This window comes from Euleptes europaea, chromosome 7, assembly GCF_029931775.1.
Source record: "Euleptes europaea isolate rEulEur1 chromosome 7, rEulEur1.hap1, whole genome shotgun sequence".
NCBI classification, from domain to species: domain Eukaryota; kingdom Metazoa; phylum Chordata; class Lepidosauria; order Squamata; family Sphaerodactylidae; genus Euleptes; species Euleptes europaea.
Window position 1 is genome coordinate 68,628,890 of NC_079318.1, and position 66,401 is coordinate 68,695,290.

General features: G+C 41.9%; 2 protein-coding genes across 4 annotated transcripts; one reads left to right on the forward strand and one right to left on the reverse strand.

The window, feature by feature from the left end:
* Window positions 1-930: 930 nt before the first annotated feature.
* CFAP36 (cilia and flagella associated protein 36) lies at window positions 931-19,061 on the forward strand. Of its 2 annotated transcripts, XM_056852710.1 has the most exons (10): window positions 931-1,083; window positions 5,225-5,289; window positions 5,848-5,949; window positions 7,178-7,292; window positions 8,580-8,667; window positions 9,446-9,497; window positions 10,305-10,407; window positions 11,468-11,598; window positions 16,235-16,387; window positions 18,782-19,061. In XM_056852710.1, the coding sequence occupies exons 1-10, from the start codon at window positions 963-965 to the stop codon at window positions 18,869-18,871; spliced, it is 1,020 nt and encodes a 339-aa protein (XP_056708688.1). In that variant the 5' UTR covers window positions 931-962; the 3' UTR covers window positions 18,872-19,061. The 2 variants fall into 2 exon arrangements, with proteins under 2 accessions (XP_056708688.1, XP_056708687.1); XM_056852709.1 differs by lacking the exons at window positions 10,305-10,407; window positions 11,468-11,598 and having other exon boundaries at window positions 18,782-19,060.
* Window positions 19,062-22,319: 3,258 nt separating this feature from the next.
* Window positions 22,320-59,388, reverse strand: PPP4R3B (protein phosphatase 4 regulatory subunit 3B). Of its 2 annotated transcripts, none has more exons than XM_056852583.1 (16): window positions 59,121-59,388; window positions 56,963-57,018; window positions 52,990-53,088; window positions 51,329-51,952; window positions 42,071-42,148; window positions 38,619-38,735; window positions 35,598-35,714; window positions 33,859-34,008; window positions 32,628-32,730; window positions 30,155-30,196; window positions 29,223-29,381; window positions 27,848-28,017; window positions 25,310-25,449; window positions 25,011-25,195; window positions 23,886-24,088; window positions 22,320-22,662 (listed from the first exon to the last, which is right to left on the reverse strand). In XM_056852583.1, the coding sequence occupies exons 1-16, from the start codon at window positions 59,260-59,262 to the stop codon at window positions 22,567-22,569; spliced, it is 2,481 nt and encodes an 826-aa protein (XP_056708561.1). In that variant the 5' UTR covers window positions 59,263-59,388; the 3' UTR covers window positions 22,320-22,566. The 2 variants fall into 2 exon arrangements, with proteins under 2 accessions (XP_056708561.1, XP_056708562.1); XM_056852584.1 differs by having other exon boundaries at window positions 33,877-34,008; window positions 59,121-59,382.
* Between the last annotated feature and the right edge of the window lie 7,013 nt (window positions 59,389-66,401).

The window sequence follows — 66,401 nt, forward strand, 5'->3', positions numbered from 1 at the left end:
CTGCAGCTGTATGAATATTGCCAGATCATTATTTCCGAGCTCATCCTAATACAATCAATAAACCTTGTTAGCATGGATGGTTCCATTGTGGCCATTCACGCAAACAGCAGCCTAAAACAAACAAACAAACAACCACCATTGGAGAAAAAGGGGGAACTAATGAAGAGGAGAAAGATACTATATAAATAATAGTACTATGGAGTTGGAGGTGAGAAACAGTAACTACCACTCAGCTTCCCTTATTCGCCCTTCTCTGTAAGGGGCAGGAACCGGAAATCCAATAACAGCACCTCTGGAGTGTGTGTGTGTTAAGTGCCGTCAAGTCGCTTCCGACTCATGGCGACCCTATGAATGAAAGTCCTCCAAAATGTCCTATCTTTGACAGCCCTGCTCAGATCCTGCAAACTGAAGGCCGTGGCTTCCTCTGGAGGGGGAGGCCTAAAGTGGAAGGCCGCAGCGCCGCCGTCGACCAACCACCTTTCCTCTCAGCAGCTGCTACAACCACCAAGCGAACCTCGCGCGCCACACAGCGCGGGTATTGACGTGTCTCTTTTCCAGCCGGTGCGTTTCCACCCTCTCGTCCCTGTACCCGACAGGAGCGCGCAACCGCGCCTCTCCTCGCAAAGAAAAGCAGGGCGGGAAGGAGCGCGTGAGCGGATGACGCGCTCAGAACAGGAGCGGCGACGGGTGGGCGCCCGCGACGACTCTGCTTGCGCGCGCACGCATTCGAACTCCTCCGGTGCTGCGCGCGCGACCGTGCGCGGCGTGGATTTCCCTCCTCCCTTTCTGCTCTGTGACGACGGTTGCCATAGTGACGGAAAGTGAACACCCCCCCCCGCTCCAACCGTCACCGGATTTCTTGGCCTCGCGCACCCTCGCCCCCCCCTCTCTCTCGCGCGCTGCGAACGACGCTTCGCGTGTGTGTTTTTGTGAGGGGAAGAAGGAAGGGGAGGAGAGATGAGATGGCGGCCGAGGGGGAGGCGGAGGCAGAAGTGGAGTGGGTGGTAGACAGCATCGCCGGCTTCCTCCGCAGCCCCGCCTGGTCCATCCCCATCGTGGAGTTCGTGGAACAAAAGTGTGAGGGTGAGATGAGGGGCCGGGACAGCGGAGGGGAGGGGCTCTGGGCGAGCGGAGAAGCTCCCTGTATTGCGCCACTGGCTTCTTCCCTCATCGCATAACAGCGAAATCCTCAACGCGTCTTCCCACGGGCTCCCTTCCTCCCTAACCGCGGGTTCTTGCTCAAAAATGGACTTTGCTAATATTTTTCTTTTTACGGTGAATTGCTTTTGCATGTAAAGAAATGCAAGTTAGGGAATGGGAGAGAGCCGCATAAAGAGAATTACCATTATGCATGATTTGTCCAAGGTTTAGTACTTTAAATTCCACTTATTTTAGTATAGACAAAGATCTCAGTTTTTGAACAGTTTGCTTTGCAGAATTTAAAGGGCTTTAAGTTTACATAAGATTGCAGCAATGAATGAATGAATATCACTTCCTGTTGGAATAAATGAACCTTAGAAGTGCTTAAATTTGGCTTGATTGTGATGATGATTATGAGGGAAGAGGTTCAAAGCTTCTTGTGCTTGTAGCAGGTTGTGGTATTGGATGTTGAGCGAAACAGTTCTCGCCATCATATAAGCATATCCCTGTGACACAGCACTTTTAGCAAACAACTTGTGGTGCTGCTTTCCCCACAGTTGGAAAAACCCCATCCATGTATCATGTATAAACTCAGTAAATATGCTGAAAATAATGGTGCACTTTGATTGTCCCTATGATTCAGAGAAAACATGAGCATGCTGATTCTGTACCAGCTTAAAACGTGCCAGACATGCAGCCCTGTTGGAAATGGAGAAAGGAAGCTTCCCATTTCCCTATTCTCTTTTAATACGCAGGATTGCAGCGGCTACTTAGCTGGTTGGCACTATAGACCTGTTCTTCCTTTAGAAATATTAAAAATATTCTGTAGCTAGAAAAAGTACTGCTGTGTGGCGTGTAGCTGTCAGTGTTGGATAGTGGTCATGGTACCACTAGTGACAAGTTAGCTTTTTTTCAGTGCTAAAGTTTAACTATTGACATTCAGGAATGCAAATTTAGCCATTTAAAAGCAATTCCCACCCTTTCCATTTAATAGTTTTTAAAATATATTTTTTTGGTAGGCCGTAGGTTCCTAGTATCCAGAACTATCATGTAAGACAGGTCCATAGCACAGTAGTAGAGCATGTGCTATGGACCTGTCTTACATGAATGTGTGTGTGTGTTAAGTGTTGTGAAGTCGCTCCTGATTCATGGTGATCCTATAAATCAATGTCCTCCAAAACAGCCTATCGTTAACAGCCTTGCTCAGGTCTTGCAAACTGAGGGCCGTGACTTCCTTGATTTAGTCAAGCCATCATGTTCGGCCTTCCTCTTTTCCTGCTGCCTTCAACTTTTCCTAGCATTATTGTCTTTTCCAGTGACTCTTGTCTTCTCATAATGCAGGGGTGGGGAACCTTTTTTCTGCCAAGGGCCATTTGGATATTTATAACATCATTCGCGGGCCATACAAAAATCAACTCAGAACTCGCCCCCACACATTCTGGCCCTGCCCCCTTTAACCCCTCCATTGTTGCCACCTCCACCCCAGCCTTCTTGTAGTACAGAGGGAATACGTTTCTCCACGGCCTGGGTAGGAAAGGGTTAACACAGTTTCTTGGCCGGTCCTAGCAGCTCCATAGCTAACGACTCTTCTGCAAGGGGGAAAGAAGATCCCTTTTCTCGGCAAAACAAACTCGAATCTGCCTTGAATAGAGGCTATTCCTGTCCGCGGGAGGGGGCAGATTGCCAGTCTTAGATCCTTCTGAGCTAGAGATCTACCAGGACCCACAAAGGGCCAGACCAAATGATTTCGCGGGCCTTATACGGCCCCCGGGCCTGACGTTCCCCACCCCTGTCATAATGTGACCAAGGTATGATAACCTCAGTTTAGTCATTTTAGCTTCTAGTGACTGTTCAGGCTTTATTTGATCTAGAACCCACTGATTTGTTGTTGTTTTTTGTCGGTCCATGGTAGCTGTAACACTCTCTTCCAACACTACATTTCAAAAGAATCTACTTTGTTCCTGTCAGCTTTCACACCCGTACATAGTAATAGGGAATACTATGGCATGAATTAACTTGATCTTGGTTGCCAGTGACTCAGCCTTACACTTAAGAATCTTTTCTAGCTCCTTCATGGTTGCCATTCCCAGAAAGCCCCAGGTTTAATACCTGCTATCTTCAGTTAAAAGGATTTTGGGAAAAACCACTGGCTGCCAATTGGCGTAGACAAGTACTTTGTTAACGCAGTGGTCTGAGTATAAGACAGTGTATTGGAAAGTGTTTTTAAGTACCACCTCTGCTTGGATGCAGTTGATCCAGCTTCACAGCATCAAATTCCTCAGAGTCCCCATAGTCCATGGTATGTGAATTTGCCCTGAATAAAATGTGCCAGTTGTGTGACAAAGAAACATATCCTTTGGTCACAATGATAAAACCATAGAATGTAGTGAAGCTGCTAGGAAATTGGTTAAGTAACATCAGAATTAGGGAGTTTCTTGCTCTGTGTAAGTTTCTTGCTCTGTCATTTCTGTAGTACTTTTTCTCTAACCAAGCATCTTGAAGTATAATGCCTTTGTAAACACAGATTTTGCACCAGAGATAGGTAATATCTGTGCCACTAGTAGTTTGTTTGACTGGACTGTAGTATTTTTGTTGTCTCCATTATAGTTAGAGCATCCTTAGAAAGGTAAAGGATGGGGAGGCAGAGAGAAACTTTTTATCAACGTATGTACAAAAGACACAGAAAGACTTATCTCTTGTAGAATAGCTAGATAATTTGGATTTAGAGAAGATTTGTTTTGGAATATGGATTGTTTTGAAAAAAAGTCTCTGGACTTTTTGGTAGATGCCTCAGGAAAAATCGCTGGAGAGCAGCAGGAAACATTGACATTTTTGGTTAGGTTTTTAGCTACTTTTTTTTAAATTTTGAATACTTCCATTGGAAGAATGTTCTTTGCACCAGCAGTATTTGCCCTCCCATCTCAACTACTTTGTTTTCTGAATGTTTTGCTTAATTAGATCTTCATCAAAGTACTTCTCAAATTTGTATGGGTTGCTATATGTTATGTTTATAAGTACAGTATTTAGCCACTGCTGTAACCAAGGGAGGTAGATCCAATTAGGTTTCTAGGTTGAGAGGATGTTGAAGTTGTGATAACTTTGTAAGGGAAGCCGAATTGTTTGCAGCTTAGGAATGCCTATTCTGTAGGCCGTTCAATTTTGTAGATATTACATTTTGCAATTTAGATAAATTTCATTACATTAGGAGTATAATTTCAGGATCTTTATAGATTCAGAATATTTTAGAAATGACAGAGGAATTCTAAAAAACATTTTCCTGGGGGTAAGCTCCTTTGAATATACTTGTTTAGGATTGTTCTCTGAAGATTTTTGAACTGTTTACATCAGGGGTGGGGAACCTTTCCCCCCCCAAGGGCCATTTGGATATTTATAACATCATTCGCGGGCCATACAAAATTATCAACTTAAAAATTAGCCGACCAGGCTCCAAGCAGGTAGCTGCCCCAGATGACCCCCCCCCATGCGAGCAAGCAGGCAGGCATCCAACCGGTGGCGCACTTGCCCACATAGTGGCACAGGATGGTCTGTTGCACCAGCCGGGTGTAGCCATCTAGCCATACGCCGGAGTTGCTCCTGCTTCGCATGGTCGGGGCCGGATTCTACATCTGGCTCCTGCTACCTCTGCCTGCAGGGGTGAAATGAGGACACACTGGCTAAGAATCCCCCCCCATGAAATCTGGCCCTGCCCCCTTTAACCCCTCTATTGTTGCCACTTCCGCCCCCAGCCCTCTTGTAGTACAGAGGGAATATGTTTCTCCACGGCCAGGGTGGGAAAGGGTCAACACAGTTTCTTGGGCTGTCCTAGCAGCTCCATAGCTAATGACTCTTCTGCAAGGGGGGGGGGAAGGTTCCTTTTCTCAACAAAACAAACTCACATCTGCCTTGAATAGAGGCTGTTCCTGTCTGCGGGAGGGGGCGGATCGCCAGTCTTAGATCCTTCAGAGCTAGAGATGTGCCAGGACCCACGAAGGGCCAGACCAAATGATTTTACGAGCCTTAAATGGCCCCTGGGTCTGACGTTCACCACCCCTGGTCTACATATTAAACAAAGCTTGTTTTACAGTTTTTGATGATGAAGAAGAAAGCAAGTTGTCTTACACTGAGATTCATCAGGAGTATAAAGCTTTGGTGAGTAATATTCACTTTCACCAAATACTTTATAGAAAATAATGCGACTAGTGAACCACTATGGATGAGCTATTGCTGGCTCAGGTTTTTGAAAAGAATGATGGAAATTTTTCTTGAGCACCAGTGTGCTTGACTTATTGCTGTTGTGCTATGTCAGAGAATCCATATCTTGTTACTTTGTGCTGAGTGTTTAGAGTCGGCGCTAGATGTTAAAGCAGTTGCATGAGTGCCATCTAAAGCAGCAACCCACATATTCATGTGCTTTTTTACCCAGTACTGTCAAGCATTAGAAAAAGCATTAGAAAAAGGTTGATGTGATGTCACTGCACTCCAGGTTTTCCATCTCCTGCAAGCAATAATGAAGCGCATTCAGCGACATGCAGTGCAGTCGTATATTTTATATCATTGGACGTTACTGTGGAAGGGGGAGAAAGAGATGTGAGCTTGTCTTCAGCCACCACATGACCCTTATAATGTCTAGGTTGGCTTATCTGGACTTAGGTGAAAAATAGTAATCATTTATTTATTATCCACATGCTATACTATTTATCACTGTAGGTTGAAAGGTTGCTAGACTCTTACCTTAAGGAAGTTGGAATTAATGAAGAGAAATTTCAAGAAGCTTGTGTGTCTCCTCTTGCCAAAACTCGGACCTCACAGGTAAGTCTTTCAACATAGTTAATTACTTTCCTGGAAATATCTTTATTTACATTGTTTATACCCTGCCTTTCTCTCCATTGGGGAACCAAAGCAGCTTACATCGTTCTCCTCTCTTCCATTTTAAACTCACATCAGCACTGTGAGGTAGGTTATGCTGCGAGCATGTTTCTGGTCCAAGGTCACAAAACCTTCCAAGGAAGAGTGGGGATTCAAACTTGGGTCTTCCAGATCCTATTCTGATACATTAACAACTACACCATAATGACTTTATAGCTGAGTTTCATTTCATAGGATTTTTAATTTGCACAAAATGTATTTTTTTTAAACACACAAAGGGGTTTAACGCACGGCCAATTTGTCTCGCCTTTGTGCCTTAAAAGTAGCGAATCCCCGTGGTCCACACGCACGACCGTCCAAGGGCTGCGCATCGGACCCATCTTAGTCGCGAATTAAGGCAAAAAAACCCGGTTAAGCAATCCCTGGTTTCTAGCGATCTTTTCGGTGCTAAACCGCTACTTTTTTTTATTTTGCCACATTACTGGAACGCTGACGTGCGTGTAATGACTCGACTAGCTCGCTACTAATGCCCCTTACCGGTCTCCTCCGTCCCGCCCCCTTTCCTGCGCGAGCAATTGGTTGAGATGATGGTATACCGGAACGCTGGTGTTCCAAGAAAAAAAAGGGGAGAATCGCCCTTTGATTGGATAACTCCTCAGCCAATCCTTGGGCGATGTCACTCCCCTGCTATCCCACATTGCGAACTATCCCACATTATATGGTTGGTTCAAACGCATGGGGAGCCTCCAGCAGCTACTTGTTTAAGACTTATAGTGGGATGGGCTGGCGTCATGCGTTTGATTATCCAGTCTTAAATATTGTGGGATTAAAATATTGTGAGATAACAGAGGAGCGAACCAAGAAGCCCTTAACTGGAGGAGGGGTCCAACTGCTAATACCACCATCCTGTGGTAGAATTCCAAAGTGCCCCCACAGGTTCTGCTTTAGGTGATTTTTGGGGAGACCTTTGAACTAGGGGCAAAATTTCTGTGCATTTTATCAGAAGCAGGTTTCAGAAGCTGGAGTCTCAGATGAGCTGTTTGCACTGCCTAGGGTAGAGGACAGCTGTGCAGGAGGTAGAACCACAATTGAATTATTTGGATGACTTTGCTGAATGCAATAAAATCCACCACCACCTTTTTTATTTTATTATTATTATTTTTGCACACAGGCCATTTTACAGCCAGTATTGGCAGCAGAAGACTTCAGATTGTTTAAAGAAATGATGGTCCAGAAAAATATTGAAATGCAGTTGCAGGCCATAAGAATAATTCAGGAAAGAAATGGTAAGAAATAGGCAGTAAAAACTCCTCTTATCTCTTTTCTTTACTTTGACCATACCTGACTTCAGTTTTTCTATGGCACCAGTGGGCTCAATGAGCGATGGGTGCAATATGAAGAAGAAAAATACTGGCAAGAGGCCAGGAGAGGCAACAATGAGACATGGAAAGAGGGGACTGTGACAGACAGCCTCTAGTTCTGCCCTCCAGGCATCCCAACAAATCTCTGCCTTCAGGGGGAGTAGGCAAATACTAAGTGCCATCAACCAGTGAAAGGCTGTGGAACCTGGGGTGAGGGGTGGGGAGTTAAGTGGAGGGAAGGTATCTCATTGCTTCAGGCAGGGCTTGGGGAAGAAACAGGGAAAACTACCAGGAGAATAATTAGGCTTCACTCAGGGAAGAAAAAGAACTCAAACATCTATAGTATAGGTACGTAGGGCTCAGGGGACAATAAAGGCAGGAATACAACAGGCATCCTGTGTTACCTTGGGGAAATAGTGGGTTAGTGACTTGTGAGGGGAGTGAGAAAATATCCCAAGAGACAAGCTAACCCTATTTCAATAGGCCAAGGTTCTTGGGTTTGAGAAGTTTTAAAAAAATCATTATTTCCCTCTTTCTGACAGAAACACACTTCTCAGTTTAGTAAAGGTGTGGGATATTGAAACTGTTTTAAAGCAGAGTTCTGCTGTCCCTTGCTGTAATAACCAGTAACTTGTTACATTCATTGTCTTAGTGACCAAACCACTAAGCATTGAGCCCTTCTAAAGAGACAAACTTTTGTATATTTGTGTGTTGTGGAATGAAGGTATTGGGGTGAATGATGCCAGGAGAGGGGCAAGTAATATAAATTACCTCAGATTCCTGTTCTATCTCCCCAGGCTTCTTCTGTAAATACCAGTATGTGATCCAGTACAGTTATTTGTTAACATTGCCTTACTAACCACTCGCAACCCATGCCATAATTAAAATCAGCTGGGCCACTACTACTGGAAGGTGTTATGGGGTAGGTGTGGAGCTAAGAAAGCATAGGCAAAACACAGAGGTGCAAGAGGGCAGAAACAAAGGTTATTTCTTGTGTTTGTCCATTGGGATTTCTGCTAGCTGATACACCCCTTACATTACACTAATTTGGATAGGGCCTGTAGCAAGCATTAGAAATGAAATTGCTTCCAAAAATGCTGTTCAGGATTCTCTGAAATGTTGGCCCAGGTTTGACAGGCATATTTTGAAATGGAGAACAACTCCCACTTCATCTTTAGAAACTGTATGCCGTATGTTCCTTAATTTTAACAGGTGTGCTACCTGACTGCTTAACAGATGGGTCTGATGCGTACACTGAAATTGAAGAAGAAGAAATGAAAATACTGAGGGAGGTTCTTAGGTAAGAAGATATTTTCTGCCTATGGATTTTGTTTGCTCTGGATTCCTCCCATGAATGTGCATACTGACATGATGACAAGGGCTTGGTAGAGCCTATGGCTAACATTAGAAGGGGCATTTACCAGAATCCTATTCACTGACATATGCCAGAACATTATGATGTTACAGGCAGTGAATGCCACAGGCAGTGAAAAATTCAGTCTCACATTTGAAGTGGGCATTGTTGGGTCTGTCATTTCGCAGACCAGTTAGTTTAACTCTGTGTTTGAGGGAGAGAAGTTTGTGAAATTCCCCAGGGGTATGGGATAGCCCACAGTTCAGGATTAGGTGGAAGCCTAGCTGCTCCACAAGAAGCTGGCAAGTTTATACTTCAGAGAATAATTTTGTTTCTATAAGATCTGAACACATTAAGCTACCTTATACTGAATCAGACCCTTGGTCCGTCAAAGTCAGTATTGTCTACTCAGACCAGCAGCGGCTCTCCAGGGTCTCAGGCAGAGGTCTTTCACATCACCTACTTGCCTAGTCCCTTTAACTGGAGATGCCAGGGATTGAACCTGGGACCTTCTGCATGCCAAGCAGATGCTCTACCTGTGAGCCACAGCCCCTCAAAGTGGAACCTCTGACATACCATGTTATCTCTTTCATCTATGAATTTACAGTTGGGAGGTCTCTGGGGAGCATAACTGTTGAGAATTTTGTGTTTTGTGTGAGCAAGTTGTTTAAGAAAAATGTCACACACATGAACATTGCATTTTGCTTTGTTTTTGATTTTTCAGGAAATCAAAGGAAGAATATGATCTAGAGCAAGAAAGGAAAAGAACTAAAGAAGTATGTTGAGATTCAGTTTAACACATCTATTTTTAAAATTTTATTTACACCATATATCTCTCCTTTCTCCCCCATGGGGACCTAAAGTGGCTTGTGTCTTTCTCCTCTTTTCCGTTTTATTCTCACAACAACTCTGTGTAGCAGGTTAAGCTGAGAGTATGTGACTGGCTCAATGCTTCCATGGCATTATGGGGATTTGAACCTGGGCCTCCCAGATCCTAGTCCAACACTCTAACCACTACATCACACTGGCACCACACCGGCACCACATCTACCATGTGGATGTGGTGAAGCTATTACTAATAATAACTTCTCTTTAGAACTTTGTTCTGTCAGAGTTTCAGTCATTCATATGTGCCTATTAGGCTTTACTGACTTAATAAAAGGCCTGAAATAGAATGTGGCTGTAGTTGTTGAAGCAATATCTACAGGAGTATTCCAGCTCTGTGTTATTGTTAATTTGTATTCTCTAAGCATATTTTAATGATTATATCACATCAATGGATTGTAGAAAAGTACTTGTTTTCTGCTGATAGAAGAACACTTCTGTGGTGAGGGGCAGCATTTTTACTGGCTCCCCCTCCTGCTACAGACCCCCACATAGCTTATCTTTATACTCTCCTGTTTTTCTTTGTTCCCTTAAATGTTAAGCCACATGATAAAGTGAGATCATCCAGTGGTGCACAGGATAAAGTGAGATCATCCAGTGGTGCACAGGATAAAGTGAGATCATCCAGTGGGGCACAGGATAAAGTGAGATCATTCAGTGGGGCACAGGATAAAGTGAGATCATCCAGTGGGGCACAGGATAAAGTGAGATCATCTGATGCTGCACACAAATATACAGGACAGCTGTGTGAAAGTGCGGGAGCTAAAGAACCTGTTCAACATGCTCCCAAACTCCTATCTGGTATGTCTACAAGTTTTTAACTTATAAGTATTTAAAAATATACAGCATATTGCTATTTGTTGTAGGACAAAAAACACTTTTGATATTTCAGCTGGTAGAAAACACAAAGCATGGCTTCTATGAAAAATGCAGAGCAAAAGGGGGAGGAGGAGTTCATTTTGGTTATTGGCTAAGGCTGTTCAGACCATAACAATTGGTCAGATTCTGAGCATGAACAAAGCCCACCTGCCCACTCATCCAAAGAGAAATGTAATGGGGTGTATCTTTATGCCACCTTAACCCCTGTCCCTGGTTGTGGTTGTTTTGGATGCTGTAGGGGAAGTGGGAGAGGAGAAGAAAAAACTCGGGGTCAGATAGAGGTAGTGGAGACATTTCTGACCCAGATGGCCCCAACTCAGGTATTGGAAACCAAAACTTTCACAGTATCCTTCATGACTTTATCCAACTCTCATTATATACCCAGTATTCGTCCAAATAAAATTATTCCAGAACTTTGTGTTCAATAGCTAAATACTTTCTTTTAATCTAAGTCTCCTAGCTGTTGTGATCTAGACAGATAGTTTCAGATCTTGAAGAGGTGAGCTCAAGTCCCCCTTCTGCCTTGAACTTGGGGTGTGTCATTTAGGAATATTTAAGAGCCTGACATTCATAACAGTAAAATGGGAGGGGGGAAAACAGTGTGCTCTTTCATAGTATTGTTGGGAGAGCCAGGGAAGTTAAATAATTTTGCAAGTAGGAAACGGGGAGGGGAAGCAATTTTAATTATTTTTAATTAAAAACATCCCAGGCATAAATGTTCGAGATCTTTGGGTTGGATTGAGTATTTGTTTTCCACCAGCAGAAGGGCACTTGACAGCTGGAGTGATTTATTTATTTAGGATGATTGACCACACCTGTTACAGACTTCCACATTATGCCTAGAGCTATTCGGGGGATTCCCCTGAAGGCCAGTGGAGGCTGTGGGAAAAGGGAGGCAGGAATGTTCAGTTGTGTGAGTAAAGTTAAACCCTTTAATCTATACTTGTAGGATATAACACCATTTCTCTCAATGAAAATTCAGGTCTTGAGGCAAAAAACAAAGAAATTTCTACCCGAGAACTGCCCTCTGCCAAACTGAAGAAAGAGAGTCAGAAAAAAGCAATTGGGAATGGTTCTGAATGTGTCACAAAGCAAGCAGGGACTGAAGGGCAAGTAAGTTGAACATTCTATTTTAAAATATAGACCATATATAATTACCAGTGCAATTCTATGCAGAGTTTCTCCAGTCTAAGCTCATTGTGGGCTTAGATTGGAATAACTGCATAGGATCGCACTGATAAGATATTTGAACTAATGTTTAAAGCTAGAGAATAATTTTTGATTACTTTTTGTATTTTGTTTATTGTAATTGTGTATAGATGCGTAGTAGAACCTAGTGGTAATTTTCTATCAGTAGGACGGTTTTCTTGTTTGTTTTTTGTCAGCCCCCCCACCCCGTGGACTCCCAGTCCCGTCCCATCCTCCCCATCTGATTCTGAGGGTTCCTTGTCACCCAGCAGCAGCATTTCAACGAGCTCAGTGGGCCAGCAGGGGGAGGCAGGAAAGTTCCATTCCACTGATGCAAATATCTCTCATTAGCAGAAAATTCCTGTAGGGTCCAACCTATTTATTTTCATAGGAATGGTTAATGTGAGAATGCCATTTCCTTCTCCCAGTGCACTGGCAAATTAATCACTTTCTGTGTTCCTCCAATGACATGGAAACAATATTTCTTAGCATTATATGCCTCCAGTGGTCCAGCAGACTTTGCTGTGGAACAGCCTGAGAATGTATCATTCTGGCCAGAAATAAGAGAAGAAGTTAGGGAAATCATCAGGGGGATGGAAACAGGTAAATCACCTGGACTGGGCCTAGTTCCACGCAAATTTTTCCTGTCAAATCTTGACTGGTGGTGCGATCTTTAGTGTCATTATCAGACAGGTCTAATCCCTAATATATGGAAAATATAATATATAGAAAAGGGCAATAATTGTCCCTATCCATAAGAAAGGGGACAAAAACAACCTGAGTAACTATCGGCCTATTCGTCTACTGTCCATATTTGGCAAACTACATGCCTCTGTCCTACTATGTCACTTACTTGATTGGATTTCCCTAGAGAACATTATTGGTCCAGAGCAGGCAGGCTTCATTCAAGGACAATCAACTATCGATCACTGTATGTTATTATACCACTTGGCTAAGAAATATATGGCTGTTACAAAAAGGTGCCTTTATGTGGCCTTCATAGATCTGCAAACAGCCTTTGATTCAGTCCCAAGGAAGTGTCTATAGGAAAAACTAGGGAGGACCATGATTGATCAGAGACTCTTGTGGCGAATGCAAAGGCTCTATGAACCCTCGGCTGCCCAGGTTCGCTGTAGTTCTGAAGGGCACCTGTCCAATTCCTTTTCTTTACAGAAGGGGGTAAGACAGGGATGTCCGTTTGCTCCCATTTTGTTCAATCTTTATATCAATGACATGGCCCTTAGACTAAATAACCAATACTTCCATCCTCCTATATTGGCACAAACTCTTATTTCAATCCTACTGTATGCTGATGACACACTGTTACTTTCTCTAACCCCAGTGGGTCCACACCAACTTCTGACCTCCTTCGCAGATTACTGCTGCGCAGAGAGCCTGATTATTAACTATAGTAAATCTAAAGTGATGCAGTTTTCTAGGTCCTTACATCAGCAGAGATATCTTTGGCTTATTAACGGTAATCCTATTGAACAGGTCACCCAGTTAAAATATATTGGGGTTTATTTTCAGTCCAATATGCTCTGGACAACCTATATTAGAACACCATGGACCAAAGCCCTTACTTCCATAAAGGCAATAATCCATTTTTTCTATTCTAAAGGCGGTTTGGATGTATAACTAGAACCATATCTACCCAGAAGTGCCCAGAAATTCTCAAGAAAAAGAAATTACTATGAAACATAATTTCATTCTAAAGTTTACACGGATAGTCATGAGCAAAAATGTTAAGAAAATATTGCTACAGCTTAGAGACAGCACATGCTGCAAGTGTGGAATTCTGTTAATTCTCCTTCCAAGAATGTAGGAATAATATTGATAATGCGGTCTGATGTTCTCCTGTGGTAGAATAGGTCAGATTCAATTACACAAGACAGACTTGAGTTGAATAAGGAAACTGATCTCATACACTTGTGTTCAGAAGATCTAGGATAAGCTTAAAATTAAACATGATGTGTCCTGCCAGCTTTGCTCTCCTAGCTTGTATATGAAAGTTGCTAAGAAAAGGACCAAGCAATGTGTATGAATAAAGGTGAGGAAGCATGGCTGTAGTGTAAATTTCCTTCCTATAATTATGAATCAAGATGTTTAGTTTGAGACACCAAACTATTTTCTTTTGTTATGTATGGCCCTCATTTGGCAAACTTAAAAATCCTCCAGGGTGAAACTTATCTTCAGATAGGATTTAATAGCAGATTTATTGTGGCATAAACTTTTGTGGACTAGAATCCACTCCAATGGAAGCATGAAGTGTGTCCTTGATTGGCTGATACTTATACGTGGTATAGAGGGGCAAAATAAATGGTGGGGTCAAAAGGCAGTGATATATATAATGTACAGTCTATGACATTTCTGTGAAAACTCAAATGTGCAGAAAATAGCAATAACCATTCACAGCAGCCACAGGTGGTCACCCAGTCTTGCTAGTTTTGCTAAACCAAACATCTTTGTTGTGAAAGGAACCCTTAATCACAACTGAGCCTTAATTAGATAGTGTCAGGTATCCTGACAAATTTTGACTAGTAGTTTCATGCTGATGTCTCCTTTTCTTCTGTTCTTCTGTTGAATAACTACTTTCAAATCATCAACTGTGTGTCCTGGGAGACTGAAATGGTCTCCTGTTGGTTTTGAAACAATGACCTTTTGGGGGGTAAAAGGTTTGTGTCCATTTGTTCTTTTGCATAGAGATTGATCTGTCTGTGCTAGCCAGACAGCATAAGCTCATATAATAATTGCATTATGCTGGAGTATAAGCAGGTGACTGTCCCTGATGGTATGGCTGATGTTACTAGGGTCTGTAATAGTATGGCCTGAATGGCTGTTGAGACATAACTCTTGTTATGTAGCCTGTTGTGGCTGGTAAGTAACTGGGACAGACCTACCACCCAAATGGTCTGTGAGAGAAAAGTGTCATTGTACGGGAAATGATATATTTAAGTTGTTTTAATGGGGACCTGTACGTGATACGTAGCCTGTCTCGTTTTGGGGCTTGTTCTATAGTAGGCTATTCCTAGACACTAACCAGGCATTCATTATCAGTCTATTTTGTCACTTCACTGGAGCTAGTTTTAAGTATTCTTATTTTAAGTCCTTGTCTCAGGAATTGGAATGAATATAGTTGTATTTTTAGGATTAGCTATAGGCAGTGGATGTGTGATATGCCCTGGGCAGTGACCAAAAGCATGTAGGTATGTTTAACAGTCAGTAGGTTTCTGGTATAAGGCAGTAATAATGCTTGTCATGTAGCTGCCCATTGGTCTACAAAAGGAAAGCTGGTGTGGGGTCTGGTCCAGGTTTAAGTTGATGATGGGGTGAAAGTTGTTGAAACTCTAGTACATTTTCTCAGGGTCTTCATTTCTGTGGGTCCAAATAATGTTATCAGTGTATCTCTAATAAAAGAGGTTATTTGGGAATGGCAACTAAAGCACTGCTCTGTATCACCCATGAATGTGTTGACATACTGAGGACCGATGCGAATATTATTTATTTAGAATATTTTAATACCCATAGTACCCATGGCAGTGCAAGATACAAGCTGTTCCCCAGCTTGAAGTAGTTGTGAACGAGAAAGAAGTTGCAGCACTTGGGGATCAGGTGTGCTAACTCGTAGCCCATCCTTGTAGAGGATGCTGGTGTGGTATAGGGCTCTATATTCATGGTTGCTGAGATAACTTTACATTTTAAAGCAGACATTTTAGGTGTATGCTTCAAAGAAAATATGAGCAATGAACATGCGTCATAATCATGAGAGAACCAATGAGGTTATAGATATTCAACGAAAAGTTTGTGTGTGTTAAGTGACGTCAAGTCGCTTCTGACTCATGGCAACCCTATGAATCAGTGTCCTTCAAAATGTCCTATCAATCACAGCCTTGCTCAGGTCTTGCAAACTGAAGACTGTGGCTTCCTTTTCCAAATCTCCTTCAGAGACACAGCATCTCCTAGAGAGGCGCTGACTCCAAATAGAGTAGTATTTTATTTTAGGTGGGGTCACCTGTTCTTTGGACATTTTCAACAAGGAGCCAGGAATGGTTGTGGCTTTGACTGTATATGCAGTGGGAGACATAGGTTTGCTGTTGCACAAAGTGTGAATAGCCCTTAGTCTAGGATTATAATGGAAATGGTGTTGGTAGGGTGGCATTTTTTTAGTAGTGGGAGTGCCCCCTAAATTAATAAGGCATGGAGAAAAATCAAGTGATGAGTGGATATGAATGCATTGGTCAAGGGTGTTTGTAACTCCAAAAACTACAGTGATTGATACTGTTAGGGAAAAGGTGACTATGGCAGATGTGCACAGGATGACCTGGTAGACAAGTCTGTGTTGCTTCTGCACCAAAAAAGTCTGGGTTTTGACCAGAATGTCTTAAACTGCATTATTTCTCTCCTGTTTTGCTGTTTTATTCTTGGGAATGTTCAACAAAAGGAGTTGAACTAACAATTTTTAACCCCCCTCCCCAAATATTCCACAAATCTTTAGCTATCAAAGTGATAGAAAATACACTTGAGAAACAATATACTAAGCGTGCCTTTTATATTCTTTCAGAATTTACCAGAACTTGAAGCACATGAGCTGAGGGAGCGAGAGGAATACCTAAAGCAGAAGCGAGATGCACTGATGGCTTTGAAGAAAGATTCAAAAATTAATTTGGTACCACAAAATACAGATCAGAAAGAAGAGTTGTTACCTTCCAAGGAGGTGAAGAATGAATATGCCATTTGGTTAGCGTTAATAGGTCCTGTTTAAAAAAACTGTTTACATTAAAAATATGGGCCCTGAACTGTGGTCTGGGGTACAGATAGAATCATGATATTTTGAACTGTGCTGTTTGGCAGAACAGGAAAATTTGGTATTGGAGGAAGGGACTAAATCCAGTGACCTGTTCTGCTTCCCAGTTTATCAGCACTGAAGTGATTTAACTGGGCCTATGTACTGTGTTTCCACAGTCAGATAGGGATTATTTGGGGAAGGCGGCTACCGCTTGTATGACTCCTAACTGATCAAGGTGATGTATTTATTTACTTCATTAATATCCCACCTTCCTCCCCAGTGGGAATCCAAAGTGGCTTACATAACTCTCCTCCATTTTATCCTCACAATAACCCTGTAAGGTAGGTTAGGCTGAGTGTGTGTGACAGGCCCAACGTCACCCAGCAACCTTCTTTGGCAGAGTGGGGACAGAAACTGGAACAAAAGCCTTTTTCAACATTCCTAATGTGATTTACCACAGTACAACTGTTATATACTGCTAAACTATACTAAGGAAAGTTACTCCAGTCTAAGCCCATTAATTTCAATGGGCTTAGACTGGAGTAACTCTCCTTAGGAATGCGCTGTAAATAAACTAAAGTACTACCGGTACATAGAGAATGGAAAAAGCTAACAGTGATCAAAGGTCCCTCCCATTCACGTAGCAAAGGGATTGCCAGATGAATGGTGTTGTGGCCCTCCTGTGTCTGTCTCAGGCAGCAGCAATTAAGATTACTTCCATGCATTCATAGTGTTTTGCATATTTTTGAAATCCTTTGTATTCTTTCCCCCATAGTATAGAAGGGAGATGGAGGTTGGGAGGATAGTGGTTTGCTAAAGGACACTGAGTAAGTTTCTGGCCTGTACGTTTCACAGTGTGGGTTATCATAATACACCCAAGTCCTCGAGAGGGACTTTGAGCCTTGTTCCTTATCCTCACAGGCACAGGACAGTCTGATAAAGCAGGGGTGGGGAACCTTTTTTCTGCCAAGGGCCATTTGAATATTTAGAACATCATTCGCGGGCCATACAAAATTATCAACTTAAACATTAGCCTACTATATTTATTCAAACATTCAGCCAAGAGGCACGACCAGAGACAGCTCCGAGTATCTGCCACATAGAGCGACTCGCTTTTGAGCTCTGCCTTTCCCAGCTGGGCCTGAGAGATTCAGGCAGGGCAGTAAACACAAGACACAGTTTGTTGGGTGGTCCTAGCAGCTCCATAGCTAACGACTCTTCTTCAAGGGGGGAAAAAGGTTCCCTTTCTCAGCAAGACAAACTCACATCCGCCTTGAATAGAGGCTATTCCTGTCCGCGGGAGGGGGTGGATCGCTGGTCTTAGATCCTTCTGAGCGAGAGATGTGCCAGGACCCACGAAGGGCCAGACCAAATGATTTCGCGGGCCTTATACGGCCCCCGAAATCTAAGTGTACATTAGAACCAATGTACACTTTTTCTTCTGTCAGAATATATTGGCTGTTTATGTTAAATGTGACCATTACTGTAGTCCTCACTGATTAAAATGAGCATGGTGAAACCTCACAACTTTCTAGAATGCATAAGTGATTTTGCCACATACATGAGCACATACTTGACTTTTTGATTAAACCTGTACTGGCAAAAGGAGAAATTATGCTGGGGGTAGAAAAATATTGGTCACAGACATGTAAATGTAACTAGTATTAACTGCTATAATTCAAGACATCTTTTATCAGATTTATTTTGAAATTGGTTTGATGGTACTCTGTACCCAGTTTCAAAGTTGTGGAACAAACATTGATTTGATGAAGTGAATTTTCATTCTGTATGAAGTACTGGAAAACATACTTCATAAATGGCCCCTTAGACCCCACCTCCCAGATTTCTCATTCTCATATAATGAAGACAATTCTCATAGTTCATTCAGTACAAGGCATGTTCATGTGAAAACATTATTTCTCTTAGAGGCTGTAGTGCAACTCTAGGGTCAGCTTTCTGTTGCATCTTTCCAATGGAACAGATTCAAACTGGTGGTAGGATATGCAAATCTACCAGTAACAGGATGCTACACATACTAGTTCTTTGTATCTATACCTGAAAAACATCAGATCAGACAGGTAGAGTTGTAATTGTGCCAGGAGTGGATATAATTTTGTGCCACATACATGCACCTCAATGGCAAACCTGGACTACCTCTGTATGTTGTGTAAATACCCCAACGTGACATATTCACCTTAAACTCAAGCTGTTGGTGTAATACTACTCTAGCATTAAACTCTATACAAGAAATTTCATATTGGTAAACTATGACTGAGGGAGCCATAAGTATTTGCACATTAAATGTTTTCATTTTTGTTCTAGGGACTGTCCGAAGAAGAACAGCAGAGGGCATTAAAGAAGAAAAGAGTTCTTGCCGCAAAGCTTAAAGAAGAAGTTATTAACAAACGATAATCTAGGGAAGTTGCTTGAAGAGTCAAGGATAAGGATTACCTTTAGAATATATTTAACCATGAACTGAATTGTTTGTTTTCAAACACTGTATACATTAATTTGATTTTATATTGCAAAAGCAGTAATTTTCTTCATTAAGTTTTAATTAGATTAAACATTATATTAAGCACCCTGTTTAGATACATAGGATTTCAAATACCGTATATATTGCTGAATGTGGACATTATGGTATATGCTCAGTTGAATGTGAGTTTTTTTAAGTAAGAACTTGTCATAACTTGTAACAGCTTAGCATTAAAATGGTTAAACTCAAGTTTCAATTTTGGAAGCTCATAAACTCAACAGAGAAAATATGCTGGGGTTTTACACAAACTGAATACCTATTATGTCTAAGGAATTTCATGCCTTTCAGTTAAACCCAGTATATGATATATATTTGTACACTAACAAGCACCACTTGTGTGTTCATTGTGTGTCCTGCCCATACTACCATGAGCTGCAGCTGGTCCTGGGTTCCCACACCACTTACACTTCACAGAAAAGTTTATAGGTGACAGCTAGTGGCTTGTATTGAACCTGGACTGTCTGCAGAAAGGAAGCAATATGCAGCTCTTGCTTAGTGCCTGACAGTAGCTAGGCTGTGTTTTGTACCAGCTGGAAATTCCAAGTTGTCTTCAAGGGCAGACCCATGTAGACTGCATTGAAGGGAAGAGTTGGTTTTTATACTCCAGTTCTCTACCTCTAAGGAGTCTCAAAGCGGCTTACAACCTTCCCTCCCACCCCCTAACAGGTACCTTATGAGAGAGTTCAGAGAGAACTGTGACTAGGCCCAAGGCCACCGAGCAGGCTTCATGTGGAGTGGGGACTCAAGTCTGGTTCTCCAGATTAGAGTCTGCCGCTCTTTAACAACTACACCATGCTGGCGCCCAAGTAGTTAGCAGTGGAACAGCCAGATTTGAGCTCAGTAGCACCTTAGAGACCAGCAAGATTATTAGGGAATGAACTTTTTCCAAGAGTAAAAGCATCTGATGAAGGGAGCTTTGACTCTTGAAAGCTCATACCCTGAAAATCTTATTGGTCTCTAAGGTGCTACTAGACTCAAATCTAGCTGTAACCAGTATGGATCACTAACAAGATGATTATATTTTTGTGTGGTTTCAGTGAGTCTGCCATTACCAAAATACCTTTTATGTTGTTAGGCTCAGTAGCAATTACAGCAAGGATATGAATGTGGCTTATTCATAATCCAGAGCTTCTAAGATGTCAGTAGTGTTCCACTGTTTCAGAGAAACCAAAAGGCTTTTAAGTTTTCAATGCAGTAAGGAAACAGTCAATCCACATTTCATGTAACTTTTTATTAAAATAGTATTTAACTGAGACATGTTGGCAGGTGTAATCTTCTTAAAAAATCAGTTGAGGGGCCCCAGGCATTTGAAATGTGGGCTGTCCTGCGGCAAAACACAACCAAGCAAATAAACTGGAGAGTTGGGAGGGGTAAAGGGAATGTGCATCTGAAGCAGACTGTATTACTTGAAAGGGAGGAGCTTTGTCATCCATATCATTAAAGATTCCTGAAGTGTTCAGACGTTGGTTGACATGTCACCTATTGTTTACATCACTTTATTTTTAAAAAACCCAGAATTTTTTGATAGAAGTGACTTGTGAGCTGATCGTGTGGTTTTAAAGCTCCTAACAGTCTTTGAAACAAAATGGAATAAGAATCCAAATGTTTGGAGATTCTGTTTGTAGTGACTCATTAAAAAGGTTAAGGAACAGACCAGGAGAATTTCAGTCTGATGGGAAATGGTACATGCTGTTCTCCCTGGGCTTCCTCAGAGGTAACCACAGAGTTTTGGAGGAAATACCACCTGTAATAAGTGGAGATCAAGTCTATAGCAATAACACTGTTGAACCAGCTACATTGTTTTCCTGGTCACTTCCCCAACAAGTAAATCTCAGTTGAAAGAATGAGGAAGCCCCATTTGTGGTTGCCTGGAGCCCCCAGAGGGCAAAAAGATATATCCTTCAGGCCATATTGTCAGTCATCACAATTCACTGAATCAAATCTAGGAGCATCCTTTGCTTGGCTAGATTTGGTTCAGTGGCATAGAATGATTAAATTGTACAAATAACTATCTCATTAAAATCCTCTAAAATGGCCACATTTCAAAATCTTAATTAACTTACCATTTACAACAAACCAAACAAAACCAATAATTATGGAATTACAGGGTCACATTTTAATTCCTGAATTTTACAGTTCAGCATTAATATCACCACATGTATACAAATGGTGTAAAACAAGTACAGTGGTTTTTTTCCAATACAAAATAAACTTCTGTTTTATGGAAAAACTATACTTCATATCTACACAGACAGCCCATCTTTTGCAAACAATAGCTAAAATTAAAATTAACTACAAAAATCTCCAAAACAGGGAAACTGTCAGTAACTGTTCCAGGAGAAATGGACCCATAAACACATTACAAGAGTGACTGATAATGGTGGATTACCGCTGGTTTCACAGTTTGTATCACTCTTGACACAATTTGTAGTTTGGGGAATTTCTTCTCTCTTCTGCATGATCTCAGATCATATATGGCCAAACTAACATTAAAATATTTACAGTTCACTTGCTCTGAAAATAAAAATGCTTGCCTCCATCAATTTTACCTAATGTACTTTTGAAATTTGCTTTAAATACATGGAATGTGTTGAGCAGCTGCCTCTGTACCATACCTCAAGGTGCTGCATGTTGTCTTTGCCTCTAAAATCACTGTTGGTCAAGTGACTGCCACTAAATTCAGCAGTGTTCAGAACCTTCCGGCAGCATTTCACAGCATTCTCGCTCCTTGCGCTCATGAGAAATGCAGATGGCCCAAGGAAAACCTTTTCCAAAGCTAGCAGGGAGTGATTCAATTCAGCTGGGTTTCCATCGAACACTATTACTAGTTGCAACACAGATGCCCTTTCAAGTACAAGGATTTATTGATGGTTTCAAGAGGTTTTTTGAAAACAGATGATCCTTGGTATTGTTTTTTCCGGATAGCTTCTTAACTTCTAATCATCCACCATTTTGAATCCAGTTTCTTTTCTCCTCCCAAAAGATGGCGTTTTAGTGGGGGGGGGGGGAAATCATTTTGCCACTCAACATGCATTATGTAGCGGGGTGTTACCTCTCTAATTTGGCTGCCTGTGCAAATAGTGGTCCCCAATGTCTGAATTCATTTTTATGGAAAGAGAATCATTTTAAAGAGGCAATTGCTAAAAAAAACACAATGGACAGCACCATTACGAAGTTATGTTACTAGATCTGCAACTGAAGCCTTACAATTTTCTTCTAGCTTGGATACAAACTGGGGAACCCCTGCAATATCAACAAGTTACTTTTCCCATCCCCATCCCCTCTTAGAACCCAAGGCGTCCTTTTTTTTTCTTGCTGCAACCAGATGCTGATTACTCACCCACCATTTCAGTTTAATTTTTAACTGCTTGAATGGCAGACTGATTTACTAGAAAGAGATTAGGCTCTTTGGAAGTCTGGTATTCTCAGAACTAAACCCTTCTAGTAGAGTTTCTTTTGCTACTCCTTGTATTCTCTTGTATTTTCCAGGGAGAAAGCTTTCCGAGTCAGACTATTTAGCTCAAACAGTCACAGCGTTTAAGCACCCACAATTAAGAGTCTGTTTCAATATTTAAGAGCCAAGACGAGGTCTTTTTCTTGGAGATGTTTCCTCTTCTTCATCTTCCTCCTCATCATCTGGGTAATCCACAAGACCAACTAAACTTCCCTGCCAAACGTAAGGAAAAGGCCACATTTGAAAAGAATTCCCCAAACTGCTGTGAAGATACCGTTAATCCTGAAAATAATGGGCAAAATTAAGAACCTCACAACCCAGTGCCATGCTTAGTATAGTTGCGTTCTGTAGAAGAGGAGTAGGGATGCATATTTAACAAATCAAGAACTGAAAATCCAGAACAGATTTCAAAGCATTGACTATTTCAAGTTCTATTTCTTCACCTGATAAGACAAATATGGGGCAAATATCTGTGTCATAATTCAGAGACCATGGTTTAGACATCATCTCACCTTATCCATGCCAATGGTATGTTATTTTACAGATACAGGTGACTAGTGGAGGCTAGGACTATCAATAACTATTGTCCATGACAGCTATGGGGAACCTTCATGGCCCAAGACAGTATATTTCTGAACATCAGCTGTCTGGGACAAACAATGGGGGAAGGTGGTTCTTATGTTTAGGGAAAACAATGTCAAGAGATCTCTATCAAATGTGTGCATACGTCCCAGCTGCCATAATTTCTAGAGTCCTACATGTGAAATGGATAGTGTCTAAACCAACTCAGGAACTGTTATGGAACCATGGAGTAAAAATTTCATGGGTCAAGATATGCTGTGCTCAAAGTGTGTCTGAAGAAAAACCACATATATTAACCACAATCATTCCTCCTAGGAACATGATGGTCTGGCTACTCAACTGTACACAGACACCTGTCATATATACTCAGTGGTCAAGACAGTCCAATAAGCAGAAGCTGCCAAATCATAGATTATGAAATTGTTTCATAAAGATCATAAAATGCTGAAACTATCTAAACCCCAACATTGAGGCCAGTGTATTTCCTTTATACTGCATGGACAATACCCACATTGGGGAAGTATATTTTAAATGCTTTATCCTGCATGACCTTACTAGAAATTCAACCAACTGATAAAATACAGCACTGAAATAAAAACACCATGGGCTAAAAAATTCTACTATCAGAATTCAGCAAGCCATCTCAACACAATGGCCAGCCCAGTAAGTTAAGTTCTACTTTATGTTTTATATTTCCCAGAAGTTCAACTTTGGCCAATTTCAAATATTAACTCTACAAAGTTATTACAGAGAAATTCCCCCCACGTAACCCCCTGTCTGAATGTCCAGCAGAGTTTTCCCACCATGTCATCAACATGGTTCTTATCTGCAAACCTGCTCATGTATCAGCTCACCTTTGTGGCTGTGACTGCTGCAGTCAAGTTGGCATTCTTTGAAGAGGAACCATTTGAGCTTGCTGGTGATGTTTGAGCTGCTACAGATTTACTGTTTGTACTATTGGCTCCATTAGTTGCACTGGCAGAGTGGGCAAAGGTGAATTTGAAGCCGCCTGCCGATGTCCTTTTGGGGAGATTCTCTTTGTCTTCACTCTCTTTTGCTAATGGAAAAACAATTTTGATGTTCAGTATAGTTGTTGAGAATCTAAAAAACCCTGGACCCATACAACATAGCAAATAACTAGCATTTTAGCCTGTTTTTTGTGTGTGGTAAACTGTCACTTTGCCTTGTCACCAGAAGTTTGTTGCAATTCATACACGGTAACTTCACAAAACTTATTTTCCCCATGTTGGGCATAACAAAGCCTCACTTCAGATGGCACCACTGCAGTGCCCCCCCATTCCCGGGAGAAGTGCCATCTGTATGAACTGGCAGTTCCACACAAAGACAACAGGACCATTGCAACTTGTGCAGATTGCAGTGTCTTGCAAAACTGCCATCAGGATTACACAATTTGGGATACTGTTTTGGTCAGGAAATAGATGAGTTTCAAACCTGGCACTGAGTGAGGGATGGGGATGAAGACTGCAAAAAAGGACTGAAAACTAACCTAAGAGCCCTCACTCCCCCCTCCAGGAAATTATCCTTACTAAAATCCCATTTCTAGCTTGGTTGAACCTGCCCACAATGCTTTCCTGTTTTCTCTCTGCAACCCAGATGGAAAGAAATTAATTTCTTGAGATTTTAACACAATAATAAGTAAGGTTAAGGTTTCTCTATTGTGTTCTGTAGCAGAGAGCTGCTAGAAGGCTGCTCTCCCGTTCAAGGTAGGAAACAGAACTGATCACAAGGGGGCGTTTACCCTCAGAGGTCAGAAAAATTTAAATATTTGATTCCTGCCTCCCGAGATAAGAGGAAAAGGATACACCCATAATGAAGATGCCCTTCGTCCCTCTGAGCAGAAGAAGCCTTCACGGTAAGTAGCCAAGGCTCTTTCTCCAATGCCAATGGCTATGTTGAATCTCACATTTTGCAAATATGTGGAAGAGGTCTAGTTTACAAAAAGTATCTTAGTAAAATACCTTTTTTTGTTTCCATAAACTTCTCATAGCTATCAGGAAAATCATCCTCAGACTTTGATTTCTCTACAGGGGGTATAACAGCTTCACTCTCCTCCTCCTCCTCTTCATTGAACCACATTTCTTCGTCCTCCTCCAAGGCTCTTGCATCTCTGCGGAACCGGTTGCTACGCAGTATAGATGGGACACTGCAAGAGACACCATTTTATGATGAGTTACAACCAAAGCAATACCTCAAGGAAAGCGTCAGAAACACTTGGCACTTTAAGAGTCACACCCACGATTTCAAGATATGTACATACCTGTTCAATTTCTGACTTTGCCGGTCTTTCTCTTGCTCATATTTTGTCTTCAGTCCTTTGAATGTCTGAACATATTCAATGGATTCAAGTGCCTTATAAAAGTTTTCAACTATATGCGCAGTAAGTGACTTGATATCTTCCTGTATCAATACAAAAGAAAGTTTATTGCTACCAAGATGGAGAAGATGAGAGGCATCAGTATGAGCTCCTTGCTACAGTTGTTAACTTCCACCCTTTCGATTTGCAATAACAGGGATAAATTAGGCTTGGAACTTGTTTACATAATTTAGGAGCCTCTGCCCTCAGCAATATGTTCTTTGTCTGCACAGACAAGGGATTTCAGGCAATTCAGCACACAGGTTTTGAGTTACCCAGAACAAGGGACAGAATACTTAGGTATGCAGGGAACTTTGCACAACAGGGACAATAACCCTGGTATTGTTTACATGAGCACATCCTGGATAGAGAGTCACAAGCCTTGCCTTTTACCAGGATTCCTTCCACTTCAATTAACTTTCCATTCCACACTTTAAATGTGGAAACAAATGGAATGATTAAGTAAGCCACAAGGCTGCCATTTAAGGACAGTTGGCCCTTTCAGACTACTACTGGTTGGTGAATGCCAGAACCTTCATGTGACTCTCCACTGGTGCTCTTCAGGGTTTTACGGAGCCGGCAGATTTTGTTGCGTGCATTATGAACAATTTATTATTTTTATCTCACCCTTACTTCAAGCCTCAGGGCACCAAACCAAGTTTTCCCCTCACAATAACTCAGACAGATGAAGCTGAGACTGCATGACAGGCCCATGGTTGCCAAGTGGGATTAGGACCCCACATTTCCATGGTCCTTGTTTTAACTACTACGCCACACTGACTCTCCAATGGAGTTATCCATCTGGGGTGGGCAAAAAAGGATTTCCTCATGGCTTAAATTAGGCTGAAACCTTTTCAATTTCCTGCAGATTTAGAGAAAAGCCAACAACGTAAGCCAATGAACCTACAGGACAGTGTGGGATTTTACAAACTAACCAACTGTTCAAATCAATTCTATTGATTTTAACACAATTGAAAGCGTACTGATTCATTAACTCTGATTTCTCAATTGTAATTGAATGCCACCTGCATTAAGCAAGGGGTTGGATTAGACAGACTGTATCTCTATGATTCTTTCCTTATTGAGCTGTTTTCCAAGGGGCTATAGACATGGATACACTTGTACAATATACAACACACCTGTACACAAACAGTTGCTATGAGCACAATGTAGTGAACATCACAGGTATTTTAGTTCAAAACCAGCTCATATTGTTAGCGTCTGATAACATATCCTGGAAAAAAAGTCTTCAAAGTGAAAGCCGGATCTTTTCCTCTTGCACTGAACATTTTTTTCTGTAGAGGTTTAACATATTTATATCCCACTCTATAAGGATAAATACTTCTGCAAGTCACCTGTGATATCAAAGGAAGGGGGAGGGAAATCTATTCACAGAGACTACCAAAAGTGCATTTGGATGCTGGCTCCAGCCATATATGGCCCTCAAGGCATCTACACTATTTGGCTGTTGAGAGATGGCTTTGTGGAGGCTTCTAGCAGTAGAGGCACTGGGATGAAAATGAGCAACAGCACACATTTTGAGATTTCTATGGCTTGAACAGTTTTTTTCTGGTGGGTGAGATCATTACTCTTTTTTATTCTAAATAGCTCAACAAGTCATATTCTAGAATGAACATATCTCCGATATTTATTTTGGTAACTAAACTGGCTTTCTTGCCAAGACTCATGGTAGATTACACTATAAAAAAGCAGACATTAGAGAACTCCAGATAACCATGCAGTAGGACTAGGATTACAGAACTGGACAAAAGTGCAAACAAAAAAGAAAAAAAACCCCAACAGTTTAATGCCTGATATACCATAATACAGAAAATGGGCAGCAAAAGTAGAAGGATGATATGCACAAAAAAAACCCTCTGCAAGGGTCTACAGACCTATCCCTTAGGAAGTGACCTTCTGTGCTTGATCTAGGCCTTCTGCACAGAAAGGCTACTAGACAAATACTGAAGAGCGTCTGTCAGATGCCACTTTCATAATAGGGCACGAGAACTCAGCAAGTCTGAATTTTTACCTGCCTTCCTAGGTAAAAAGAAACAGCTGATTGCACTCATCTGTTTTTAGAATTCCTTCTGAATCCATTATCTGTACCTTGACAGATCTACAGACAGGAGATTCTGAGTTACTGATAATCCATAGGATGAGGGAAGGCAGAGAAGATAGTACTAAGTTATGTGTGCCCATTCTCTAAGTCCTTTTCATACATTCTACTTAGTAAGATGCCTTGGGGATCCTTGGAGAAGCAGCAGAGACATTTTCTAAATAAATAAAACCATGTTCAACCTGTTCCTCAATATTTTTCAATCTGGTTCTAGCTTTTTATGCACTTAATGATCTTATGATCATTATTCATTTAGTTATACTTCAATTCACGTGTGCCTAAAAAGTGTTGTTAAGAGATAAAACTGGGAAAGCACAACTTACCACTCTGATGAATTCAAATAGTTCAATGACTGCTGAATTCAGCAAATTGTACCTAGTTCCATTATCCAAAAGAGCATTTATGACTGGCTCAAACAGGTTTCCTTTGGTGATATAACGGTTATAAAATTCATCCTTTAGGCCAATTATCCTCCTCATGAAACGAAGAGCACCTACAATATTAACAAGCATTTTTCAGATCCTTTGAAGTTCCCAAAGGCACATTTCACATCTTGAGCGGTTATTCTCCACATTAACTTGCATTTCACAATGCACACAGATCAAGTGGAATGGTTCGTTTTTTGTTGGTTTAATGCACAGTGGTAAAAGGCTGTGCAGAACTAGTGTCGGCAAAAGCAAATGTGGAACACAAAATTCCAGGAACTTGCCCTGGAGGAGCCATGCTGAAGTGATGAGGAAAGGACAAGACAGTAGAGATGCTCTTGTGCCAATTGAGCTCAAACTATTCCTCCTTTTCCAAGCTAGCCATGCATCGCTGTGTTGGGTTTGGAGATGGGCAGTCCTGTTCCCTTGGGACACTTTCTTTTGAGTGGGCATGGGCAAGTTATCTGCCAGCCCACTTCCCTTCCTGGCTTTTAGATGTCAGGTCAACATGTGCCTGCTTGCCCAAGCCCTTTCACTCATTATTTTTTTCAAACAGAGTTCTGCTATGTTCCTTTAAAAAGAGGTTTGTCTGTTTTCCAACTTAACTCATCTCTTGTAAGGCTACACTGGTTTTCTGTTCCTTTTTAAAAAGAGTGTATTTTGAGCTAAACGTTTTACTGATTCAAGGCACAAATCAGAAAGTATATGATCTCTCAAACTGGGCTTTGGAGCAGAGTTTCAGTCCAATTGGGGACAGGTGTTCGTCCTTAAATCAAGAATCATCTCAACATTGGTTAAAAATCAGTACTCGAATATGGTGAAAAAAGAACAGTATGTGGCACTGTGTACACCCTGCATGACTACACAGACCAAGTTGAGTCCAAGGTTTGTGAGAACTGTGCTCCCTTCTGCATTTTTCATATTTTGCCTAATTTATAAGGGAAGAACATATGACAGTGATGCCCTGGCCTCTAACAACTGAAAAATCTTATTCAGCATCTCTTTGGGATTGAGCTTTGGCCAGGCATAGCCCACATATTTTTGAGGGCAGGAAAAACATTTTTTAATGATAAATGAAAGCACAGACTCACAGAAAACCAAATTCTGCACAGAATACTGTATTCTTTTCTGGGCACTCACAAAAACATGAGCATACAAAAAGCTCCAACCTATTTTTTCATTTTGGCTTGGGAACTACTTCTAGATGGCCAGGATACACAGAACACTATCACAAACTGTGATGGGGAGGGGGGGAGAGAGAGTTGCTACTTACACAGTGCCAAAAAGGTGTGTTTTGAGTTCATCAAGACCAAAACTCTTCTCAGCAAATCCTTGTTCATAATATAGTTCTTGATGTGATAGGTGTGGTGTTCCACACAAAAAGTGAGTAACTCCAAAATTAAGGCAAGCAGCTGTGCAGTTTGATAGTTGTCTGCAATATAAAACAGATCAAATGAGGTATGAAGAAGCCTGTGAGTGCCTCTGCATTCATCAGGTTTGTTACATAGAACATTAGCCTGCATGTTCTCCCTTCTGTCAGGCATATGAGATATAGCTCTTTGCCTTGAAGAACTCTCAAATATGAACGGAGATCCCAGGTCTGATATCACAATTTGTGAAAAGCATGTGCTTATACTGGCTGGGGCCCATTACAACTGATTCTACACAAACTGGGGTTTCTCCAGTGCTTTTAAAATAGTTCAGTTGCCTCTTCAGTGCAAATGCATGCGTAAGCTGTTACATCGTGTTTCAGAGTGCTGAGAAGACGGTGCTGAAAATTGCCAACTCATGCAATATCTTCCCACATGGAGAACTTAAATGGTTCACAAGACTATTCTTCAGTTTCTTGGATTATAACTTGGCTATACAAATAAAATAACTTGGTTGTTATAAAGTCTTCCAGTTTGTTCCTGTAAACCGGCACTCTGCTGTTAGAATGAGGTACAACATCTCCTGAGATGATCACCTCCCTAATCCTCCCCTCCTTATAGCCACACTCTACTGCTCAGACTCAGCTGTGGCCCCCTACATTACGTGGAACGTGAATGGCCCTTAGCTTCTCCTCGAACAAATTTTTGTGCGAGTATATGTGTGAGTGTGTGACTCAACAGTATACAGATACAATCAATCTAGTTTTCCAGAAAGGCTCTTCTTACAACTACACACAGCATTTCAAACTACACTGCACAGAAGGTATCCTCTTACCTGGGCAAATTGTATTATTCTTGTTGCTTCCAACAACCGTATCTTATCAAAAGAAAGAAAAAGATTTAATCACCATACGTTGCCTGCTTAATTACTGTAGCAACATATCAGATGAGGACCAAGACAAGACGCATATATTCTATTTCAAGGCTAACCAATTTATGACCCACCTCTGTATTAGAACCCATCCACTCTTTTGGGGGCTACAGCACCAGCTGGTCAATTTTGCTTGCAATTTCACTCCAACTCTACACAGTCACTATATGTAGATGAAAACAAGCCATTTGACAGAATATATATGGTGACTCCATGGTCAAGGAGATGCTTGTAAAATGTTACAGCCCCCCAACACAGCTGGGTGAACAAGCTCCTTAAAGACACATTCCAGATCACTATGTGCATTCTTCGTGGCAAATACAAAAATAATTTTTGTGGCCCAAAAAAAGACTGGCACATTTATTGTGGCAAAAGATTTTGTAGGCTACAGTTTGTTGCAACATATGCTTGAGGTTGGCAGATTTGTATGGAAACACACACTGGAAGACAAAGTTGTGAACAGTTGATTAAAGAGACTATGAAATGCAGATTTACTATACAGTCCTATGCAGTTACTCCAGTCTAAGCCTGCCAGTATCAGATGGCATAAACTGGAGTAACTCTGCATAGATTACTACCAGAACTCTCTGCTGCTGACCTGAAAATCACCATTCCTCACAAAGATCTCTAAGGGAAGACTCCAGAGCAAAACTGCTTAATTCAAATTTATCAGGAAGTTGAACTCTATTAATCTAATTCTGAAGCATGATCAAGGCTCTGCCACTCATTAATATCTCTCAAGCTTTGCTGAACTAATTTACCACCAAATTCTACTGCTGTGAGTGATCATGGTGCTCATCTTGTATACATTTGAGCTTGGCATAGAAATGTCACAGCCTATCCCTTGCATTCCATGGCTTTTTAACTCCATAGTTAACATGTTTTCTTTAGTTTAGTGTTCAGTGTGTATCCATCCATCTCCATGTGCCATCTGGACACAATTCTTTCTTCTACAAGGGGTTCTTTTCCATGATTAAAAAGTACACAGGAATAAGTCTTTAAATAAAAACAAAAATAATTCTTGAGCATCCTTAAAAACATGAGCTCATTCCTATGAGGAACTATAGCATGAAAGCTAGTGAAAACTCCAGTGAAGATAACAGACATAAATGCCTAACTGTGCAATCCTAAGGAGGGGTGTGTGTGAAGTGCCATAAGAGCTGGCATGACCCTGTGCCAGCGTCCATGCCAATTTGTGTCGTGATAAGTGGCACCTACGTTGGGACGGAGGCACTTATGCCGGTCTTGGGGAGTGACAAAGCAGAGCACAGGCCTCGGCTGCCTCCCCGGCAGCGTAGCCCTGGCAAAACTCCCTGTTGCAGCATCCAAAGGGGCGTTCCCAGGGGTGGAGCTGCCTTTAGGCAGCTTCCATGGCCCTTTCGGCCTGGAAACGCTAAACAAAGTCCTCCCATGTATTATACTCTCCACCACTTAATTTTTCACAGTCAATACAACTTTGAAAGATACTATCCACTGGAAAATCTGCTTTAAAAAGAAAAGAAAAAAAGAACACTGTTCTATTGAGTGGTATCGCAGGCCTTCTAAGACCACATTTCTATTTCTGGGTACGTTTCACAAACTAGTTGTTGGTCACAGTAACATTAGCATTTAATTCTACCCCTGATTTTTATTAGAAGTATGGGTTAAATTGTTCTTGACTGGTCTCTTGTTCGTAATAAATGTTGACTGATATCAGAAGTATTGAGCACCTGTGTCATGAGGACAATAAACTTTACATACAGACTTGAATTATATATTGTTTTAATATATGGCCAGTTCAAAACTCCATCTGAAGATTATGCCAAAAACATTTTTAGTGCTAGGGACCAGATGTATTTTCTTATTTTTATATCTTTTTTTAATTTTATAATTTTTCTGCTTTCTATCCGTTTAATGCCATGTACCCCTGACCCGGATAGCCCAGGCTAGACTAATCTTGTCAGATCCCAGAAGCTAAGTAGGGTTGGCCCAGGTAAGTACTTGGATGAAAGACCACCAAGAAACTCCAAGGTCACAATGCAGAGGTAGGCAATGGCAAACCACTTCTGAACGTCTCTTGCCTTGAAATTCCTACAGGAATTCCACCACCACCACCAATGCCACGGAAATTCCTTACCAGTCTTTTACAATAAATCAGTTGCTAAGAAGCACTCTTTATACACACGTTTGTTCCCTACATACCTTTTGAGCAAAGATCTTCTGATCAAAAATCTAGGAGCAAAAACATCCATGATCTTGGGACTGCATATGACATTAACTCAGGCAGCACAATAAAAATACCTTACTCGAGCAAATGAACACCACTGCCCCATCAATGCTAAATACATAGTAGATAGAGGAGGACAAGACAAAAAAGCTGCTTAGAGTTTAACCTTACCTTTATCACTCTTATCCTCAGATGTATTTGCTAGAAGTGGGGCTGTCAGAACATGCATACAATGGTTGTAGAAGAAATTGAGAAATTCACTTTTTTCAGTTTTCTGAAACAAGAGATACTAAATATTGTAAGAGTCATGCAGTCATATAAGAGTAACTACTAGCAGATACAAAAAAAATGAGGCATATTACTTTCAACTCCTGTAAAATGCCTATTTAGAGATGAAAGGAAACATTCCTGCTGAAACAGCTACTGAGTTAAATGGCTAATAGGTTTTGCATATACATGTACTGTATGTGTAGTGCTGGGTTTATTTACATTATTTCATGCCCTACCACAACATAACCTTAATTTGTTGTTGTAGCCAATTGAGGTTCTTAGACTGAAACATGGCAAACCCCATCACTATTCACTACACCACACTGCAATGCAAAGTTTTAACAAGGTTGTACCAGATGAACAGTAAACTTTGCTTCATCAATGGGATGGAACTTTTCCCCATGGCCCAGGATTCTGAGGACCCCCAGAAAGAGCTGAGTGTAAAGTGGAGGTTTTCTACCAGCAAAAATCACACTTTCATCAGATGTGCCCCACCACTAGTAAAAACCAAGTGATGAACACAGTTCATTGTATATATTTTATCTGAAACATGTATACTTTGCACTTGCACTCCCAGCATACCGGCTCTCTGGGCAGTCCCCTATCTTATCAATAAAAGCACTAAGAGAAGCACACAAGCTCATGGCTCAGGTTACACGCCACTTTCATTTGGAATCTAATGGAGGCTCACATTTACAGAGAATGCCTTTCAATCCACTTGGCAGCAGACATTTCTATCAGTAGTGGTGGCAGCAGCACTCATCATTCAAACACTGCATTTAGTGGGGGGAGGGTAGCAGCATGCCCACTACTGGAATGGTGGGCTAAGCTTATGTAAATTACAGCTTGAAGGCAATGTTTGGATCATGAATTTACTGAAGTGCTACACAGTTGAAAAATCATACATATACTTTAACAAAACACACCGACAACATGCTGTGGGAAATCTTTCAAGTGAAACCGCCATTCTTACTTCGCAGATGAGTGATGGATTTAAAAACAAAATCATGCTTCAAAGTGTCTTTTGCCCGAAATGCAAGAGCACTGTGCATTTTGCAAAACAGTTAAAAAGAGTGCTGAAAGACAGGGAGATTTTATTTAATGTGTTTCTTAAACAGTAAAGTTTCTTTACCCCTTTCCATTTTCTTACATTAGCTGTGGCCAACATGTTCTCAGGATCGATTAGTGTACGCAAGAGCCCCATTAACTGAACAGCGCCACCAAGCTCGGGGTCAGTGTCACAGATCATTTGCTCAATGACTACATTTATGAGGAGGATATCCTGTAACAAAAGCAAGACAAATTAGGCCAGTGGTCCTTAACTGTTAATCCTCTACCACCCACCAACTGTGCAACACTTCCTTCAAATACTCTTCCCCTGGAAGCTACAGGTTAAAAGTCAGCACCAAAAATAGCACTCATAAGAGGCTACTTTATTTATACAGCTATATATACACAACACACAGATTTCAGAAACATATTTGGGGAGACTCTTGCGCCTAATGACCAGTTAACTCCCTAGTTACATTTGATTCCTATTTGCTGAGGGCCACTTTTTAAGGGCCTGGAGGAGAAATTTAGAATTTTATCCCCAGGGTTCAGTGAGCAGTATAAAAAAGCCCCACCAGATGGTGGACATGATTGCCTCACAGTACCCTCTCTCCTCTCCTGTGGAGCCCCCAATGCACCTTAGTCACTGAGGAGCTTGAGGCAATTAAAGGACTGGACAGAGAGAGAGAGAGAGAGCGAGTAAGTGGAGGAAAATGTGAATGTGATTGAACACAGGCAAGAATCCATTATTGTGACTATTTTGTGGTGGTGATGGCAGCAAAGCAAACTCATTTGTTCACCACCACTGTGCCTGTGCAATGCCATATGGTACAGCTTTTCCAGGTTGTGAGGGAGCTTCTATCTTAGGCACCTGAGGATGCAGACCATGAAAATGTATAGGCTCATTTTAACTCTTTTGCAATGCAGTTTGCATATAGAAACAGCTCACATGTGCTGCAACTTAGGTGTCATGGTAAGTTCAGTTCTATCTCAAGAGGCTGCTGGACTGCAGTCTGATCCTAGCAATATGGACAACTTTCAGGTGGTTGAAGCCTGAAGAAGTGAGCAAGCTGCTTAGAAGCATGCAGCCCACCACATCTAGGCACCCCTGGTCCCAAGTGGCCGACATAATTACCGCCCAGTGGTCAACATTCCATTCGTGGGCAAGATGCTTCAGGAGTTGGTGGCTACTTGGCTTCGGGTGGTCTTGAAAGACCAGGCTATCTAGATCCATTTCAATCTAGACTGAGGCCTCGGTTTGGGAGGAGAACAGCCTTGGTTGCCCTGACTGATCAATTTACTGGAAGAATGCGTCCCTGTTGGTTATCCAGAACCTCTTAGTTGCTTTGGATACCATCAAATATGGTATCCTTCAGGAGAAGCTGGCTGCTTTGTGAGTGGAAGCTGCTTTTGGATTAACCAAGGATGCAACTCAAATTTTGGCATTCAGTTGCTAAATCCTCTGGTTTTTGTTCTGTTATTGCCCTAGATTTAGTGATCATTTTTATTACTGTTGCCATCTTTAATGCCACAGCAGAAAGCCAACAAAGAAGTTCTAAAAATAAATAAACCATAACTCCGTCTTCATATAGGTATGCAATTTGGACATTAGCAACCCTATTTTCTCGGCCAGTTACATGATTACTGATGTAAAACCAAAGAACTTCTCATGACACTCCAAATTACTGATCAGAATACATGTATAGGCATGTTCTCTCCACCTCATAAAACATACACCTATAGTGAGAAATATCAGCTAATGAGTATTTTGGGCTTTTTCAGATGGAAATGTATCACATAAGCAAGCTGTATCTTTCTTACGTCATCACTCTGCTGGGCTTCTTGCATCACAAATTCCCGGACCATGGATGGACTGAATTCTACCAGATAAGAAAATATATCTGTAGCAGCAGCTCTAACCTGCAAATCATCCATGCCCTGAAATGAAAATAAAATAAACTTGGAGAAAATTGAGACATTTCAGATACAGCAGCCACCATGCAGAATTCAAATATGCAAAAAGCCAATGGGGCTGGTTCCTGAGAACCAAGAGCAGAACCCTACAGATGGAGTGGGGATGCCTTTTCCAGATCCTCTCTCCTGCTGCAGCCTATTGCAGCCCTTACAAAAACCACTCTGGCACAGACTCTGGCAAAAGTCGATGATAAAGCAAGCAAAATGAGAACAAGGAGCATATTAATATTTTTAGCAAGACAAACGAGAATAATTTATTTACACCAGGAGCAGGAAGCTGGTCCAGGGAGGTCATAGGGTCCTTGAACAACAAAGGCATGAAAAGACTGCTTAAGGAAGACAAGGAGATTGCACAGAAGCTAAATTAACAATATGCAGCAGTTATTACTGTGGAAAATATGGGGCAATTACCCATACTGAGCTGCTGCTTTTGGGAAAGTTGATGGAAGAACTGAGCCAAACAGAAGTGATGAAAGATCAAGTTCTAGGGCTAACTGACAAATTAAACACGAATGAGTCACTGGGTTCAGATGGCACACACCAGGGATTCTTAAGCAACTCTAATGCGGAAAACTATTCCTTTCTTAACAAAAATATGCCATGATGCTAAAACTGGACTTCCTTGCAGAGGGTTGTTAGGTAACAAATGCAACACTGGCTTTTAAACAGGAATCCAGAAGTGATACATGTAGTTATAGAATGATTAACCTAATGTTTGTTCCAGGTAAGTTGATGGAAACTGTTATTAAAGATAGAATTATTACAAATGCGGCAAAAAAACAAAAAAAACCCAAACCTCATTCTGCTGAGAAAGAATGAGCCTGGCTTCTGCGAAGGGAAGTTCTGTTTCACCAACCTCTGGTGTTCTGTTGTTGTTGTTTTTTTTACAAGGTTAACAAACATATGGACAAGGGTAATTTTAAAGTTACTATATAACTAGTCTTCTAAAACGTTTTTGACAAAGTCCTTTATGAAAGACTCCTGATTAAGCTTCACAGTCAAGGAAAGAGAGGGTGAGGTGAGTCCCCTCATGGATTAGGAACTAGTTACACAATAGGAAGAAGAGAGTCACAGTAAATGGACAGTTGTAAAGATGGAAGGAAGGAAGTACTGGGGTTCTATAAGGAATTGTGCTATTTAAGTTGTTGACCTGGAATTGGATGTGAGCAGCAAGGTAGCCAAGTTATTCAGAATGGTGAAAAGCAAAAGACTGGGCAGAGCTCCAAAAGGGTCTCTCCAAACTGACAAATTATACAATGATGGGGTTTAAACTTGCCATGACTGACCAGGAAAGTTCTTGGGGTCCTGGTGGAAAGCCCAATGAAAACACTGGTTCAGTGTGCAACAACAGTGAAAAAGGAAAATTATCTTATGAGGATTACTGGAAAATGGACTGAAAACAAGATGCCAGGTATTATAATACTTAGACTGTATTTGGAACAGTGTGTTCACTTCTTGTCACTGTATCTCAAAAAGGAAATTGTGGTGCAGAAAAATGGTCAAGGGGTTGGAGTACCCTCCCTACAAGGAAAAGCTACAGAGATTGATGCTTTTAATTTAGTGAAAAGATAAATAGGTGGAGACATGATAGAAATCGACAGAATTATGTTTATGGTGGAGATTCACTCCCTCTCCCATAGTACTACAACTCACTGGCACCCAATGAAGCTGAGGGCAGCTCATTCAGGACAGACAACAAGAAGTACAACTTCTCTCAAAGAGAAGTTAATTTGTGGAATTCACTGCCATGGCATGTGGTGACAGTTACTAGTTCTACTGGCTTTAAGAGGGGCTTATATGCATTCATGGGGGGTAAGACCAACCAATAGCCTTTAGATAAAATGACTAAACAGAACCTCCATGTTCAGAGGCAGTAACCTTCTGAATACCAGTGCAGGGAGGCAACAACAGGAGAAAGCTGTACTTCCATGCCCTGTTTCTTGGCCTTCTGGTGGCATTCGGCTGGCTACTTCGATACAGGATATCAGACTAGATTGGCCCAGTGGTCCAATTTAGTTAGAAAGCTTACTGGAAGAGAACTAGGCAAACCCTGAGAATGACAGAGCAAGCTGAATAGCTGAAGACTGGATCCTACAAAACTACAAGCTGTGGGGACTATTCTTGCTCCTAGCTGCCATCTTTACCCCTGTGCTCAGTGGAGTTTTGTCCGCAATACTTTACCAAGCTCAAAGCATTTCAGGAGCTACTGGGGGAAGGTGGGAAAAAGTCTAGTTCTGCTAGTTCTGCTTGTGATTCATAGATGCAAACCCTTTAAATTTCCTCTCACTTGATGCAAGAGAGTGGAAATGACAGTTCCTGCTACTACAGTGGGGGGGGGGAAAAGGATTTTTTTCTTCCTACCAGGCCTCTTGCTTCTCATGCTATGTATGCCCTGGACAATGAGTTTCTGAGTAACAATCCAAACAGCTATGCACATCCATGCATATATAGTTGCATACCACAGTTCACCATGCTATCTACATGATACAATACCAAAAGTTTAGCACGAAGTTATGTCCCTCCCAGACTTACACATAAAAATTTGTAATAATTCAGGCAGAAGTTTGCTTTTCATTCTCAGATCGCTCTGCTCCCAGGCGTATTACTGTCTAACGTACCTCAGAAATCTGCAGCTATCTAGTACTGATTTATTTCAAAAGCATCAGATAATACTGTTAGTGGCAATATTCCCACTCCACCATTTCCAAGTATGGAAACTCGCTGTAGTCAATGTTTTAGATGAACATTCCCAATTATTAGAGATTTATAGAAGGTTCTTTAAAGTCCCTGATTAAAACATTAAAACATTAAAACAAAACAAAAAAAGCCTACTGCAACTCCTCAAGTATAGCTTAGGGTTTGACTTACCATTACAATTTCAAGAGCAGGAAGAATTCCTAACTTTGCCAAAGTTTTGAAAAAAGTATCTCTATTCTGAGGTTGCAGTGTCTGAGAAAATGCACAAAACTCCTTGAAAAAGTTAACCTGTAAGGTATAAAAAACAAAATAAGAACCAAGAAACAACTAATAACATTACTAACTGAGCTACAGATATTTTTAAAAATCTGAATTTATTTATTTACAAAATGTATATCCTGCCTTTCTGCCCAATCAGAACCACCAAGACAGGTAATTTTACTTGACACGGAACCAATGTTACAGGTGAGAAAGGCAGCACCACTGAAAGAGAACAGCTTCATTTCCCCTCATTTTTTGCCCTCAAACACCTCTAAATACAGAGGCAATATAACGTTAGGACTAACATCAGGAGCTTTTGAAATACTACATCCTGAGCAGTTAACAACATTTATACTCTTAAAGTTGCTATATCCCATGAAATGCAACAAATGTGCTGGGATTTAATTGTTCTAATATACCTAAGTATAGAAAAAACAGAGATAAAAATATGAAGCAGTAAAGCCCAAGGGCTACACAAACAATGATGAGAAAATATTTAAGCAGCGTCTTGCCATTTATTATTTTACTTTACAAAATTTGTATCTTGCCTTTCTACCCTCATTGGGCCACTAAGGCAGCTGAAAATTTAAAACATTCATAATAAAGTCATATTTTCAAACCATTAAAACCCAACCAAAAAGAACACATCATTAAAACAATGACTAAATTACATACAAAGATATCTTTTCCCACATGAACAACTGGTAGCCACCCAGGATGGTCTGGAAATTGGCTATCCGAAAATTAAGTGCTGCTGAGGAGTACACTTTCCTCCCCAGAGTATCAAGCCGTTTACTTTCTTTATCAGAGGGCGAGGCTTGGTGGCCGATTTTATGCTTCGCCTGCATCTCCTCGGTAACAATGGAAGATGGAGGAGGATGGTTAGATAAAAATGAGCATGAATCAGGCTTCACTCTGTAGGAGTTATCCACCCTTCTAGTAGTAGGAGGGGCAGAGGCAGGTTTAGAAAAGATGGGGGCTTGGATATCTTGAAGGCCCTCTAATACAGGAAAAAGTACCATATCCACAGATCCAGCATGGAGTCTACTTAGGATTTTATCCTTTGGCTTGTTATCCACAGCAGTTACATCAAGGTCCAGGGCTGCAGCAATCCTTAACATTTGGTCTGCCCTAATTCTAGAATCTTCAGTAAGAGGGACATTATCCTGGTCACCAGACATATCATCTGGGGATAAATCAAGAGTGGCATCCGATGCTGTATTCATAGCCGAGGTTCCCTCCATAGGATCGTATGGATCTAAAGGAGCAACATACTGCTGGAACTCAGGTGTAAGGATTGGAGGGTCCAGGTGGGCTGGCAGTGCCCGTTGGACAGGCTGACCACAAATATCCAGGTTTCTGGTCCTGCAGAACTCGATCCAACTGGGGATGTCAGCAGGAGAGATAAGCATTTGTTGTGGCTGTTGGAAACACTGCCAATGCAGGTTAGGCGCAGGAGAGACTGAACGGGATTCAAAACCCTCAGGGGAGGGATAAATTAAATCCTGACCAAAAATAGAATGAGCAGGTGACCCCACTGACGGGGTTTTAGGAGGAGGGGGGGTAATAGCCCGTGTCACCTTAGCAGCAGAGCTTTTCTTTTTCTTATCAGATTTATCCTTATGTTTCAGCCTCTTAGGGGAGGAAGGCTCTAGCGGAGCAGAAGAGCTCTTTCTCTTTCCCACAGACGACGAGCCCGCGGTAGGGGGCCTCTGGTCTGCAGCCGTCAGGCGTGAGCTCGAGCCCGAGGGCGGAGGGACTGCAAAAGCTGGAACCGAGCCAGGGGGCGGAGCGCCGGTCGGGACCGAGGCAACTGCAGGCGTCGAGCTAGCTGAGCAGGGGAGTGTGCTTTGAACCGAGGAGCCCTCCGGTTCGACAGTTGGGGCCTGAACGACTGCCCCTGTAGCGGGCGCAGCGCTTTTTGCTGGGGCCGAGGCTGTGCTCTTCGCAGAATGGACAGACGCTGCCCCCGATAAATCAGCTGATGGTCGGGTCGGGGTGGAGCGCACAGAAGCGGTTTGCTTTGCCGTTGCCTCCAAAGACTTTTCCCATAGGGCAGCCTTAAGCCGAAACGCCCTGTCCTTCCTGGCTGCGCTGGTAAACTTCTTGCAGACGGCGCAAGTCTGCACAGAATGCCCCTCCCCCAGACAAAGAAGGCACAGCTCGTGCTCATCAGAGCAGGGCATTTTTAAGCCACAAGAGGAACACTTTTTAAACGGCGGCTTAGCTGCCATGGCGGCACTAAGAAGCGATTCAGTCTAGGCCAGATGGACTGCCTCAGACTGGGTAAGTATCTGATGAAAACTCACGAAAAGCAGGAGGTTTATTGAACACTTCTACACCACACGGCGGCGAAAAAGGAACTGAGGGAGGAGGGGGAGCCCCTCCCATCGGGTCACGTGGTGGTTTGGGCGGGAAGGAACCGCCACGCTCACCCAAGAGGGGAGGGGCACCCCCTCTGTTACTAGGAGGCTAGAAAAATCTTCCACCGACAGGCTGGCCTGCGCCTGCGCAGTCCCATATGTGGGGCTGCACTGAAGACTGACAAAGACATAAAAACTATTAAGACACTGGGCTGGAGGGAGGGATCCTTGAAGGAATGCCAAATTAAACGAAAGTCTTAACTCACTGACAGACGATGGCAACAGACGGGGACAGATGATGTAGGTTAGTGCCTGGATTGTGTCTGTTATTGTGCTTTCAAGATGCCCTCACATTTCCAGAGTGTCTCATGCAAAAAGTAAAAACTAAAATCTCCGGCTGCCCAAACATTCCAGGCTCCAAAGCCACGTGGTTGAGCCCATGTACAGATGATGACTGTGAGTCATCTCACACATTATGCAACCGTAATTCTGAGCTTACCACTGAGTGTACACAAGAAACTATAGCAAACATGACATTCTGAGAAGTGCACATATGACTCATCATGTACATTTTAAACATACACCTAAGAAAACTGGGACTGGATCTAACAGCTCCCTTCCTTAGAGTAAGGATTCTTCCGCTGCAGTAAGTTTTCTTCCAGTAGAAGGTTCCTCACTTAACAGAAGGCAGCCACTGGATCCAATTCCTAAGAGACCATTTGAGTGACTTGTTTTTTTCATACGCTCTCTTGCTGTTCACTAGTTTATCTACTGCAGTACAGGTCAAGTTAATGCTCTATACATACTATGCCAAAGTAAACCATGCTTAAATTTGGGATACAGTGGTTTAATAACCACATAATCCAGCCTGCTTCACATGTAGACCCTTTGAAATTGCTGTGCTAGCACAAGTTCCTTAAAAATGAACAGAAACAGTAGTTCAAGAGCTGGAGGGACGAAGCACAGATTTCTTGACTGGATCACCCAAACCAGACTTACCAGTTCACGTCTTTTGTCATCGTCAGTAGCATCATCAGTTAGCTGTGCAAAAACTTCAGACAAGAACTTTTCATCTTCCTGTAGGATACAATAATTATTACAGATTGTGTCATAACTGAGAAACCTATTCTGATAGTACAAAACCAGGTTAGTCTGGGTCTTAATAGCTGTTGTACACCTGGCCCATATATCCTGTTCTTTCTGAAATGCAGTGTAGGAGTGGATTGGATTGAAATCAAATCGATTTAAATCATGGTTTTCTACACTCTTTTACAGTCTGCTGCCCTTATAGGTTTTCTCCTACAGCAGGGCTCGGCAAACTCATTAGTCAAAAGAGCCTAATATCAACAGTACAACGATTGAGATTTCTTTTGAGAGCCAAATTTCTTAAACTATATAGGTAGGTACACTGTTTATTAACTTAATAAGCTTTAAAGTTTTAAGTCTTAATTAAACTATAGGTACAATGAATAAAACTTGATATCATACTTAATAGTGATCTTATTTATTGATAAAAATTAAATTGTAAGTCCCTGCCATTTTCCCCTCCCCGTCCGGAGTCCTCGTCTGGAGGCCTGGTCTACCGCCATAAAAGCCTATTGGCAGACCTGGCCTCTGGCTGAGTCCCATTGGGAGGCCAGGTCTACCCATTGGCTTTCTTGGCAGTAGAACTGGCCTCTGAAGGGGGACTTTTCCCCCTCCTCGGAGTCCAGGTCTACCGCCAAGAAAGCCAGTGGGTAGACTTGGCCTCCCAATAGGACTCAGCCGGAGGCCAGGTCTACCAAAGGAAGCCCGCACCGCCCAACAGCTGATAGGTGGGGGGGCCAGGAACCGCTGAGCCGCCCGCCCAGCAATCGCGCGGCTAGAAGGGAGGGGAGGCTTTAGCCTCCCAACCACTGAAGGCAAGGGAAAGAGGGACCCGGCCATTCTCCATGGGGGGGGGGAGAGAGAGCACGCCCGCTCGCCAGCTCTCTCTCTCTCTCAGGTGCAGCGGCTCCGCAGCCTGGCTGCCGGCGCGAGCGGGCGCAAGAGCAGGGGCTCTGAACCAAGTTCGGAGAGCAGTACTCAATGGGCCAAAGAGCTGCATGCGGCTCTGGAGCAGCAGTTTTGAGACCCCTCTCCTACAGCGAGAGAATAATATGATATACCTCAGGCTATACACCCAAAGATCCCAAGACTTTAGTGGAGAAGTCTGCTCAGGTTTCACTTTCATTTTAATTGCTTGCCCCACCCTCCTCACACTTAGCTCCTTGTGCAGATCTATTTCACTCCAAACAATCTTCTGTTAATTGAACTTCTTGAAACCTAGCATTTAAGAGGTTGACTCTGTTTTGCAAAGGAACAACAGGATTAAGGTATTTTTCTCATATGTTTATCTTATAACATTTTTGCTGTGAAGAAGAGGTATTTCAATATTAAATCATTAATTTTTTACTCCATGTGTACACTCCCAGCTTTTTCTTGCATTTATGTCTTCTTGACAGAATGTTTTAAGAAAACTGGTAATTGCAATTAATATCCGAGACAGACCTTTTCCCCATCTCTGTTAAGAGTTACACTGCTAATGTATATGCTTGAGCGTTATCATACTGCCACTGTTTAAAGAAGACTAAAAATGTGATATGGCTGAAAGGAACCATCTCCCCTCTTATAAGCCTGGACCACTAACACACTTCAGCCCCTTTAGATCAACTCAAGACAGTAGAATAAAACCACAAGCACAGAACAGAAGTAGAAAAAGAAAACATGACTCCAGGCGAATGAGCAAGCAGGCACCCCACCCACTCACACATACCAACACTGTTATATCTGCCCTATCTAGCATCTTATGAATCAATCTGAAAGATTGTTTACGTGCCATTCAACCTCCACTTTGAACAGCTTTAGCAATAAAATAGGATACTCTGTCACTCATGAATGCAGTTGAAAAATCTACAACCCCCCACCTCAAGGAAATACATTTTTTATCTTAAGGAAAGAACTCCATGTTTAAAAAACAAAGTTATTCACTGTAGTAATGAAAGATAAATTCTCAACGGGCATACTTTGATTTTAAAAATTTCTGAACACTGTCCTCTTAAATCTCTTGCTAGCTCTCCAGCATCAAGTGCCAACCTGGCTATGAGTCCAACTATGAAGAGACTCTGCAAAACAGTCAAGAACTGGGAGAGGGGAAATATCAGTTCTTTTCTGAGCATGTTGCAGCCATAGCGCAAGAAAGCCATATACTCTCTCTGTAACATTATGTCTAAGAGTTAGCTATGTCAGAGAAGAGCAGGTTAGCACCCCCAATTCTATCAATATCTCATTCTGCCAACTGAGTGTTGAGCCAACATCAGCCCACCATCGCAGGGAGCTTATGCTATTGTTTACCAATTTCCAACCAACTGAAAGAAGTTCAACTACACATAAGACAGCACAGCTTTGTTAAGCCAAAGTGCGGATGAGGCATACTTCAGAGCCAGATGACACATCAATTGGTCACAGATCCATTTCCTGCTTCCCACCTTTCCCCCCAAATGGTCCACAATCTCATGTCTGCCTACTCTTGACATTTGAGCTTGCATGCTATTTTCAGCATTAGTTCAAGGTTTAGAAAAGCATCACTGTGCAAAACTGTCATAGCATACACATCAGTGCCTTTCTAAGTACCCTCCATACAATGCCATCCACGAGTTGCTGTGTCATACTGCTGCCACACTCATGACACATATTGGGAGGCACACCCCACAATGAAGTCATTGCGTAGCCATATGGCAGCCATTCAATCAGCTCAACAACAAAGAGTTGTGGCTCTCTCCCATTTTGAACAGGAGTATTACATTACACTGATATTTTCAAGGAGGCAGTTTTCAAGGCAGAAGTTATTCCTTTCATTTGTTGATGTTACAATTACCAATTATCTACAGGTAAAAACATATTGGCCAGAGTATGAAATGATTAAAAACTGTCATATTCCTATTCATTTTTCTACTACTGTAAGATAACAAAAATATGTTCTTTTCCTCACTCCTCCACGGCACCACCCAGTGTGCTATTTCTACCTTAAACACTAACAACTCAAGTCTCGAATTAATAATTTTCTCTTGTAATGAAAAAAGGTGTTTATCTTCACACGATGATTAAATTTAAAGTAAAAAATATTTTAAAATCAGGAAAAGGTAAAGTAAAATTTATTATGACTCTCTCCCTTGAGCATGTAAACGCCCCCAAGAGTCCACAAACCAAGCCCATGAAGATCTGAACAAATATATTGCCACAATTTAAGGAGGTCAGAAGTATGATTATTTTATCAAAAGGAATATAGTTAACGCGTTTCTTACATTTCGGCAGTTCATGTAGCACTGTGGATTTACCTATCATAGAAGAAAGGGGAACAGCACTAGTCCGAGTCAAATGCTGACCAATGATTTCTCAGTGGGTTGTAATTGGTTTATACATATTATTTTTGTAGAACCTTTTAATAAAAACCTTGAAAAAATTATAAATCACATTACAAAAAGGTAATTTCTGCAAGACTGACTAAATATGATCGCAAGATATAGCTATGACAACAGCTCTAGAGCTCTGCACTTCTTTCCAGAACGAGTGTTCAGAGTGAACCTTCCAAAGCAATGAGGATACTCTAAAATGACGAGCCAGCAAAGGCCAAGATCCAAAGTACCCACAACTGGTTCCATGTGGAAAGGGGACCTTTGAACAACTGTGTCTCATATAGCAGCACCACCTGAAACAAAAATGAATTCCAAAAGTTCTTGCAATATGGAACTTGGAAAGGGAGAAAGAACTGCCATTCAAATAAAGTTAAAAATTCTAATGGCATAAACAAGAGATCTTGGGCTCACTTAGAATCATAGAATCATAGAGTTGGAAGGGACCACCAGGGCCATCAAGTCCAACCCCCTGCACAATGCAGGAAATTCACAACTACCTCCCACCTCCACACCCCTAGTGACCAGAAGATGGCCAAGATGCCCTCCCTCATCATCTGCCTAAGGTCACAGAATCAGCATTGCTGACAGATGGCCATCCAACTTCTTCTTAAAAACCTCCAGGGAAGGAGAGCTTACCACCTCCCGAGGAAGCCTGTTCCACTGAGGAACCGCTCTGTTAGAAAATTCTTCCTAGAAAATTCTAGACGGAAACTCTTTTGATTTAATTTCAACCCGTTGGTTCTGGTCTGACATTCTTGAGCAACAGAAAACAACTTGGCACCCTCCTCTATATGACAGCCCTTCAAGTACTTGAACATGGTTATCATATCCCCTCTCAGTCTTCTCCTCTTCAGGCTAAACATACCCAGCTCCTTCAACCTTTCCTCATAGGACTTGGTCTCCAGACCCCTCACCATCTTTGTTGCCCTTCTCTGGACACGTTCCAGCTTGTCTACATCTTTCTTAAATTTTGGTGCCCAAAACTGAACACAGTACTCTAGCTGAGGTCTAACCAGAGCAGAGTAAAGCGATACCATCACTTTGCGTGATCTGGAAGCTATACTTCTGTTGATGCAGCCCAAGACTGCATTTGCCTTTTTAGTTACAGCATCACACTGCTGACTCATGTTCAGTGTTTGGTCTACTAAGACCCCAAGATCCTTTTCACACACACTACTGCTCAAACAAGTCTCCCCCATCCTATAATTATGCATTTGATTTTTCCTACCTAAATGCAGAACTTTACATTTGTCTTTGTTGAAGTGCATTTTATTAGTTCTAGCCCATTTCTCCAGCCTGTCAAGATCATCCTGCATCTTGGCTCTGTCTTCTAACGTATTTGCTACCCCTCCCAATTTAGCATCATCTGCAAATTTAATAAGCATCCCCTCTATTCCTTCATCCAAATCATTTATAAAGATGTTGAACAACACAGGGCTCAGCACAGATCCCTGAGGAACTCCACTAGTCACTTCTCTCCATGTGGACGAGGAACCATTAACTAGCACTCTTTGGGTACGATCTGTCAACCAGTTGCAGATCCAGCTAACAATAATAGGATCTAACCCACATTTTCCCAATTTGTCAACTAGAATACTATGTGGAACCTTACCAAAAGCCTTACTGAAATCTAGATAAACTATGTCTACAGCATTCCCCTGATCCAGCAAGGTAGTAACTTTCTCAAAAAAAGGAGATAAGATTAGTCCTTTGAGCAAGATCTTACTCCTATGTATATTGCTCCTTTTCACTTGCTACTCAACTGCTAGCTGATGAAGAGAGATTTACTCAATACTGGTTCATTTGAAATGTTTTTATTTAGATCCCTGCAGGCAACAAGAAACTTCAAAAAATGCACCAATTCCATGTTGTCACAGCAGCGGCAACAAAAGAAGAAATGGTTTCCAAAACACTGCTGTTGGTAAATTTTGGACATATTTTCTCCATGGCCATTTATACAGGGTCGATTCTAATGCTCGCTCAAAGCTGCTTTTTTGGTCGTTTGTATAGCTAAGCTGCAGCTGTGATTCTGCAAGCTTCTTTCCGGAAATGCTTCGATGTGGGGGCGGAGCAAACACAAAAGGTTGTGTTAAAGGGGCGCTTAAGTAATGCAAAGCAGATATGCGCCAGCTTCGCAGCGACAGCATGAAGAAATAAAAATATGTGGGGCACTTCAGCCTGGAACGTGCTGCTAATTACCATGCATAAACGGCCCATATGTTTTGCTCCTGGAAGACATAGGAGTTGGGGAGAAGAATGGTGGAGGCTTTAAGGCCTAACACTGTCCTTTTAAGGCTCACTATGTACAGATTTTTTTTATCCCACTCAACTTCAAAGAACCAGACTGAGTTTTAACACATATAATACCACACTTTAAATATTAACATAAAACAATTTAAAATGTCAGCAGGACTACTGTCTGCTAAAAACTTCACCCAATACCATTTTAACCTCTACCTTTAAAATGCCAGCCCAAATATAGAAGTATTACAGTACATTCTTAAGAACACTTTCCTGGGAGTAAGCTCCACTAAGTAGACGTGCTTAGGAGGGCACTGTTACTGTGCTTCCAGAAGGTGCCTGAGCAAAGGAAAGAGCTCTATAATTAAGGGAAAGCCATCAAAGGAACAGGTATTCTTATAATTGTAGGACCAAGTTTAGAATATTCTAGAGTTTTAATAAAGCATATTTATCATGTCTAGTAAGCAACCATGAAGCAGTGCAGATTATACTTTTGATTCCATTTTTGTGAGGTAGTAAACCAGCGTAATCTGAATTACCTGTACCTTAACAGACAAAACCTGATAAATTCCATACAGCAGTAACCTCACCTTAACGGCACAACTGAGGCATGAATTGATCTAAACTTAAAGATACTCTAGCAGCCTTTTCACCAGTGGAGCTGGCTAGGAGGCACACCTGGCCATTACTACCACCCAAAGATACAGCAGCAACAGCCAAGAGACAAAGGGAAGCTTAGCTTTATCAGTGATGGGTGTTCAAATCCCCACAAGTCACAATGGTTAACAACCATTATTACTTCCCTCTTCGCTTTCAATTGATTTGCTCACATTCAATCTCCCATTATGGCAGGACACCAGAAAAGCAATACAGAAGAACCTGAGACGAAAGGGGGGGGGGAGAGAAATGGAGTGACACAGTTGGGTGTCATCAGCAGACTGGTGATACTTTACTTCAAATCTCACACAACAGGATGCCAAAGAGGAGATCCCAGGGAGGTGACAAACAATCACCCACCACTGCCAGAAGAGACCTTCTTGCCAAGTATGAACTTAAATACTCCAGAGAAGTACTACATAAATTAAGCATCTGCCAGGTCATAGAGTCACTTCATCAACATTTCATCAGTGGTGTCTAAACAGAAGAGTTCAAAGGACCCAGCAGGATATGATGTCTTCTGTGGCTTTCTAGGCTTTGGTTGCTGACAACTTCTCCAGGCTAGGTCCTCCAGCCAGGATGGGCAGGAGTCCAGCTGAAAACTTGTCATCTGCAACCCCTGCCTTGCCCTGAACCAGACCAGGGATTTCTCAAAGTCAGTACAGTTTACTTTGACAGGCAGTGGCTTTCCAAGGGCTCAGGTTTTCACTATCAAATCCCTTTAAGCAAAGATGCTACGGATTGAACACAGGATCCTTCTACGTACAAAACAGATGCTTTAACAATTAGGGAATAGCCCCACTCCACTGTCTGCCATTGGTGGGCAAAACTGATACAAGCAATCATAACCAAGATGGAGTCAACTTCTGAGTTGAGTTTAACAACAAACAACTGTATCTGGAAGAGCGTTTCCACTTCAAGGGCCTTTTCTGACCAAGCAGCATTAAGTTCCTCCATAAGTAAAAAATAGTGAATAGAAAATTCACCACAATCACCTTAGGACTACAAGCTGAAATTTATCAGGCTCTTCACCATGCAGGACAACTTCATAAGAACATAAGAAAAGCCATGCCGGATCAGACCAAGGCCCATCAAGTCCAGCAGTCTGTTCACATAGTGGCCAACCAGGTGTCTCTAGGAAGCCCACAAACAAGACAACTGCAGCAGCATTCTCCTGCCTGTGTTCCACAACACCAAATATATTAGGCATGCTCCTCTGATCCTGGAGAGAATAGGTATGCATCATGACTAGTATCCATTTTTACTAGTAGTCATGAATACCCCTCTCCTCCATGAACATGTCCACTCCCCTCTTAAAGCCTTCCAAGTTGGCAGCCATCACCACATCAACTGGAAAACACGCTGCTTGTTGCTGCCACAGCCACAAGCAGTCCTTCAAAAGCTAAATTGCAGTAACTTGCCTTCAGAACTGAAATACCTCATTTGCTCTAGCAGCTTCAGCTACCTTGGCCTATGAATTTCTGGACCAGTACTGCCACATAGTGGCTGCAGAGGTACCATAAAAAAGTGACAAGGTTGAGCTCAAAAATTCCAGAGCCCAGTCAAATCCAGACTCCTACAGCCTGCCAATATACAAGAACAGAGCCAGCATAGTGTAGTGGTTAGTGTCGGACTAATATCAGGGAGACCCAGGTTCAAATCCCCACTTGTGCCACGGAAGCTTGCTGGCTGACTTTGGACCAGTCACACACTCTCAGCCTAGCCTACCTTACAGGGTTAATAAATGAGGAGAAATGAGAGAAAAACAATGCAAGCTGCTGTGGGTCCCCTTTGGAGAGAAAGGCAGGGTGCAAATGAATTAAACAAGCAAACATTTGGGACTGAGGTGTTTCTCTATACACTCCCATTTAGCACAATAATCTCAGGAGCTGACATACCAGAGACCAAGCTCAGACTTCCTTAGTGGTTACCCCAGCCTTTGTCCAAGCCAGTGGCACTTAAACAAAGGCTTTCTTAGACACCCACCCCACCCAGAAGCTTCCTTGTAGCTCCATGTTCTAGACAGCATACACAGAATTTTCCTGCATCTAGGAGTTTAGGGATTACATATTTGAAGAAAGCTTGTGTTAAGTAATAAGGAAGTTTACCTGAAAGGGAATAGGATTATTACATTCACTGCTCTTGCATAAATTCAAGAATTGTCCCAAAACAACATAAAAATGTGTATGTTTACAGAAGCTTCCAATAATGAAAAAGACCATTCTACCCAGGAAATTTTTTAAATTTCCCCTCTTCACTTTTAATGCTTTTGTATTTAGAGGTTTCATGATTGCAATAGATATTAAAAGAAATATTCAGTAGACATAATGGTGTTTTATCATCTGTGATTTAGCTTCTGAACTGGATTTCTATATGATCACTGCATTACTTTGCAGAAATTTTTAAATGTTACGAAAGAGGGAAACTGAACAGCCACATCCTTCTCATACAGTCTTTTATAAAATATCTAGACACATCCACAGATTGCTGTTTTTAAATGCAGGAAACCTAATGACAGCATTTGTTAAAAGTCTCCATTTATACCACCTTTTGCTTTCTGTAGGGCACACAACACAGCTGCTTGTGAACAGACGAAACTGCTAACCATCTGCCATGAGTAAGGCCACTGCTGAAAGCCACCCACCTTTTAAGTCACACACACAGAGAGAGAGAGAGAGTGAGAGAGAGAGTTGGATGCAACATGTCTGGTTCAAGAGGAATCCACTATATCTGTGCAATATCCAAGAGAGTACAGCAAAGAATAAAACTAGCCAGTATTGTGCGTCAGGAAAAGGCATCAAAACAAAAAGGTTTAGTGTTGTATACAGGTAAACAACGTGCGGGGAAAAGACATATAATGGTTAATCTCTCAATCATTCATGGAAGCCTCAAGGTGTAAATCCTTCCAAAGTCTACTTTCACTTACCTGTAGCATACTGACAATCTCGACTTTATTAAAGAAAATGAAAGAAGTGAGGGTAGAAAGAAAATTCTCTTCAAACACAGATGGCGTTGGCAAGATGATGTCCTGAATGTATTGTACCCTGTAAGTCTGATGAATCTTTTGCCTTAGTTCAGAGTCTGTGATAGGTATGACCTCTTTAAACTTCGCTGTTTTGGTCAAGAATTCCCTGTGCCTTTTTGGCTGAGCTAACGCAGGGTCATATTCAAGGCATCCCACAACATCCATAATGCACTCATCTGAAAACATCACCTCAAAAAGAGTTGCTTTATTGAGGAACAAAATTCCTCGAATAATTTCATACAAATGATGTAAGCCTTCGGTATTTTCTAGGTTCTCACAGAGCTGGAAAAGCTGCAGTAATTTTTTAATGTAGCCTTCATTTTCCAAAGCCAAGGCTAACTTTTCTCTACGGATGGGTGATGAGAGAACTGAGGTAACTAGATCAGCGATCTCTTCAAGTTTGTTGAGCTCACAAGTAGGCAGATCAATCAGATGACTAGTTTCAGGCATTTCCTCAAAGCGTTCCTCTTCAGATTCATCAATGAGGTCCTGGGTGACTTCCACTGAAGGATCTTTACCTTGAACCTAAAAATGGAAAGATGAACAATTGCTGACTCATTCTGAAATGTACACTAGTGACTATGGGTGGTGTTTTTAAAGGAGAAATGTAAAACCAATTGTCTGAGCAGAATACATGAAAATACATTTGCTCAAGTGAATAGGTTTCTGGCATTCTGCAACCTGACCTGGATCAAAATGGGGATGCACCAAATTCAAATTCTACTTTCATGGCAAATATGGAGACTGCGGAAAAAGAGGAGGAACTTTCCCAATGCTCATCAGAGCTGTGAATATGAAACAATCTTTCCGAATATGTCTCACTGGTCCTTAGGGACAACTGTGCTATCCAAAGCCCAACCAGTGAATTATCTATAACAGAAGATAGTCATGTAGACTATACATTTGGGGAGGGGATGCGGCTCAGTGGTCGAGCATCTGCTTGGAATGCAGAAGGTCCCAGGTTCAATCCCCGGCATCTCCAGTTAAAGGGACTAGGCAAGTGGGTGATGTGAAAGACCTCTGCCTGAAACCCTGGAGAGCCGCTGCCGGTCTGAGTAGGCAATACTGACTTTGATGGACCAGGGGTCTGATTCAGTATAAGGCAGCTTCATGTATGTGCAACTCTGGTGCATTTCATTCCAGGCACAGAAGTGCTCTGCTGGACAGCAAATCACTGCACACACATTGGTTTACAGGGACTAGATGAAACTGAAGTCACATTACCAATATTTTGGTATAGGTGCACACAAAACTTTTTTGTGTATGTATAGAATTGTACTTTGTACATGTGTTGCTTGAATATCACATATATACATGCCAGGTAACATACATGCATTAGTTGAAATGTACAGCAAGACCACTAAGAAACACCAAATTATCCACTGATCAAGCCATGAAACTAAAGAATAAATCAGTGCTACAATGTCCAGAAACTATGCACACTGTGCAGCTTAAAAGTTGTCAAAAATAAATGGACCAGCGGACTCCCTATTTAAATTCCCAAAGTGGAATTTTTACAATGTCTCAATTGAACTGACATAGTGTAAAAATTTAAACCATACCTGACAAATTTTTTCCCAGATCTCATCACAGCCAGCTTTTTCTTGAAAACTTAGGGCAAGGTCATAATTCTCTGCTTCTGACCAAACAATCAACGTGTCCTATTTCAAAATGAAAGACTTGACTCATTATTTGATTTCAAGCATACAATGGTAGCAGATAATTAGGTTTGTGTCCAACAAAGCAGCTTCTATTGTAATTTGTATGATTTCAACATGACCAAATAGGCTGCTTCTAAAAAGCTGCGAGAAGAAGAGTTGGTTTTTATATGCCGACTTTTTCTACCACTTAAGGGAGACTCAAACTGGCTTACAATCACCTTCCCTTCCCCTCCCCACAACAGACACCCTGCGAGGTAGGCAAGACTGAGAGAGCTCTAACAGAGCTGTGACTTGCCCAAGGTCACCCAGCTGGCTTCGTGAGCAGGAGTGGGGAAACAAATGCAGTTCACCAGATTAGCCTCGATTAGCCTCCGCCACTCATGTGGAGGAGTGGGGAATCAAACCCGGTTCTCTAGATCAGAGTCCACCGCTCCAAACCACCGCTCTTAACCACCACACCATGCTGGCTCTGCCAAGGAGTAGTTCTTAACATGCCCTTTCATTCATGATTAGCCATATAAGTTATTCATTAGCAACATTAATTCACCAATGTATTGTCTTTTCACAGGGACACTAAATGGACAACAATACAGTCTTGAAAGTGCATTTTATATCTATTTCACATATTTTATATTTGTAATCTGCAATGTTAAAATGCAATATAAGTTTTTAAAATGAAGAGATAAAATTGAAGACTGTTAATTAAAACATTTTCAGAATCAGTCAATTAGAAGATCAGAAATGGCTTAAGTTTTCTTACAAAATTTCCATTATAGTCTTATCTTGTCCTTTCTCCAAGGAGCTATAGGAATTTACATGGCCTTCCATATCTCCATTTTATCTTTACAGTAATCCAGGACTAATATTGCCACCTGCCTGGATAAAAAATGTCCAGTCCCTTTAATAGAAACATAGCGGGATGTTATCTACTAAGTTATATTATTTACATCCAAGGCTTTGAACCACCCATTTCTATACACTGCCCATTTCTATACTAAAGGGACAGGGCGTTTTTCACCAGGGCTTTTGGCAACCTTAGTAGGAACTTGCCCAAGGTCATCCAGTAAGTTTCATGGCTGAATAGTGATTTGAACTTAAGTCTCTACAACACCTGAACAAGAACACCACAATGATTCTCTTTTGATTGTGAGTTTATGTATAAAAGATCACAAGCATGGCTATTTAATACTAGACGAAGCATGTACAAGAGCAAAATGCTTGCTCATCCAACTATTCTATCAGATTCACACAGGAGGTCATCAATGTACCCATTTTACATAAATGGAATTGAAAAAAGCAATTCCCTAACCCAGAGGTGGTTACTTACCATGTCTGTTAACACCAAAAGGTACCTGTGAGCCCCACATACGTTGTTTTACATTGCAATCCTAAGCAAAGTTACACCCTTCTAAGCCCACTGACTTCAATAAACCCAGAAGGGTATAATTCTGCTTAGGACTTGTTAGGCTTTTTGGAGGAAACAGAGAATATAAATTTAATAAATAAGCCCAGCCACTGAGGAGCAAGCCTGATTCTACTTGCATAGATCAATGCCTGGTCACATGACTAAAGTGTGATGGAGCGCTGGGAATATATAAGCTGTGAGGTTGGTAGGTAGTTAACCCAGAATAGCTCTGCTTTTTCTTTCTTCTTTTGGAATGCTTCGGCTTTTTCAAAGGTAAAGAGCAAATGCTGTTATATATACTGCTAACATTGTAATTGCATCATGTAAAATGGTATCTAATAGGCAGTTGTCAGAATTCTAATGACAAAATTAGACACAGTGAAAAAGAGGGGCAGCAGCTCCTTACTGCAGTAAAAATAACCTGTAAGTTTATTACATAGAACTAATTATTCCTGTACACTGTCAAAGTTCAAATATATAAGCTAATACAAAAAAAGGTAAAAAGTGAATTAAAACGGTGTAATTTGGGTTCATTCTCAAGCACTGCTACAATCTACTTTGGATTTAGTTACGTCAGCCCTGATCCTGTAATCAGTTCTTTACAAGACAGATTCCACTGTCAGCAAGGGTGCTAATAAAGTCAACCAAATTTCCCAAAAGCATATTCGCCTCCTACAGATCCAGCCACAAAACTGAAGCTCATAACTGTCCTTAAATTATGGTCTTGAGAAAATGCCTTGTGTAACAAACTCAAACAAATACGGCTTACAAATCTTTTTCTTCTATGCATTTTCTTCCCAATCGCCTGGTATTTCACATTCTAACACATATTACCAAACCTCTACCACCTTCCTGAATAAGAACAGCCCTTAATTTCCTGAGATTTGAACAGTGATCAGCTTGAGAGATACTTTCTTCTAGCCTTTACCCCTGAACTCTCCATTCCTAAGAACGTTGTTGGAATAAAGCCATTGTGACGGTGCCTCTTTCCATTAGAGAGAGGACTACTATTCTTATTCTAGGAATCCACTCTATCACAGTAGTTTCCATGAAGAGACAGAGCAAGAAATTATATAAAACAGAAGATCGCTGGGATACCCCTGTGTGTGTGTAAAGTGCCTTCAAGTCGCAGCCGACTTATGGCGACCCCTTTTTTGGGGTTTTCATGGCAAGAGGCTAACAGAGGTGGTGTGCCAGTGCCTTCCTCTGCACAGCAGCCCTGGTATTCCTTGGTGGTCTGCCATCCAAATACTAACCAGGGCTGACCCTGCTTTGCTTCTGAGATCTGACGAGATCAGGCTAGCCTGGGCCATCCTACACTTTGCTAAATTGAACTCACCATATATGGGAGAAGTATTCATAGCAGACAAATGTCAAATAAAATACAGCAGCATAAAGTTCATTAAATATATCCATAACCCTTAAATTTTTCTAGTGTCTCCTCTTTTTCTACCATTATTGCTTCTGAAGACTACAGTTGCACCCAAGCAATTAGGGTATTTCCTCTGTTTACAAAACAACATGGATACAAACAGTTTCTTGTACAGTCATGTGAATCAAAGAGTAAAGGTTTCCAGTTTGCATAGTAGCTGTTTATGTGAATGTGACCTTAAGACTGCCTTTGCAAATGACTTTGATGCAATGCCATCACAACGATAACATTTATCCTGTTCAAGCACCCAGGTAAGATGCCATAGAAACAAGTACATACAAATTGCCACAGTGAGAAAGCAATTGTGTACAATGTACAGATATTCACACCTGCACAACTTCTAATCTACCAACCTGGATAAACCATGTCAGCCAGATATTATGGACTACCAGATGTTTGACTCCCCTCTCCCTGCTAATTTTACAATCCCAGGCAGGAAGAACAAAAGGAGGAGCATTCAGTTGGAGGAACTTAAGTGGAAGAGACCTGCATTAAGTGAGAACCCAGAAACATAGCAATATACAAGACAGAACAGCAGTATTAAATTGTCAGTAAAAAGGCAGAACACACACTAATACTTTTAAAGTTAGAAAAAAGGTAGTACATGTCTGTGAATAAACTATTTTATCCCTTTACTTCAGAGTATCAACTCTTGAAAAGTACGCGCATATGAAACATGTTACTCATACTAACTTCTCAGCCTAGTGGTATGCAAAATGCAGATCTCAGCCCAATTAAATCCACTATGATGGAGAACTCCGTATCAGATCCAGTTTCAGACGCCTGAATATTAACAGCAAAAATGAATATGTACATGTAGTTTCTCTAAACTGCATACACATACCCTCCCTTGCTTTATATCAACATCAAATGGATTAATAAGAGCTTTAAAAGTGATTACTTGCTATGTGAAAAATCTTAAGAAGCCTAAAAATAAAACATGACTAGTTAATTTATTCAGTCACTGTAAAAAAATGCCAAGTTTCTGGTTCTTTGTTCAATAGTAACAAAACAGTATCATAGCAAAAAGTACATGCCTGCTGCTTTTGGTACGCAGTGTTTGGATTTATCTTCGATTCCAACAAAAGTGAACCTGAAAAGTTGACAAGAAATTCAGATTAGGAACCTGAGGAAACCTGCAATGTTTCTATTACCTTTAGAACACATTCAAAGTAATACCTGTTTTAGACAACCATATTATGTTATAAAAGAAGTTACACAATCAATCAATGAGCAAAGTTAGAGAGATCAAAACAAAATGTAAAAGAGCACTCACTTTCTTCTGCAACCCTATTCTTAAACATTACATTTGGGAGATGTTCAAAATAAAATAAGTACCAGATTTCTATCTCTGGTGATCAGTGTCATGTAAATTAATTTATCCATGCAAGAGCATTATATTTTTATCTTCTTGTAGTAGCTACTAACAAACCCTTGTGCTGTGGTACTTGCAGAACACTGAACTCTGAAAACCTACTCTGTATTACGTGTGTGTCTAAGCAGCACAATGTAACGAGGCAACCGCTCTCGAGTAATCTTTTCCAACCCTCACAAGGTTTATTTAGCACATTAACACCTGTTCGTCAGCAGTGTTGCCAATACATTTTCTTCTAAAAACAGCTTTCCTGCTCTTTAAAGGTAATTACATTACATAGTAAGATTTAAACCCTTGCTACACTTCAACAGAAAACCTTTTCAATTAATTCTCCAACCAAGAGAAAATAGCCCTTCCCATCAATAAAAGTATTTTCCTACTTTCTTTGACCATTAAGAGAGCACAAATATTGAAAACCTGAGGAAAATTTTAAAACAGTATATATATACACTTCATATACTAAACAAAACAGTGTGATTTTCTTATTCCTGTATCACTCAGCTCAAGGAGTAATCTGAAAAAAGACAGAAGTGGAGAGGTCTCATTCCTCACTGTGGGCAACAATTTCTTACATGAAAAAATGTACAGTGCAATCCTAAACAGAGTTATATGCTTGTAAGTCTGTTAAAGTCAATGTTCTTAGAAGACTGTAACTTTGTTTAGGATTGCACTGCTAGTTTGGTTCAGAACGTGGCTCATTACTCTTTTGCAGATGGGTCGCAAGGATATGAGAGAGGAAGAACAGGGCAAGCTATAAAGGATGACTTCAGGAGACTCCATAGCAAATTTAAGTTTGGAAAATATGGCCATGAATTACAACCTGTTGCTCAATAATGCTACAAATTTATAAATAATGAAAAAGCAAAATATAACCTTGTTCAGTGTTAACTGATGTAAGATTCCTGTGTATAATGGAGAGGAAAAGCAGCATGAAATTACTTTGTAAGTGGGTCTCACATAGTAAGTAGAAGTAGGTCTGACATCAAAAATCATTAATTTAATTCAAGAAAGCTAACAGATGCTGGGGAAAGCAACAAATTTTGGATTGACAGAACGATATATAAAATACGGGTTATATTTGCACTGTTTGTCTCCGCAGCACAAACTTTAGAAAAAACTTTGTAGAAGTGAAGGAATCAATAGGGAAATTCTCAAGTTAAATTCGTGTCTGGACAGGCTGAAATTGGAAAAGCTGGAAGCAAACTTCCTGGGGAAGAGAATAGCACAGCATTAGTGTTATAACAGGTCTCTAAAAAGCTACTCTCCCGATCACCTATGGTAAGTAAATAATGCTTTCGGGTGGCCAGATAAGGACGCTGACTGAAATTTGGTTCTTCCTCAGCCATCACCACGAATACAGGTAGCATGAGTGGACAGGTGGGCTAGAAACTTTTACAAATATTATTTGCAAGGAGAAAAATCATCTGAAGATCTCACAAAGCCACTTCAATTTGGGTACGAAAGAAAGGTACCACGTATAGGGTTGCTCGCTCTACCTTGGGGGAAGCTGTCTGCGAACCTCTAGGTTAAAGGGGACCACCAACCACTGGGGATCTACACCTTTTCTTAGGGTGGGACGAATGCACGTCTGCGTCCATGGAAGGGGTTATAAACGCATCCTTCAGGAAGCCTGTCTCCGAGCCCATCCGTTCAGGGGCGAGGCTGAGAGCGGGGGACCCGGGGCCCGGTTCTGCCTAGGAAGCCCCCACGGGCTCGGAGGCTACCCCCCCTCCCTTGCCGGTCTCCATTGTCCCAGCCAGCCAGCCACCCGGCAGCGGGTAGGCCTGCTCGGCCCCATCACCCCCCCTTCCCTTCCTCACCATCCGACTCGGCCCGGACGAGCAGCGACATCCCTTTGAGCCGTTCCACGTAAGTGGAGGAGACGTGCCCGGTGCCCCTGTCGTCCCATTGCCGCTCTTCGTTGAGCGTGTAGACCTTCACCCGCCGCCGGGTGTCCGACATGGTGGGGGCCCGGCCCGGCCGGGGGGGGGGAAGGGGCAGGGGGAGTCTCTCAGGAGGCCTTTAACACGCCGCTTTTCATGGCGCCCGGGCCCGCCGCCGCCTTCTTTCCTCTTCAACGGCACCACCAGCGACAGCGACTACCACCGCGGCGCGGCCGCCATCTTGCAGTCCGACTCCTGTCCCGTCCCTGCCTTTCTCTTCCTCTCAGAGTAGGGGAGGGAAGGGCGGGGGGGGGAGGCAGAAGGCCTGCACGGGCTCCACTAGCAGGGGCTACGGTGGCCGGAACGGAGCACGCGGAGGCGGCGAGTGCGCGAAGCGGCGAGGGAGGGGGCGAGGGAGGGAGAAGAGCGTGCGCCTGCGCGCTGGGTCTCCCCCGCCTCCGAGGGCGGGAAGGAAAGGTCCCCTTGTTCCGCGGAGCCCTGGTGGTTGCGCCACCGGTTTGTCCGCAGAGCCTTCGGAACCGGCTTACGGCACTAAAAACGTGCGGGGATTGGAGTCCGTTCGTTAAATGAAGCGCGTCCTCAGTTTCTTTCTCATACGCACAGAAATAGGTTGGGAGGGAAATATTATTCCGAAAACGAGGCAAGAAGGCTCGACAATGTAGCTGCTAGCTGTGTCCTATCACAGTACAGAGGTCAAAGGAGCGTCAGAACCAGTCCACGTGGGCGTGGCTCACCTCCAGCTAGCAAGGCATTGACAGCAGAGTACTGTACACCAGCAGCTAAAGGAGAACAATTACTTTCTGTAACGATAATTCACAGTGGGTAGCCGTGTTAGTCTGTGTGCAGTAGTAGAAAAAGAGCAAGAGTCCTGGGCTGAATAATGACCTTGCATTCATGGCTCATGACCAATGCTGATTTCTCCACACCCATCTCTCCCCTGGACATCACAGACTCTTCTGCGTACCACACCTCATCCCATCACGCCTGCTATTCACATTTACATACTGTTAACATTTACATATTAATGCTTGTCTGAATTCACTCCTCTAAAGACAGACGGATTCACATTCTAGCTGTATCTGAAGAAGTGAGCTATGGCTCACGAAAGCTCATAAACCCTACCAGAAAATATTGTTGTTAGTCTTTAAGGTGCTACTGGATTCTTGCCCTTTTCTATTTCTGTAACGAGCTACCTATTTCTAGTCACTATTAAGTCCAATACCTCTTGCTAGACTAGGGCTCCCAGCTCTAGGTTAAGAAATACCTGGATATTGGGGAGGGCGGGGGAGCCTGAAAAGGGTGGGGTTTGGGGAGGGACCTCAGCAGGGTAACATGCCATAGCGTCCACCCTGCAAAGCAGCCATTTTCTTCTGTATCCTGAGAGTTAGACCACACTTCTATCAGTGGCAAGTAAAGCTTTTGGTATATTGGTTCTTGTAGGTTATCCGGGCTGTGTAACCGTGGTCTTGGAATAACCTACAAGAACCAGTGAACTCTGACCGTGAAAGCCTTCGACAATCTTTTGGTATATGTTCACAGGTGCCATCCTAAGTAGGGTCACACTCACCTAATCCCATTGACTTCAAAGGATTCAGAAGGATTTGTTTAGAATTATACCAGCAGAGCAGCCTGAATAGTGTGAGCTAAGCGATGTCAGTTGCTTTGCAGAGAAAGACACCGGCAAACCATAAGAAAAGCCATTCTGGATCAGACTAAGGCCCATCAAGTCCAGCAGTCTGTTCACACAATGGCTAACCACCTTTGAGCCAGCGTGGTGTAGTGCTTAAGAGAGGTGGTTTGGAGTGGTGGACTCTACTCTGGAGAACCAGGTTTGATTCCCCACTCAACATGAGCGGGGGATACTAATCTGGTGAATCGGGTTGGTTTCCCCACATCTAAATATGAAGGCAGCTGGGTGACCTTGGGCTAGTTATAGCTCTTAGAGCTCTCTCAGCACCACCTACCTCGCAGGGTGTCTGTCGTGGGGAGGGGAAGGGAAGGTGATTGTAAGCCGGTTTGATTCTTCCTAAAGTGGTAGAGAAAGTCCTCATATAAAAACCAACTCCTCTTCTTCTTCACTCATCTCTTGCTTGGAAAACTGCTTCATGGGGTTATCTCAATTCTGTGGCAACTTGATGGCTTTTGTGACTATTATACTGGCAGAATCATGCCGCATGATTCTGTATTTTAACTTTTAATCAGCTACAGTCTGAAAAACAACTCTGAAGCACCTTTTCAATCATTTCTAATTAAACTCGAAACACCAATCCTTCACTATTTAGCTTTAAAAATATTAAGCATTTTATCCCCAAAATGTTCATTGTGCACAAAACAACTCTTCTAATCATGTTGCTGTTTTGCTGCCCATCACAAGGAGATATATTCCCATAGAATACAACACTTCTTTAAAATAGGGAATTCCTACCTACCCTGGCTTCCATATCTACATACATGCATTTTAGCTACACTCAGAGGATTCACTACACATTTTTGGAAGTTTCGTGCTGATTTAACTGTTGAGGCTTTCCCCCCACAGAATCCTGAACACTGCATATTGGTTACTGTGCCATGAACAATGTTAGAAAGTCCTGGCACTCCTAGGTCTCCCCTCCAGTATAGTTCCTACAGTTCTGTACAGAAGGAATTATTTACAGCTGTTTGAAGTAGGGATGTGCATTTATTAATGAATGAAAAAGTGAAACAAAGCTGCACTTGTTACTACAGTTATAATGGAAACAAATGGGGAAAATTATGGTATTTGTTATATTGGCACTTGGCTGTGCTTTACAGTTCATGGAGGGCAAGAAGGGAAAATAAAACTCAGGAGAGATGACACCTGTAAGATTTCCTCCTCCCTCCATGGGCTGCTGCTGGTAGGTACTGTCCCACCCCTGCACCCCCAACATTCTTTCTCATGTTATCAGAAGCCATATAATAATTTATTTCCACCATCCAAAATGACACAAAATCAAGTGCAAGCATCTGAGTTCTCGATAGGGTTTACCAACCTCAAGGTGGAACCTGGTGTTCTCTGCAAATTACAACTGATCTCCAAACTACATAGATCAATTCCCTGGAGGAAAGGATAAATTTGCACGGTGGACTCTGTGGCATCACAGACCTACTGAGTTCCCCCTCTCCCAAACTTCACTCTCCCTAGGCATTGCCCATCTCCACTTTTCCAAGCTGGAGTTGGCAACCCTAGTTCTCCAGCACTTTTAATCATTCTGGATGCTAAGGGAAGTTCTGGAATACTCAAAAGCTTGCACAGGTTTGTATCTTTTTTATTGGTCCTAACAAAATAAAAAAGCATTACATAGCACCTGTTTCTGGACTTTCCTTTAGACTAATGCGGCTACCTGCAACCTTGTTCTGACATTAGGCACCCTGGGACTACATTTCTCAAAGGAGTTACACTTCAAATGCACTGGAAAGTATCTATCCTAGCACCCTCTAAAATATATATGTTTACATACTCTCCCTCTAAACTCATTACTGTAATTCTGACGATCCAAAATATGCATAATATTTTCCTCTTTGGGCAAGTAAAACCATTAGCCTGGGTATTTGTGCTTATGTGAACTATCCCATTTTCTGCAACACAATATTGGAACTGGAAATTGACTGTGATTTGCTTAAACAACCCCAGCCATTGACCTTGACTGAACATCATCAGTCCTACAGTGTCTGTTAAACAGCTACAGGTATTCTTTCACAGATCACTGTATGTGCCTTTTCTATATAAGTACAGGCCGCTGTTCTCTACTACACACCTCCAGGGGCATCTACCATAACTATGTAATTTTGGAACCCCAGGCACTGGCCTAGTTTGCCTCTATGGTTGGGCAACCCCTGACTACAAGACACAACATATTTATCTTAAACACAATGCCCTATAAATTTCCATTGCAAAGGTGACTAGATCAACAGTCTCCATAGCATCTTGAAGATCAACAGATTTATTGCAGTATAAGCTTTTGTGAGCCAGAGCCTATTTCCTCAGCTGCCTGGTATTGGCAGAGAGATTTATATTACAGCAGATAGGGGAAAGGGGTGAGTTATTTCAAAGGTCAGAAGGCTGTTTCTCAGGATAGATTTGTTATGGAGGGAAGGCAGCCTGGCATAGCCTGATCTTGTCAAATCTTGGAAGCCAAGCAGGGCCAGTACTTGGATGGGAGACTGCCAAGGAAGACTCTTGCAGAGGAAGGCAATGGCAAACCACCTCTGTTTAATCACTTGCTGGCGTTGCCATAAGTCCGCTGCAACTTGACAGCATTTTACATCATCAAGGATGAAGATTCCTTAGCACTGTACTTTCACACTAGCTTGACTGAACAACCAGCAGTTCAACAACCCATCCATACATAACGGAGAGATAAAATTATCTATCTGGATCATCTAACGCTTTAATGCAAGAGAACAGTTGCACTAAAAAAATATATCAAAAAGTAGCAAATATTTAAGTAGGGTAACTGCAGGGGAAGAGGCCACAGCCTTCAAATTAATGAGCATATAATAAACAGAAGGTTCTCAAAATCATTGGAAACTGCTGCTGAGGGAGAAAAGGGACAAGCACTCTGCACTGAAATAGTACAAGAGTGCATTCAGCACACACACAAAAAAGGCTACCTCTATTGGGAAGTTTCATTATTTTTCACTAAAGACACAGGCACTCACAAAACCACAGATCCATTTGAAATAATATTTGAGGTGTGGAAAAGGCTTATGTTCCCCCAGAAACAAAATATTAAGTGCTGGGAGAACACAGAAGCATTGCCTTGAGGAAAGAGGTCTGTAACCCATCCAACAGCATTAAAAAAAGCCACTGTGTCAAGGCCCAAAGAAACCACGAAGCAGAGGAGGTAGTCCTCAAAGGCTGCATGACAAAACACCTTTACAGGTTACACCCAGAGGCTTGAACTGTACCCAGAAGAGAGAAGTCTTTTTTATCAGCACTGATACACATAACCCCATGTCCTCAAACAGGAACAATTATTAGGAATAATTCATAACAATTTTCATAATGGCCTCATTTGCCCATCTTTGAATGACAGGGTGGTCTCAGTCAATGAGCCACAGGGGCAGCTGCCCTGGGCCCCCGCGCACACACACACCCTGACAGAGAAGGAAGAATAAGAGCAGGCTTCAACTACTACTCACACCCTTCCCAACCAGGGCTCACGCTGCCTGTTCACAGCAACAGCCACTTGGCACCCACCCCTCCCTGGGCTTTGCCAGCCAGCCCGTCCACTTGCGCCTGCTCTGACTGGCACTGGGCCAGCTTCTAGCGCTGGCTCCCACTCACCTCACATGGGGTAATGGCCATCCCTTGCTTGCCTTGGCGGGTGGGGTAGGCAGGGATTTTAGGGCCCCATCCTTTTGGAATTTTTGCCCAGGGCCCCAGAACTACCAAGACGGCTCCTGACGACAGCAGACAGCAAAAGATGCTTCAGAGGGATCAGCTATAAGAATTTGTTTTAAGTCTAAAGTTGTTTATCTGATGGGGTCTTAACTTCTTGCCTCAACATATTGTTCAGAGACCGTATTACGTATCTGTGGGTTGGATCCAACCAACTTCTCTGTCAGTGGAAGAGGGGGTTCCCTTTGACCACAAAAATACACTTTTCTAGGGATTATAAAACCTGCATTAACAAAAGCCAGTAAGGAGGGGAACTAGGTAAGACTGAATGGGAAAGCTGGCTAGATCCAACCTTGTATATGTATTCTTGAAATGTGTTTTAGAGGGAAAATGAAACAGGTGTAGATAATATTTTAATAGCATAAGGGGGAAAATGAAACGGGTGTAGATAATATTTTAATAACATAAGTAGCAAAAATATACAGCTGTACAGGATAAATGTATTTTCTTTTTACAGATTTTTTTAGTTTCCAGGTAGCACGATGAAATTTTGTAATGTAAAACATGTGCCTTTTCTTGATAGAAAGTGTTTGATTCTGGATTCAACAGCACTTAATTCTAAACAAGGAACTTCAGTGACCAAATTCTACTTATTTTTGATTCATTTTTCTTTTTCTCCCGTTCGGCTATGACTTCTACTAAGTAGTACAGTTCTAAGTAGAAGTTACACAATATTTTAACGCCAGAATTATGAAACACAGCAGGAAATTCCACACATCCTGTAATGTTCTAAATCATTTTATGCTTGTTTTAAGATTGTTTCCAAACTGTTTCTTGTGTATGACTTTCCCCACAGTGAGACATAGCGGGGGATTCAGTGGGGACATCTCTGATGTTATGATGCACATCTGTACATAAATGATCAGAGTGCACATCTTTATCACAAGCACAGAAGACCATCCCACAAATAATGCTCATTTCTATGTCCACTATTAACTAAGAGACTTACAGAATGCTTCTTAACATTTTAATGTTTGTTGGCCTGTGCTTTATGTCCCTGTTAGGCCATGCTATTTACTGTTTCCTTGACAACAACCAATTGCCTGCGGTCCCTTCTACTGCTACTGTCCATCCCCATGACAGGTGGCCAGCCCAAGCAGCTGCTAAGTGGAGGCACTGTGGTTCCTCCATCCCTCAAGTCACATTGAATGCTCTAGTGTGCATGAGCTCAGAGGGCATGTGCTTGAAAGCAAAGTGACAAACAGCTGTCACCCTAACCAAAGTTATACCCAAAGCCCAGTGACTTCACTAGACTTAGAAGGGTGTAAAACTCTGCTTAGGATAGCACTGCTAGAGACAGAAACTCTACGCTGTCATTGTGTCTGAAAGGTGATAGCTCTAGAAGACTCCCTTTTTAGAAATAAAACATGCTTATTCTGCCCTTCATGTCACTATGTTGCTTCGGCAGTCTAGAGACTTATCTGATGGTTCCAATTCTGCTGAGAAATGTTTATCCACTAGAAGTTAATTCCAAATAATGTAGCACAGTTCAGTTTTATAGCTGTCAGGTTTTTCCCATTAGTTTCAAATGGGAATGAAGTACATAAAGCTCTAATGAAAGTTAATAAAACTATGCTCATTGTCGAGAAAAACAGTTTTAAGGTCACTTCCTATTCTCCAGTTTATAAAAACATGATCATTTAAGAGAAGAAGAAAAAAAATTCTCACATGCAGATCAAGTCTGAAAAAAACATGAGTGAATGTATAGCTTCTGACACACCTCTGTTATGTAACAAAGGTAAATCCATGGTTCTTTTGTTACCATCTGAAGGGACCAG

What these genes read in the sequence shown, in the direction of transcription:
- CFAP36 (XM_056852710.1), top strand. Translation starts at nt 963, where the DNA reads ATGGCGGCCGAGGGGGAGGCGGAGGCAGAAGTGGAGTGGGTGGTAGAC. An exon ending in AAAGGAAAAGAACTAAAGAA is followed by an intron (nt 9,498 to 10,304) that starts GTATGTTGAGAT and finishes AGTGGGGCACAG; the next exon opens with GATAAAGTGAGATCATCTGA. An exon ending in TGCTCCCAAACTCCTATCTG is followed by an intron (nt 10,408 to 11,467) that starts GTATGTCTACAA and finishes ATGAAAATTCAG; the next exon opens with GTCTTGAGGCAAAAAACAAA.
- PPP4R3B (XM_056852583.1), bottom strand. Translation starts at nt 59,262, where the DNA reads ATGTCGGACACCCGGCGGCGGGTGAAGGTCTACACGCTCAACGAAGAG. An exon ending in CGTCCGGGCCGAGTCGGATG is followed by an intron (nt 57,019 to 59,120) that starts GTGAGGAAGGGA and finishes TCAACTTTTCAG; the next exon opens with GTTCACTTTTGTTGGAATCG. An exon ending in CTGCGTACCAAAAGCAGCAG is followed by an intron (nt 53,089 to 56,962) that starts GCATGTACTTTT and finishes ATTTTGAAATAG; the next exon opens with GACACGTTGATTGTTTGGTC.